At 33.2% G+C, this 72,089-nt stretch overlaps 1 protein-coding gene and 2 pseudogenes across 1 annotated transcript; all 3 read left to right on the top strand.

Moving 5' to 3' along the window:
• Positions 1-11,232: 11,232 nt before the first annotated feature.
• Positions 11,233-13,740, top strand: LOC124934022 (annotated as a pseudogene).
• A 13,962-nt stretch (positions 13,741-27,702) lies between these two features.
• Positions 27,703-30,217, top strand: LOC124934013 (annotated as a pseudogene).
• Positions 30,218-39,529: 9,312 nt separating this feature from the next.
• LOC124934002 lies at positions 39,530-53,842 on the top strand. Its single transcript, XM_047474460.1, has 5 exons — positions 39,530-39,692; positions 39,758-39,836; positions 39,905-40,075; positions 40,176-40,366; positions 53,649-53,842. Exons 1-5 carry the CDS (start codon positions 39,530-39,532, stop codon positions 53,840-53,842), a joined length of 798 nt encoding a protein of 265 aa, XP_047330416.1.
• The last annotated feature ends 18,247 nt before the right edge of the window (positions 53,843-72,089 follow it).

Here is a 72,089-nt window from a genome sequence, read left to right as displayed (position 1 = left end):
AAAGATGTAAGCGAAGGGGTTTTGGAATTCTTCCAAAACAGGAAAATGTTGAAGCAATGGAACATCACAGTGTTGAATTTGATTCCTAAGAATTCAATTCCGGAAAAAATTCAGGACTTTCGTCCTATTTCATGTTGCAATGTTATTTATAAAATTATTTCAAATATTATTTCGCAACGTTTGAAAACAGTTATTGATAAACTTGTAGGATTAGGGCAATCAACATTTATTCCCAAACCGTCTATTTCCCATAACATCCTACTCATGCAGAGCTTATTGAATGGATATGGAAAGAAAAACATATCGCCACGTGTGGCTTTCAAAATTGACATTAAAAAAGCTTTTGACTCGATCAGATGGGGATCAATCCACGAATTCCTCCTTGCTGCAGGTTTTCCAATTATTTTCATTGATTGGATTATGCAATGTGTTTCCACTCCTCACTTTGTTGTGAGCGTGAATGGTATTCATGGAGGCTTTTTCAAGGGTGAAAGGGGAGTAAGGCAAGGAGACCCTATATCTCCTTACTTATTCATCTTAATAATGGAAATTCTTGACTGCATTTTAAAAATGCTTTTGAGAAGTCATCATTTCAAATTTTACCCGTACTGAAAAGAAGAAGCAATAACCCATATATATTTTGTAGATGATCTATTTTTTGTGGCTTATGCGGATGTTAAATCTGTTAGTATAATTAAAGAAGCTCTAACAATCTTTTCGAGTATTAAAGGTCTATACATCAATGAGGACAAAAGTCAGGCTTTCTATGGAGGGGTTAATGAAGAAAGGAAAGAAAACATTTTCAATATTATGGGAATCAAGGAAGGTGAACTACTAGTGAAATACATTGGAGTACCCCTGTCATCAAAACAACTCCGATACAATCACTTTAGACAACTGGTAGAAAAGGTTAGAAGTTCTGTTTTGGATTGGGCTACAAAAAAACTGTCTTATGCAGGTAGAATCGAGCTCGTTAAAGAGTCATTTTTGGAATTATTGGCTACTGGGCACAACAGATAGTCATCCCAAAGAAAGTAATGGCTGAACTCGATAGAATCTAATCTAATTAAATAAAGTAAAATAAGGGAATGTTCTTAGCATATTCCTAAAATATGTTTTAGCATATTTTCTAAGATAAAATCCTTGGGTTGAGAAAGTTAATGGGAAACTTTTTCTTAACATAGTATTCGAGGTCGAGCCTACCATCGAAGTCTTTTGTTGTGTACCCTCCAAAGGTGGAGCACAAGAATGGACAAGTGAAGAATGGAGCTCCGATAAATTTTCATATCGTATGACTCGGCTGTTGTTGAAGAAAAGAAAAGTATAAGAAAAAGAGAAAAGTTTTGATTTTATTTTATTAAGTTTTAGGCATAGCCTATTTATACTTACAATATTGAATTGAAAAAGAAATAAATAACGGAATAAAATCTAATCTAATTAAATAAAGTAAAATAAGGGAATGTTCTTAGCATATTCCTAAAATATGTTTTAGCATATTTTCTAAGATAAAATCCTTGGGTTGATATTATTTAGGTCCTGATTTATTGGGCTTAACGAGATTATCCAGCAAATCATCCCTTAATCTCATTACACCGCTTCAACTTGTTTGACACTGAGCTTCAAATGTATCTCGATGAACTTTATTCTCCCTAACGCCTTTGATAGGATATCAACTAGCTGTCCATCAGTGCCAACGTGGTCAATGTCCATCTTTCTTTCTTCAATGCACTCTCGGATGTAATGAAACTTTGTGTCAATGTGTTTACTCCTCTCATGATGTACTAGATTCTTGTAGAGAGCAATGGCTAACTAGTTATCAACCAATAATTTGAATTTCAATTCTTTACACCCAATTAGCTCGCCAACAAGACGACTAAGCTAGACCCCTTAATATGTCATTGTCGCCGCTGTGATGTACTCGACCTTGCATGAAGATAAAGTAACAATCTTCTACTTATTTGAAGTCCAAGTCAAAATTTTGATTACTATAAAGAAAACTATCACGGAGGTGCTTTTGCGGTTGTCAATATCGCCAACAAGATCAATGTCGATGTAGCCTATGGTTGTAAATGAATCAAATACTTTTTGATACGATTCGGTATTCGTATTGGAATTTTGATATTAATATTCGTAATTTTGTGATTCGAATTCGAATAAAAATCTTCGATTCGATTCGACTAATAAACGAATACGAATACGAATACAAAATCAAGATATTCGATTCGGTATTCGCTAATATTCGATTAAATATTCGATTATATATATATATTATATATATATATTATATTATATATATATATATATTATATATATATTATATATATTATATATATATATATATATATTTTATATATATACCAATTTATTAATTTTAATTTTACAAATATTATTTATTCTAAAACCCTAGTATATATATATATTTCTTCGGTTGAAAACTTCAAACTCACATCTAGTCATTCTGCTACTAATCACTTAAAACCTACCACCGCCTCCATCTCATCTCTTCTCCAGTCGACGTTACTTCGGTCGCCTCCGCCGCCTCCATGTAGTTCTCTTCCCTGCTCGCCGTCTTCTCCACTCGACATTACTCCAGTGATTTCTTCGGTGAGTCCTTTTCTTCTCCGGCCATGTATTTCTTGACCAGCTGTAACCCATATCTAATATGACTATTAAATATTGTATATCATTTAGAATATATATATATATTTTAGCATTTTAAGCTATAATTACATATTTGTTATGAAAGGGGGAGAAAACTATGATCGAGATAAATGATGATGAATGTGATGGTGCCTTGCGAATTAAGAATGTGAATGTTGATGGGGTGAAAGATAAGAAAGAAGGTAAAGATGATGAAGTTGAGGAAAAAGGTAAAAATGTGGAAGATGGTAAAGATGATGAAGTTGAGGAAGATAATGGGCATTTTGAAAGGAAAAAGAGAAAGAAAGTTTTCAAAGCTCATACTGAATTCATTGAAGTGATCGAAAATGATGGAAATTTTAAGTGCCAATGTATATATTGCAAAAGTCTTCTTTCTAGACCAACTGCCGGTACAACAAGTCATCTTTGGAATCACTTGAAGAGGTGCGTGCAAAAGAAAATGCACACTGAAAAGAAAAAACATTGCAATTTCATCCTATCAAATCCAAGTTTGAGATGAATCCTTTGTCAGATGGTAAATATGATCATATAAACAAAGAGAGGCCATTGCCCATTGGATTTTAATTAATGGCTTGCATTGCATTGTATTGGGAGTTGAATATTGAAATCTTAATTTGAACATTATTATTTAATTATTATTATGTAATTTTATTTAATATTGTTATATTTTATGTAAAAATATTAATTTTCAAATTTTCGAATAAATTGTAAAAAATATGTTTTAAAAAAAATCGAATCGAATACTCAAATTGAATCGAATAATACGAATATCAATTTCAAATCGAATACGAATCACATTAATTATTCGAAAAAATTTCGAATACGAATACGAATATTCGAATAGTTTTACGAATACGAATCGAATATAGTAATATTCGCTTTGATTCGATTCATTTACAACCCTAATGTAGCCTACTAATGTAGCTTCACCTCTTTCCGACTTATAAAAACACCCATAACCCAAGGTGCCTCGTACATAATGAAGTATCTTCTTTATCACAACTAAATATTGTGAACTTGGCGCCTCCATGTATCGACTAACTATGCCCACAGCATGAGCAATATCAGGCCACATGTTTACAAGGTAGAAAGACTATCGGTATGCTCTGAAACCTTATTGCATCCACAACTGTACTCCCATCATTCTTGCTGAGATAAAGTCGAAACTCCATTGGACTGTGACACGGGTTATAATCACACATTCCAGTTTTCTCTAAAAATTTCGCAACATATGCCTTTTGACACAATGTAATCTCACATTCGTTTTGACGTACTTTGATCTCCAAATAGTAACTTTGAAGAATGAAGTCACTCTTTTTAAACATTTCTTGCATTTGTGTCTTGATTGATGATGTCATGTACACTTTTTCCCGTAATAATCAAGTCATCCACATCCACCGACAAGAAAGATTGAGAGTCGCATCTTCTATAGACGGCATGCTCGAGAGGGTTTGTTGTGAAACTAAGTGAAGTAAAGGAGGCATCCATTTTTGAGTACCATGCTTGTGGTGCTTGTCGGAGCCCATATAATGCCTTACTCAACTTAAGAACTTTACCTATGTTCTTCGAATCAAAGAACTCATGTGGCTGTTCAACATAGACCTCCTCTACGAGATCACCATTCAAGAATGTTGATTTCACTTCATGTGGTGTACTTTCCACTTGCTTTGTGCAACGAGTGTGAATAACAGACGTACTATTTCCATTCTTGCTACTGGAGCAAAAATTTCCTTGAAATTCACCCCTTGGCGTTGCACATATCCTTTTGCGATGAGTCTCTAAGGGTGTTTAAACGGCCGGTTAACCGGTTAACCAGTTAAATAGTTCCGGTTATTACTGGTTTTGGCTTTTATTTTACAAACCGGTTAACTGCCCGTTAATGGTATCGGTTTAACCAGTTCTAGTTCTACCGGTTTTGGTCGGTTCTGGTCGGTTAACCGGGTTTAACTAGGAACCGATAATTCAATTTTTTTTAATTAAGAAATATATTTATACAATATATTTTTTAAAATTATTATTTGTACTTTCCTATTATACTATTCTCCGTCCTTTTTTTGTCTCTATTATAATATAATACAAATATATTATATTATAATAATATATTTTATTGATATATTTAGGAATATGTTATAAATATAATATTATTGTAACAATATAATATATTTTATAGTTATTCTATTAGGTTTTTATATGTTTCTTGAGAAAATTCAAATTCATCATGACGATTAGTCTTTGACCAACCAAGTATAAGCGAATAAGATAGAATCCCCTTCTCAACCGATAGAACAGGAAGTAAAATCGGTAAATTATAATTTATAACTTTGATTTTATGTGTTTCCGTATTGGACGTGTTGAAGAGAAAGTTAAAACATAAAGTGAAGGTTGAATTTTGAAGACATCAAATTTTAATTTGCTTAACTATTTTGATTTTGTTAATTTATAATTCCTAAAAACAATTTTACATATTTTAATGAAATTATTTCAATTTGTTTTTAATTTATTTTTGTAAAATTTTATATAGATTATAATGTTTTTTAAAAATTATTCTATAAAAATTATTTATAAAATAATTAATACAAATTATAAAATATAAAAATATATAATTAAATTATTACCGGTTTACCGGTTAAACCGTTAGAAAAATAAGGAAACCGAAAACCGAACTATTTAACCGATAAAAAACCAATTAACCGAAACCGCTAGAACCGATTAACCGGAACCGCTAGAACCGGTTAACCAATAAACTGTTAAAATAAAACCGGCTAACTATTGGTTCAGTTGGGTTACCAGTTTTCCGGTTTTTTTGCACAGCCCTATGAGTCTCGCCTTGTGCTTCACGATGTTGTCATCGGGGTCCTTTTAACTTTGAACACATATTTGAGTGCGATGGCTCGATGACCAATTGGAAGTGACACAAGCTCCCATGTCTTTTCTCAAGAATCGACTTCATCTCTTCCTACATGACATCCTTCCAAGATTAATTGGTAAGTGCCTCGTCCACGTTTTAGGCTCCTCAACCGCAAAAAACAAAGTCCACTTACTTCAACATTAACGACCTCATTAGTAGGATTGTAGATGTCTTCAACCCATCAGTAACATCGAGGTTCTGAGTCGGTGTTGAGGGTGTCATCATGTGTTGGCGGTGTGGCCCACTAGTTATACCACAAATTAAGCATGGACATTTGTGGCTCTAGTTCCTATGCACTAGATTCAGGCGACGAAACACTAGTCTATATGGGATAGACCATAGTGCATATAGCTGGTGTTTTTTCCATCTCCGTGCTATCAACTATCTCCTAATTCCAGCATGATGTTCCTCGAAAACAACGTCTTTAATCTCGTATAACTACTTCCCTTCTAGATCATACACCCGATAGGCTTTCGCTCCCTCTTCGTAGCCCACTAGTACCCCCGACATTGAGCGACCCGCGAGTATGTGAATGCCCGGAACAAAATTCTTCACATGTGCTACGCAACCAAAAGTCCTCAAAAGGTGTACTTTAGGCTTCCTTTTGTTCCAAGCCTCGTAATGACTCTAATGATCTATCATACAACATCTCAGAACAACTTAAGAAAATAACGAGGTTGGTTATATATGGATCTGGAGTAGATAATGATTATTCTCATTCACCGGTCTTCAAATTAGACCATGATCTTTTGATCATAAACAATGACTCAAAGTCCCAAGACTACAACTAAATCTTAGACTCCAGGTTAATACCCATAGAAGAAGAATTTTAGCATCTACTAAAGCTAGTGTGTCAAACATCTAAGGTAAATCACGGGAGATAGTGAAATATCTCTAAAAAACTTGAGCACAAAATTAGGACATGATCTCTTAATAATAAAAAATGACTCTATGTCTAAAGATCACGGTCAATGCTAGACTCTAGAACGATTCTTGTGGATGAAGAATCTCAATGTCTACTCGAGCTAGTGAATTAAATATTTTAGGTAAATCATGAAAGACATCAAAGGATCTTTCAAAAACCTTAGCATAATTATTTTTTTGGCCTCGGTTAAGGCAAAGCCTAAAATTGCATATCCGAATAATTGTTTAGTTAGACGCATGCCTATGCCTAAAATAAAATGATGAATAATATTCTTTAAAAATGGTCAAAAGTGTAAAGTAAAAATTGTCAAGTGGCAGGCATGTGAGACATAGCGCAAGAGTCATTTTTTATGTGTAACCAAGCACCGAACCAAGAACGAAATTTCTAAAATGTATTTGAACACGCAAAATATTATTCTTTCCTAATTTATTGAATAGTAAATTAGGTGGTGAATCTAAAAAAAATCAAAACTAGTCTAAATCGACGATGTTAAATGCACTCTAACCAAGCCTACCATTTTGGTTCCTTGTCTCACTCAAATGGAAGGTAAATTATGGGACGCGACTATCGAGTAACGAAAACCCTTCTCAGAAAAAATCGATTTTTTGCGTTACACCATGATTCATATATTTGTCTTTTTTTAAGATAAATATTATACTAATGGATCAAGTGGGAGAATGTAAGATTTAATTTCATGTAACAAATAACATGTAATACACATTAAGGTATAAATTATTCTATTTTATATTGCAACCTTTGGAATTACACATTGAATATAGGAGGTTATTTTCCATTATGATATTGAATGTATTTTAATTTATTGTAATTAAATTTACACATTAAATTGTATGGTTACAATAATCTCCTTAATGTTATTTTAAGGGAATATTTTATATTAAACAAATAAGTCTTTAAAGCTAAGGTGTAGATGAATCTCTAAGGACTCTTAGACGTTTGGTTAAAGACTTTGTTCGTGGGAGAAACTCTAAGGTTCATCGTGACAAGCAATGATTGAAGGTAAGTGCTCGATTCGATAATGCTTCCGCTTCTCGATTTAATATTCATAAAGATTTTAGAGACATTAAAATGATTTTATTTTAAAGATTTTGCAACAGGTTCTCCCCAACCACCGTCCTAAACTTAAGTGATCAATTAAAGTTGTTGACAATATTTTTTTCATTTAAAAAAAAGTGTTGATAGTGTTTTCCATTTTCCATGTTTATCATAAAAAAATTACAAACTAGAGAATGAACATAATTTATACTAGTCACATAAAATGATTAAATGAACGAACGTAAATATTAGTAGAACATGTGTTATGTGTTGATGATTATAGAAATGAATTTATGGGTGGGTTACCGATTACTATAAAATAAGGTGTGTTGTTTCGATTATTTGTTAATTAGTTTCCTTGAGTATGAGAATCACAAATAAAATCATGAACATACTTTGTTTGATGGACTTCATAGTTTGAATGTTTGTGCAATTTTCTAACTACGCAAATGTTTCTTTGTTATCCTGCAAATTATTATTGGAGGATGTTGCTCAAAAATATTAGTTAGGGACAAAACATGCATTTTTATATATCCTTTTAGAATCCTTAGGGCATGGTAGTAGAATAGAGTATTAATGTCTCATGTTATATGTTATTTTTCTACTCAAATGAAATGTATATTACGAGATAGATTTTATTTTATCCTTTACTGTATATTACATGATAAACTCAATGTTCTTTGTATCATATTTATTTTTTTAACTTTTTAGAGATCAAACAATATTGTTGAAGAGTTAGATTTTGTAGTGGTGTAGAAGAAAGGTATTCTTAATATCATAGTTATTTGACTTATTCATGTTGGTTTGAAGTGAATGTAAGTAGTTTCATTGTCTTAATTTGTTATATACGCCCTTTGTGTTTCGAGTATAAAGATGTTATGTTTTATGTTTCATTTGATGATATTTATTTGGCTAGATTTTCAACATTAGTTAGTTGTTAAAATGATTAGATTAAATTATATATTATTATATTTTGAATATATATTTTCTAATTGATTTAAACTTGTGTATAATTGGTTTGAACTTTAGTACAAATTAGATATCGAGGTTGAGACGAATTAGAAGCTACATTGTTTATGTTTTTCTTATATAGTTATGAATAAATTGGTTAATTTAACCATTTTGGATTTGTTGCAATTACATTCGAAGTATGATAGCAAATTACTATTCTCACTGTTATCGTGAAAACATGTGTTTCAGGTAAAATAACATATTACAAAGAAAAAAAATGCAAAAACTTTATTGTCATAAAAATATTCTAAGTTATTTAGATATAGTTGTTTGCTAAACATCGTTATCGTCTGCAAGACTGCAACATTGTTGTCTGGAAATGAAGTAGAATAGTTACGTCGTGATTTATGAGTCGTCATTTATGAATGAAGCTGAATAAGTAATCTGAAGATGGAGGTGAGAGATTTTCCCACAATAAAATTTAGAAAATAAAAAATATATATACCACATATAGGATAAATTTGTGAATATTTTTAACAAAAATTAACCGTGTTATAACATTTTAAATGTTTAGAGAGTAAATTTAAACAGAAATAAATGACTAAGGAGTAATTTCAAATAAGATCATGTATAAAGAGATTTTAAACTAATATAAATTTACATGAATTACTTAGTATACTTATATATATTAAAATAGTAAAAATTAGAGTAATCTCCTTTAACCTATATTTGTAACTTATGAAAAATTATGTTATCTGTGGATGGAAAAAACCATATTACTTTCTTTTATTCGATATTTGTTACTTTAACATTTTCCTTTTGAACTATTATCTGGTTAATTTATCTCAAACTTAATTATCTATTGGCGGAGAAAATTAGAATATTTTCCTTTATCCGATATCTGTTACTTTAATATTTTCTCTCTGAACTGTTTTTCTGGTAATTCATGAAAAACTATGTTATCTATGACGTAGAAAACTAACTGTTTTTCTTTATCTGATATGATATTTGTTACTTTAACATTTTCTCTCTTAAATATTTTTCTGCTTAATTTATGAAAACATATGTTATCTGTGGGCAGAAAAATTAGAATACTTTCCATATGATATTTCTTACTTTAACATTTTCTATCCAAGCTGTTTTTTCTGTATCTGAAATTTGCTACTTCAACATTTTTCTTGTGAGCTGTTTTTTGGGTAATTTATGATAAATTTTATTAATTATGGACGGAGAAAAGTAGAGTATATGTCTTTATCAAATATGTGTTACTTTAACATTTTCTTTCTAAACTATTTTTCTGGTTAATTTATGACAAATTATGTTATCTACAACAGAGAAAATTAGAGTACTTTTCTTTATCCGATACTTATTACTTTATCATTTCCCTCTGAACTGTTTTTCTATTTATTTATGAAAAAATATATTATATATTTGAATTGTTTTCAGGTTAATTTATGACAAATTATGTTATCTATGATTGAGAAAACTAGAGTACTTTTCTTTATTCAATATTTGTTTTTCTTTACCTAATATTTCTAGTTAATTTATCCGTGAGCAGAGAAAATTACAAAACTTTCCATCTGATATATATGTTATTTTAACATTTTCCATCTGAGTTGGTTTTTCTTTACCTAATATTTTTTATTTAACCTTTTTTATGTGAGCTGTTTTTTGGAGTAATATATGACACGTTATATTATTTATGGATGGAGAAAACTAGATAAATTGTCTTTATATGATATTTGTTACTTTAACATTTATCTCTGAACTGTTTATCTAGTTAGTTTATGACAAATTATGTTATTTATATGCGGATAAAATTAGAATAGTTAACTTTATCTAACATTTGTCATTTTAACATTTTCTCTGAGCTGTTTTCTGAGTAATTTATGTCTGTTGATGGCGATGTGTCTTACCTGTACAAGGAAAACTGTCCAACTGAATCTATGTACAGAGAAAATTAGAGTACTTGTCTTTATCCGATATTTGTTACTTTAACATTTTCTCTTTAAACTGTTTTTCTGGTTAATTTATGACAAATTATGTTATCTACGATGGAGAAAACTAGAGTACTTTTCTTTATCCGATATTTGTTACCTTAATTTTTTCTCTCTGAACTGTTTTTTGGTTAATTTATGACAAATTATGTTATCTATATGATTGAGAAAACTATAGTATTTTTCTTTATCCGTTATTTGTTGATGTAACATTTTTCGTCTGAACTGTTTTTTTGATTAATTTATGACAATTTATGTTATCTATGATTGAGAAAATTAGAGTATTTTTCTTTATTCGATATTTGTTACTGTAATATTTTTTTGTCTAAACTATTTTTTGGTTAATTTATCTTTAAAAATTACTATACTTTCCATCATATATTTGTTTATTTAACATTTTTTATATGAGTGTTTTTTTCTTTACCTGATATTTGCTATATCATATATTTCTGTGAGTTATTTTTTCTTAGTAGTTTATGACATATTATGCTATTTATGGACGAAAAAACTAAAGTACTTATCTCCATATGATATTTGTTACTTTAACATTTTACCTTTCACATTTTACCTTTGTTAATTTATGACATATTATACAATTGAGTACACGGGGTTGTGTCATATTCACTGAGTTGTCTCTCATGCATGTTATGTAATATTGGCCAACTCTCTCTTACATTGTTCTTTCCCATATTTTAACCCACTCACATACTGTCCATCTCTTACACCTCCCCTCTCAGATGGCTGCTACTTCGATAGATCCTCTGATCATGTGTAGAATAATTGGGGATGTGGTGGATCTATTTGTGCCCACAACCGCCATGAATGTCTACTATGGAACCAAGCATGTTACTAATGACTGCAGCATCAAGCCTTCCATGGCTTTCAATCCCCCAACTGTCACCATTTCTGGATTGCCTAATGAGCTTTACACATTGGTAATGATTTCTCTATCTACCTTTTATTTGATTAATCTTTTTTTGGGTATTTGAGTTAGTGCATGTGGAATTCTTTTTATTCCAAACATCAAAATTATATTTACTAGAAAGTCTACTTTTTTTTTGGTTAGAAAAATGATTTTGTATAGATTAGGCACACGAATCAATTAAACAATTTTCCGTTACTAAATTAAACATTAAAAGTCTAACCATCGATCTGAGTAACAAATAAAGTTGTCGACTTTGTTTTAGAGGTTACCGCAATCATTTGAATTTTAGGTTAAGCGAGATTTTGGGTTTTTCTGTTAGTTTTCGATTTCAACTTTTACTTGCACGTTTGTTGGCTTTTGACCTGAGATTTTATACCTTACAAGTTTTTTATTTATTTTTTAAGTAGGTAATACCCACTTTTAGAGTTTTAAGTTTACAACAATAAAACTAATTGCAAGTTACAAAATTCTATTTTGTAAAATGACATACAGGGTAATAATATAAAATAATAAAATAATTAAAAATTAAAAATAAATACTATTTAATTTAATAAATTAGGTGATTTGATCTAAGAAAATAAAAAAAAATGAATGTAATGATGTAACTATTAAATTTGTAAAATAAATCAATCCAACTTTCTCTTATAAAGTTAAATAACAATGCTCAATATATTATATATTATTCTACTTGAATATAATGTTATGACATGCACTGAAATGGACCACTTAGACATGCATTCATTAATCAATTAATGGTCAATAAGTGATAACTAATGAACAATGCAAACCCACATGTCATTTTTTTATATTATTTTAATTCTACTTTTTGGCATGCATGATCAGATAATGACAAATCCAGATGCGCCAAGTCCTAGCTAGCCCTATTTCTCTTTCATATATTTTTTTTTCAATATACTAAATAATGAGGACTCAAAACATTTTAAACCTATTTTGTAAAGTTAAATTTACAAATCTAATTAATCATGCATATATAGTAAGCTTATTATTTTGATGATAAGATAAAATTTAATCCATGATAATTTAAAATAAATTAGAAATATATATTTTAAATGTTTAAAAATTTTGTATTATCACAAATATGACTTGTTAAGTTGTTACTAACACAAATCTTGTCTATACTTGGAGCTGGTTTGATATAATTTTGACTTATGATTTCTTGAGAATTAATTTACCTATTTTTTTTAGAAATTCTCTACCTATCATATCATTCTAAATATTAAATCACTTATTTGATCAATTACAAATAATAAAATATTCATATTTTATTTTATTTTTTATTAATTTTAAGTATAAAAATAATATAATATTTTAGCAACTAAACGATTTAAACTCAAATAATTTACATTTTTAATCAAACAAGATTTGTTATACAAAATAAAATAAAAAAACTCTTAAATAATCAAAGATCAAACAAGCTCTATGTCTTGAACATTTTATTTAACAAGTATTCTATTAAGATTTGTTTTAATAAGAACATGCTAACTACATCTTTCTACAATCAAAATGCATTCAACATTAAAGGAGCAACAAAAGCTACAATCAAAATACATTCAACATTAAAGGAGCAACAAAAGAAGTAGGTGATAATATATTAAGCCTTACAAACCCATATAATATTGTGATAGACTCTTTTGGGTATACAAAACCACTTGGGGATGCCTGTTTTGAGGATACTTCTTCCCTCCGGAGTGAGGGCAAAATATTAATTTTTTTAAATGATTGTTTTGTCCCTTCCATGTGAGGAGAACAGGGGTCCACAACAGAGGATCCAATCTCAATGATTCAGCAAAGTGTTTTTTATTAGACAAGGTTTAATTTATATAGTAAAAAGAGTTCAACAATTTCATGTATACTAATGTTTCCTTTTATCCTTTCAGCAATGTGTCCAACATTCCCGGAGGTACCAATTCGGGTCAAGGTGCGTTAATTTCGTATTACGTAACCTTAAAATGTAATTATCTAACTAAACATTGAGGTCCCGTTGTTAAGATTCAAACTCATAAATTTAAAAATATGAATTCTTGCACACACCCACTAAACTATGAGTAAACTAAAAATGCAGGAAAAGAGATAGTGCCATACATGACGCCTTGTCCAGCTGTTGGAATTCACCGTTATATCCTAATACTATTTAGACAATCCATATATGTGGACCAAACTATTGAGAAGCCAAATATCATAACCAGAGCCAACTTCAATAATAGAGCTTTCTCTAATCACCTATATGCTTGGGGTTCCGGTTGCAACTGTTTACTTCAATGCACAAAAGGAACCCATCAACCAACGAAAGAATGTCTAAGTTATTTCATCTTCTCCTTGAATAAATATATATATTATCATGCATGAACTTAATTACTATATTAAGACATCTATCTATGATCGGTCGATCTATCTTTAAAAATAAGAATAATTGAAGTGGGATGTATATTTGTTCATTTCCTTCTTTGACTAAGTACACCTTTATATCCATTTCCCTTTTGTCTTTAATAATTTTGTGATGTGCTTACTTATTTGTTATGATGTAGTACTCTCCTTCTCTTATTCACTTGTAATTATGGTATGAAAAAATAAATAGGTAAAATCGAGATGAATACATGTAGATGACGGCATGATCTCAATAGTACCTGAAAAAAATGAGATAGATCAAAGTTAGGAAAAATTTATATATTTCAAACAGGCCTTAAGCTATTATTCTTGTATATTATTATTGGAAAATATTTATTTAGCGATTTTATAATTTCTTGGATTTTTATAATTAATTAAAGGGTTTCGAAATACAATTAAGTCGAAAATACAAAATAAACCAGCAACCATGTTCACCTAGTCAACCAAACTAGATATATCCTCATGCACGACCAAATTGAAGAATGAGTTGCTTTGGTTAGACGGCTTAAGGAACGAAAGTTGTGAGTTTTAGTCTTGTCAATGCATTTGATTTATTTGATTTTTTCTGGAATAGAGATAAGGATACAGGCTGGATTTGAGACTGATGAAGAAAAAAAGGCCCATTGGCGGCGGATGTCCAACAGCAGACCTTGAGTTTGATACTTTAGATGATCGTCTTTTCCTTTTTTTTTCTTTTGGGTTGTATTTTTCACAATGACCTACCTGTTCTTATCCAAACAGCAGCTAGCCAACCAAAATGAAATGATCATAAGTCATACCTCTTAAGTCTTAATAATTCTCAAACAATATCTAACACAATTAAAAGAACAAACATACCATTTCATAAACATCAACAATACAACAACATCAAGACTTATTCATTGCAACTTGAACAAATTCCTCCAACCAAACTTAGAAATTGACATATGAGGATAATCAATAGGATTAAAGGAACATGTTAACATCACTGATCTACCTTTTCATCAACATTGCATCTTGATTCTTACAAAAATTTGATAAACACATTGAAACCTCAAAACTTTATAAATCGTTTTAAAGATCAACTTAACGTTCATAAACATACTAATACCATATTTATCACTCGATTGTGAATCAAAATAACTCAAACAGAGGCCATGAAGATGATTTTCATCATCAATAGATTTCATTAAATTTGGCTTTTCAAATTTAGTAGGAATATAGTGGACTCAACTCAGCCAAAAGATTAAAAACAACATTTATGGCATATTCATATCATACAAACAATGAAACACAGAAAATCTAAGCATTATGAACTCAATTTTAAGTAGGTGTAGTTTTCATTAGAACATTGCATTATAGTATAAGTGAAGACTTTCCCTTAGGTTTTGAAGTTTCAAAACAATCCTAACAAGCTTTTAGAAATCCTTTCTAGCCTTACACCACTAGTAAAAAAAAGGTCAATTAGCGAGCAAACAAAGCGATTTGTCTAAACCATTATCAATTTGGGTTAATTATTATAGTTTGATTTTAAGGTTGTCTTTTTTATATTGTATTTTTATCATTTTTTACTAATTCACATTTAAAATTATTATTTAAAAAAACAAATTCTCTTAAATTTGTTATTTAAGTTACGTAAATTATTACTTATTATTATAATGAGATTTTTTTCAACACAATTTATTTTGTCAAAGATTTACCCAAAAGTGTATTACATATAAAATTATTACTAATTAATTTTTTTTTCAACATCATCACAAAAATTGATTTTTATAAACTTTTATTAGAAATACTAAAAAAATTCATTAAAACTAACGCCCACCATAGGAGTCGAACCCATGACCATAAGGTTATAATAATATAACTCAAATATAATAGCGATTGTACAATGACCAATCACAATTACCTTTATAATAGCGATTGGTACATTGACCAATCGCTATTTCTTATTAAAACCATTTTTAGCCCGAGAGCCTCCCCAACTCCCCGATTATCTCTCTCCTTTAGCCGATTTTCTTCTCCTCTCTGTCGTTCTTTCTGCGCGCCGACAGATCATTCAAGATCCGTTGAAGATCGATAAAGTTTCCCTTTCTCCGCCATTCTTCCTTCGCTCTCCTCCCGATCCAAGCCCTTTCTTTGTCATTCTTCCTACGTCCAAGATTTGTTCAAGATCTATTTATAGGTAAATATTTTATTGCATCTAGTCTACGCTGACATTCTCTTTTTGTTCGATAAGGATTTAATAGAGAAGACTATACACATTTCCTTCCAATTGCTTTGTGGATTTGTATTCTAAGGCGTTGTTAAGTATGCAATGAAAATGAAGAAATATTGATAACTTGTTTGGGAGCTGCAGTATAGCATTGAAAATTTGGGACAAATTTTCTAAAAGCCTGGAACTGATCAGTTTCCCGAAGGAATGGAAAGAAAATCAAAGAAGAAACACTTCTTAAAGCCAAAGGAAACAGATTCACAACAAACGTATTCAAGTGCGGGTTTGGAGCAGTAGTTTACAACATTTGGCATGAACGTAATGCGAGAGTCTATGGCAGAACCCGCATAAGTGTTATAAAATTATGGAGAGACATAGTCTCAGATTGTGGCGCACTTGCGAGAATGTAGAGAAAAGTTCCAAGTACGGAGCAATATTGGAATATCAGCAAGTTTTGGAATTTACCGTTTACTGAAATCATTAGAAACAAAAACATTGTAATTAGATAGTTCATTTGCATTTTTTAATTTTATTCAGAATGATATGACTTCAAAATCATTCTAGGTCTGTCTAGAATGATCTCTTAAACTCGTGATTTTTTTCCGTTCTTGGTAATTTTTAATGAACTTACGCTAAGTTGTTTTTCCAAAAAAATAGTATGTGATATGTATAACTTATTTCTGATTGAACCTTGCAAATTGATATCAGTTGATCGACTATTTCCTTTAACTCTATCAACCATTCAATATAAGCACCGAATTTTCTTTATATGTTAATGATTGAGAAAAAATATCAAGTTATGTTATATGAAGTTTAAGAGCGGTCAACTTATGTTAGTATGAAGATTCATTAGATAGATCTGATCTAGTTGCTTTATCAAATTAACTTAGAATATTCCATTTGCCTTGATATTCAAAAAATCCACAAATTTCCAAATGATTATAATCTTATACATCTTCCCCTCCTCCCAGGTACACGACATTATACATATTGTTGTTTGTTGCTACACTTGCTCAGTATTTTCTCACTACATACACTTCCCACAAAAAATATCTTAGTCAATCATTTTGTACGTATTTCATCCTTTTAAAAGTGCTTAACAACAGTATTTCTAACATTGTAACATTTTGTTGTTGCAATGTTCATAAGAACTTTATGCAGTGTTTGACCTACTCATTTTGGAATTCTAATTGTTCCTAACTTGTTCTTTAATTTTATTTGTTTTTGGTATAGTTCTAGATTGAGGAGCTGTTAAAGACGTGTTTTCCTCGCGCCACCTGATTTTTTTTTTAATTTAAGACCGGAATTTCCTTGAATCCAGGTATTTAAACTTAAATTCTTAGGTCATAGTTGAAATTGCTAATAAAAGATTATGAGCATGATTTGATATTGGATTTAGGTTTTGATAGATGTTGATTTAGGTTTGGATAGACATTGATTTAGGTTTTGACATGACATTGATTTAGGTTATGATATGTATTTTTGATAAATTTGACTTTTTGATACATTTTCTAAAAGGGTCGATTTTTGGCGTTACAACTTTTTTAGCGACTCTACTACGGATTAATCGATGCTTAACTTGAATAATATTTTGGTAATTTTTAAGAATATTATTCTTACAACTTTAACAAAAAACAAATCTAATCCAAAATAATAAATAAAGGGGAAAATGGTACATCACCCAAATTCGTCTTTCTACATGCATTGGTTCTAATTTTGGGCACATCGCTCTATTATTTTGAGGTAGTACATGATGTGCGTGGTGCGACATCATATGTACACCTATAGTATTATGTAAAAAGATTATTTAATGGGGAATGGAAACCTATTCCAAATTTGATGGATATTCCGTAAGTTTAACTTAGGTCCTTGGATCGATCCTCACTTCCATATTTTAGTGAGTTTGTCTTTTAGAGGTAGCACTAAAGACGGGGTAGAAATTCCCGATTGAGGGTATGCTTTTATATTGATAGCTTCGCTTGACATGTTGGGGAGCTAACTTTCTTTTATGATTTTACATAGACACGAAAACCAGATCATTACTCCCAAGACTCATCGTTCGTCGTGCACAAGTAATATAACCACGCATGTTTCCTTTATGTGTCGACTATACTTATGTAAATACGTGTATGCATTATAGTTGAGATAAAAGTCCATGAATACATTCTAAATTTTTTTAAAAATAACATGTCTTGTGTTTTTCTATAGTGTTTTTCTTATAAGTAGATCTACGTTCGACGACACAACTCTTATTCTAGTTCTAGGAAGAGGCTAGGACTTGGCTAGCCTCATCTCTCAAAATTCTTCTCGCCAGAATCTTCAAATATTGATTTCTAGAGGAAGAACTACGAGCCAATTCTTCGGAAGAGTTCTTTGTCGTCTCTTTGTTTCAGCGAAGGATCGATCGAAGCTTTAGAAGATGATGAGAGCTCATGGGTTTTTCATGGAGCCAACGCTTTGATGAACAACGAGTTATAGAAGGTAATTGTCGTTCGATTTCCAGATCTTTAGATGAATCATCCTTCGATTCCTCTTTTCTTCATTCATGTGTGTCAAAATGTCTCAGTCAGGTCTTCAGCAGGTAAGCGAGCCTCCGTAGTGATGAACTCCACTCCTCGAAGACATCGGCGAGGTCAGATGAAGTCCATTGGGAAATCCAAAGTCCAGATCGTAAGACAATATCCGTCTCTATTCTTCGACGTTGAATTCCAGTAGCATCCAAGCTGGGGCTAGACGACGACGAGGACGAAGCTGATTCTGAGACGACCTCTGTTGTTTAGTGTTTAGGTGAGGAAACTCTCAAAGCATCCATGGTATCGGGAACTAGTGAAGGTCGGAAGTAGACAATGAGAAAAAAGATGAGGTACTGTAGCTTTTCTTCTTTGTTATTTCCAATTCCTTGAAGTTCCGAGGTGCATTCAATTTGATCCTTAGACTTCTCAAACTTGTAAATATGCCTGAAAACTTTAAATCTGAATTAATTCTTTAATTTAAATTAATTCTATAATTCTGAATTAAATTGGACCACCAAATTTTCATTACATTTAATTTTGACCCCAAATTTTAAAAATATAAAATTAAATAAATTTTAAAGTCCTGTTTGTTTCCAAATGTAAAAAAAACGACACTTAAATTATGATTCAAGCGTCCAAACAATTTTTAAAATTCTTCAAATTATCTCAAAAAATTTAAAATATTATTTACTTCAAATATAAATTTTTCTGACATTTTTAGGGCTTGTTTGAAAAAATCCGGAACTTCGAGATGTTATAACTTGAGTTTTATGAGTCAAAAAATCATGAAATTAAAAAAATAGCTTCTTAAAAATATTTTCACTACCATAAAAATTTTATGAATTTTTGAAACGTATTTTCTTATATGGAGTTCAATAACTCCAAAAATTCCAAACTCGATTCCTATGAGCTTTTAAAAATAGTTTTGATCATCGTGTGATGTTTCATAAATTTTGGAAAACATTTTTAAAATGACTCGTTTTAACGTGTTATATTCGAGATTTTCTCAACTTTGAACATTTTAAAAGGGAATCATTTAGGACTTTTGATAAATTTATTCTTTCTTCTTCATTTTAAAAGAATAAATTTCTAATATCTGATATGAATCCTCATCCTCCACAATCATGATAATTTTTTCTCGAGAACCGTGCCCTGCTCTTCTTTTCTTTCACCTTGTCTATGACTCATGAATAGGATTATGACCTTTTGTAAAATGGTTAAGATTTTCTCACACGAGAAATAGAGTTCTAAACTCAAAACGAAAATGTAACAATCCTTCAAACATTAACTGGTTGATTACTTATGAGTAGAGATTTTCTGTGAATACAAGCGCATAGGACATATTGTTGTAGGCCATTTCTTAATACGTAACCAAACACCAGACTCTTAAAACAAATCTCTGATTTTCTTTTCTTTAGTTTCTTTGAGAATAAAACTAAAGTGATGACTTTAAAGTCAATTAAATCGATACATCCGCGAATGGATCAATTTAAAAATTGTCGGGTCAGTTCAAAAGGCCTATGCTAGAGAACTCTATTTTTGGTTCTTCATCCCTCTCCACTTTTTATGGGATGTAGAGGAAGGTAATCCAAGGGGTTCTTTAACATATATTTCTTTATCACACAAAAAATGGCATTTTTAAAAACAGTGCATGAGTCAAACCTACTATAAAATATATATATTTATATATATTTATATATATATATATTTTTATTTTTATTTATTTAAATACTATTAATAAACCAAACAAATTAAATTGAATTTAAATGAATTTCATCTTAATTTTAATTAATTTTGTTTATCTTTTGGTTTTGGCAAATATATAATATATATATATATATATAACAGAACAAAAAGTCTTAGGCACGGATACCCAAACCCCAAAAGAATTCAAACAAGCAGGGCCTAGGCAACAGCTAAGCACCCAGACCCCTCTTTCCCTTTCATCTCCGCCTGTCCATCTCCTCTGTGCTGATGCTCCTTAACACCATAGGTAAAAAAACATTCGGAAAAATCTAGTTGCTGGTATCAAAAGACAAACAAGGACGGAGACGCGAGGATCACGAAACCACGAGGAAACAGTTAGATAAAAAGATCGAGGGAGGGAGAAAAAGGAAGGAATAGAGAGAGAAAAGGATGAGCGGCCATTGTTGATGTTCTTGAAGCTTTTGCTGCATTTCTTAGTTTTGGAGTTGGAGATCTCCATTGCACGTGGTATAAATTGCAAATTGTTTTGAAGCAATTTGCAAACTATGTAAGCACACAAATCACTTTCATTCTTAATGTAGCTTCATAATTTGTTTCCTTTAAAAAAAACGACTGTAAAAAATAGTTTCATTTAGTGTTTATTTGTTCAATGTTCGATTTTATAATGTCCTTTGTTCAGCGTGTGATGATTCTACATAGTTTTGGATCATTCAAATGAACTAAAAATAAATAAATGATTTCAAAATTTCCTTACAAGATGGTTATCTATATGTGTTTCAGTTTTTAGTCTGAATTGTTGCTGGCTTGTTTTGAATATGGTAATGATTTTTTTAATGGACTAAGTGGGAGAATGTAAGATTTAATTTCATGTAACAAATAAAATATAATACACATTAAGGTGTAAATTGTCCTATTCAATAATGTGTACAAATTAATTTATTGAAATTAATTTGTATATTGCAACATTTGGAATTACACATTAAATGTAGGAGGTTATTCTATATTATGATATTTAATGTATTTTAATTCATTCTCCATAATGTTATTTTAATGGAGTAGTTTATATTAAAAAAATAAGTCCTTAGAGCTATTTGATGACAATAACTCTATAAATATAATTTATTATCTTTAGAGGTCCCTAAGCCTATTTCTTTTATTAAGAATTTGCACCATTGAGTGTTAAGAAAGATAAAAGGTTTAGAAGAATCTCTAAGGACTCTTGGACGTTTTGTTAAAGAATTTAAAGAGTCGGATTGTGGGAGAAATTCATCACCGATTATCTAGTGACAATCAATGGTTGGAGGTAAGTGCCGTTTGTGGGAGAAATTCATCACTGATTATCTAGTGATAATCAATGGTTGGAGGTAAGTTCTCGATTCAATTACACTTTCACACTTTCGCTTTTCGATTTAATATTCGTCAGGATTTTAGAATCATTAAAATGATTTTGTTTTAAAGATTTTCAACAGGTTCTCCCCAACCACTCGTAAAACTATGTAACAAAAAAAAAGTTAATGACAATATTTCTCTTCATTTGAAAAAAAGTATTGATAGTGTATGGTTTTCCATTTTCCATATTTATAATAAAAAATTTGCAAACTAGATAATGCACATAATTTATATTGATCACATAAAATGATTAAATGAAAGAAAATAAATATTAGTAGAACATGTGTGATGTGTTGATGATTGTAGAGATGAATTTTTGGGTGGGTTATCGATTATGATAAAATAATGTATGTTGTTTAAATTATTTGTTAATTTGATTTCCTTGAGTATGAGAATCGCAAATAAAATCATGAACATATTTGTTTGATGGACTTCATAGTTTGAATGTTTGTGCAATTTTCTAAGTACTCAAATATTTCTTTGTTATTTGCAAATTATTATTGGAGGATGTTTCTCAATAAATATCAGTTAGGGACAAAACATGCATTGTTCTATATCCTTTTAGAATCCTTAGGGTTCTAGAATAGAGTATTAATGTCTCACATTATATGTTATTTTTCTATTCAAATGAAATGCATATTATTAGATGGTTCTGATTTTAACCTTTGTATGACATGATAAACTCAATGTTCTTTGTATCCTATTTTTTTTTCCATCTCCGTGCTATCAACTATCTCCTAATTCCAGCATGATGTTCCTCGAAAACAACGTCTTTGGTCTCGTATAACTACTTCCCTTCTGGATCATACACCCGATAGGCTTTCGCTCCCTCTTCGTAGCCCACTAGTACCCCCGACGTTGAGCGACCCGCCAGTATGTGAATGCCCGGAACAAAATTCTTCACATGTGCTACGCAACCAAAAGTCCTCAAAAGGTGTACTTAAGGCTTCCTTTTGTTCCAAGCCTCGTAATGACTCTAATGATCTATCATACAACATCTCAGAACAACTCAAGAAAATAACGAGGTTGGTTATATATGGATCTGGATTAGATAATGATTATTCTCATTCACCGGTCTTCAAATTAGACCATAATCTTTTGATCATAAACAATGACTCAAAGTCCCAAGACTACAACTAAATCTTAGACTCCAGGTTAATACCCATAGAAGAAGAATTTTAGCGTCTACTAAAGCTAGTGTGTCAAACATCTAAGGTAAATCACGGGAGATAGTGAAATATCTCTAAAAAACTTGAGCACAAAATTAGGACATGATCTCTTAATAATAAAAAATGACTCTATGTCTAAAGATCACGGTCAATGCTAAGACTCTAGAACGATTCTTGTGGATGAAGAATCTCAATGTCTACTCGAGCTAGTGAATTAAATATTTTAGGTAAATCATGAAAGACATCAAAGGATCTTTCAAAAACCTAAGCATAATTTATTTTTTGGCCTCGGTTAAGGCAAAGCCTAAAATTGCATATCCGAATAATTGTTTAGTTAGACGCATGCCTATGCCTAAAATAAAATGATGAATAATATTCTTTTAAATGGTAAAAAGTGTAAAGTAAAAATTGTCAAGTGGCAGGCATGTGAGACATAGCGCGAGAGTCATTTTTTATGTGTAACCAAGCACCGAACCAAGAACGAAATTTCTAAAATGTATTTGAACACGCAAAATATTATTCTTTCCTAATTTATTGAATAGTAAATTAGGTGGTGAATCTAAAAAAAATCAAAACTAGTCTAAATCGACGATGTTAAATGCACTCTAACCAAGCCTACCATTTTGGTTCCTTGTCTCACTCAAATGGAAGGTAAATTATGGGACGCGACTATCGAGTAACGAAAACCCTTCTCAGAAAAAGTCGATTTTTTGCGTTACCCCATGATTCATATATTTGTCTTTTTTTAAGATAAATATTATACTAATGGATCAAGTGGGAGAATGTAAGATTTAATTTCATGTAACAAATAACATGTAATACACATTAAGGTATAAATTATTCTATTTTATATTGCAACCTTTGGAATTACACATTGAATATAGGAGGTTATTTTTCATGATGATATTGAATGTATTTTAATTTATTGTAATTAAATTTACACATTAAATTGTATGGTTACAATACTCCTTAATGATATTTTAAGGGAGTATTTTATATTAAACAAATAAGTCTTTAAAGCTAAGGTGTAGATGGATCTTTAAGGACTCTTAGACGTTTGGTTAAAGACTTTGTTCGTGGGAGAAACTCTAAGCTTCATCGTGACAAGCAATGATTGAAGGTAAGTGCTCGATTCGATAACGCTTCCGCTTTTCGATTTAATATTCATAAAGATTTTAGAGACATTAAAATGATTTTATTTTAATGATTTTGCAACAGGTTCTCCCCAACCACCGTCCTAAACCTAAGTGATCAATTAAAGTTGTTGACAATATTTTTTTCATTTAAAAAAAAAGTGTTGATAGTGTTTTCCATTTTCCATGTTTATCATAAAAAAATTACAAACTAGAGAATGCACATAATTTATACTAGTCACATAAAATGATTAAATGAACGAACGTAAATATTAGTAGAACATGTGTTATGTGTTGATGATTATAGAGATGAATTTGTGGGTGGGTTACCGATTACTATAACATAAGGTGTGTTGTTTCGATTATTTGTTAATTAGTTTCCTTGAGTATGAGAATCACAAATAAAATCATGAACATACTTTGTTTGATGGACTTCATAGTTTGAATGTTTGTGCAATTTTCTAACTACGCAAATGTTTCTTTGTTATCCTCCAAATTATTATTGGAGGATGTTGCTCAAAAAATATTAGTTAGGGACAAAACATGCATTTTTCTATATCCTTTTAGAACCCTTAGGGCATGGTAGTAGAATAGAGTATTAATGTCTCATGTTATATGTTATTTTTCTACTCAAATGAAATGTATATTACGAGATAGATTTTATTTTATCCTTTACTGTATATTACATGATAAACTCAATGTTCTTTGTATCATATTTATTTTTTTTAACTTTTTAGAGATCAAACAATATTGTTGAAGAGTTAGATTTTGTAGTGGTGTAGAAGAAAGGTATTCTTAATATCATAGTTATTTGACTTATTCATGTTGGTTTGAAGTGAATGTAAGTAGTTTCATTGTCTTAATTTGTTATATACGCCCTTTGTGTTTCGAGTATAAATATGTTATGTTTTATGTTTCATTTGATGATAATTATTTGGCTAGACTTTCAACATTAGTTAGTTGTTAAAATGATTAGATTAAATTATATATTATTATATTTTGAATATATATTTTCTAATTGATTTAAACTTGTGTATAATTGGTTTGAACTTTAGTACAAATTAGATATCGAGTTTGAGACGAATTAGAAGCTACATTGTTTATGTTTTTCTTATATAGTTATGAATAAATTGGTTAATTTAACCATTTTGGATTTGTTGCAATTACATTCGAAGTATGATTGCAAATTACTATTCTCACTGTTATCGTGAAAACATGTGTTTCAGGTAAAATAACATATTACAAAGAAAAAAAAATGCAAAAACTTTATTGTCATAAAAATATTCTAAGTTATTTAGATATAGTTGTTTGCTAAACATCGTTATCGTCTGCAAGACTGCAACATTGTTGTTTGGAAATGAAGTAGAATAGTTACGTCGTGATTTATGAGTCGTCATTTATGAATGAAGCTGAATAAGTAATCTGAAGATGGAGGTGAGAGATTTTCCCACAATAAAATTTAGAAAATAAAAAATATATATACCACATATAGGATAAATTTGTGAATATTTTTAACAAAAATTAACCGTGTTATAACATTTTAAATGTTTAGAGAGTAAATTTAAACAGAAATAAATGACTAAGGAGTAATTTCAAATAAGATCATGTATAAAGAGATTTTAAACTAATATAAATTTACATGAATTACTTAGTATACTTATATATATTAAAATAGTAAAAATTAGAGTAATCTCCTTTAACCTATATTTGTAACTTATGAAAAATTATGTTATCTGTGGATGAAAAAAACCATATTACTTTCTTTTATTCGATATTTGTTACTTTAACATTTTCCTTTTGAACCATTATCTGGTTAATTTATCTCAAACTTAATTATCTATTGGCGGAGAAAATTAGAATATTTTCCTTTATCCGATATCTGTTACTTTAATATTTTCTCTCTGAACTGTTTTTCTGGTAATTCATGAAAAACTATGTTATCTATGACGTAGAAAACTAACTGTTTTTCTTTATCTGATATTTGTTACTTTAACACTTTCTCTCTTAAATATTTTTCTGCTTAATTTATGAAAACATATGTTATCTGTGGGCAGAAAAATAATTTATGAAAACATATGTTATCTGTGGGCAGAAAAATTAGAATACTTTCCATATGATATTTCTTACTTTAACATTTTCTATCCAAGCTGTTTTTTCTGTATCTGAAATTTGCTACTTCAACATTTTTCTTGTGAGCTGTTTTTTTGAGTAATTTATGATAAATTTTATTAATTATGGACGGAGAAAAGTAGAGTATATGTCTTTATCAAATATGTGTTACTTTAACATTTTCTTTCTAAACTATTTTTCTGGTTAATTTATGACAAATTATGTTATCTACAACAGAGAAAATTAGAGTACTTTTCTTTATCCGATACTTATTACTTTATGATTTCCCTCTAAACTGTTTTTCTATTTAATTTATGAAAAAATATATTATATATGATTGAAAAAAACTAGTGTACTTTTCTTTATCTGATATTTGAACTGTTTTCAGGTTAATTTATGACAAATTATGTTATCTATGATTGAGAAAACTAGAGTACTTTTCTTTATTCAATATTTGTTTTTCTTTACATAATATTTCTAGTTAATTTATCCGTGAACAGAGAAAATTACAAAACTTTCCATCTGATATATATGTTATTTTAACATTTTCCATCCGAGTTGGTTTTTCCTTACCTAATATTTTTTATTTAACCTTTTTTATGTGAGCTGTTTTTTGGAGTAATATATGACACGTTATATTATTTATGGATGGAGAAAACTAGATAAATTGTCTTTATATGATATTTGTTACTTTAACATTTATCTCTGAACTGTTTATCTAGTTAGTTTATGACAAATTATGTTATTTATATGCGGATAAAATTAGAATAGTTAACTTTATCTAACATCTGTCATTTTAACATTTTCTCTGAGTTGTTTTCTGAGTAATTTATGTCTGTTGATGGCGATGTGTCTTATCTGTATAAGGAAAACTGTCTAACTGAATCTATGTACAGAGAAAATTAGAGTACTTGTCTTTATCCGATATTTGTTACTTTAACATTTTCTCTTTAAACTGTTTTTCCGGTTAATTTATGACAAATTATGTTATCTACGATGGAGAAAACTAGAGTACTTTTCTTTATCCGATATTTGTTACCTTAATTTTTTCTCTCTGAACTGTTTTTTGGTTAATTTATGACAAATTATGTTATCTATATGATTGAGAAAACTAGAGTATTTTTCTTTATCCGTTATTTGTTGATGTAACATTTTTCGTCTGAACTGTTTTTTTGATTAATTTATGACAATTTATGTTATCTATGATTGAGAAAATTAGAGTATTTTTCTTTATTCGATATTTGTTACTGTAATATTTTTTTGTCTAAACTATTTTTTGGTTAATTTATCTTTAAAAATTACTATACTTTCCATCATATATTTGTTATTTTAACATTTTCTATATGAGCATTTTTTTCTTTACCTGATATTTGCTATATCATATATTTCTGTGAGTTATTTTTTTTAGTAGTTTATGACTATTTATGGACAAAAAATTAAAGTACTTATCTCCATATGATATTTGTTACTTTAACATTTTACCTTTCACATTTTACCTTTGTTAATTTATGACATATTATACAATTGAGTACACGGGGTTGTGTCATATTCACTGAGTTGTCGCTCATGCATGTTATGTAATATTGGCCAACTCTCTCTTACATTGTTCTTTCCCATATTTTAACCCACTCACATACTGTCCATCTCTTACACCTCCCCTCTCAGATGGCTGCTACTTCGATAGATCCTCTGATCATGTGTAGAATAATTGGGGATGTGGTGGATCTATTTGTGCCCACAACCGCCATGAATGTCTACTATGGAACCAAGCATGTTACTAATGACTGCAGCATCAAGCCTTCCATGGCTTTCAATCCCCCAACTGTCACCATTTCTGGATTGCCTAATGAGCTTTACACATTGGTAATGATTTCTCTATCTACCTTTTATTTGATTAATCTTTTTTTGGGGGGTATTTGAGTTAGTGCATGTGGAATTCTTTTTATTCCAAACATCAAAATTATATTTACTAGAAAGTCTACTTTTTTTTTTTTTTTAGAAAAATGATTTTGTATAGATTAGGCACACGAATCAATTAAACAATTTTCCGTTACTAAATTAAACATTAAAAGTCTAACCATCGATCTGAGTAACAAATAAAGTTGTCGACTTTGTTTTAGAGGTTACCGCAATCATTTGAATTTTAGGTTAAGCGAGATTTTGGGTTTTTCTGTTAGTTTTCGATTTCAACTTTTACTTGCACGTTTGTTGGCTTTTGACCTGAAATTTTATACCTTACAAGTTTTTTATTTATTTTTTAAGTAGGTAATACCCACTTTTAGAGTTTTAAGTTTACAGCAATAAAACTAATTGCAAGTTACAAAATTCTATTTTGTAAAATGACATAAAGGGTAATAATATAAAATAATAAATAATTAAAAATTAAAAATAAATACTATTTAATTTAATAAATTAGGTGATTTGATCTATGAAAATAATATAAAAAAATGAATGTAATGATGTAACTATTAAATTTGTAAAATAAATCAATCCAACTTTCTCTTATAAAGTTAAATAACAATGCTCAATATATTATATATTACTCTACTTGAATATAATGTTATGGCATGCACTGAAATGGACCACTTAGACATGCATTCATTAATCATCTAATTGTCAATAAGTGATAACTAATGAACAATGCAAACCCACATGTCATTTTTTTATATTATTTTAATTCTACTTTTTGGCATGCATGATCAGATAATGACAAATCCAGATGCGCCAAGTCTTGGCTAGCCCTATTTCTCTTTCATATATATATTTTTACAATATACTAAAAAATGAGGGCTCAAAACATTTTAAACCTATTTTGTAAAGTTAAATTTACAAATCTAATTAATCATGCATGTATAGTAAGCTTATTGTTTTGATGATAAGATAAAATTTAATCCATGATAATTTAAAATAAATTAGAAATATATATTTTAAATGTTTAAAAATTTTGTATTATCACAAATATGACTTGTTAAGTTGTTACTAACACAAATCTTGTCTATACTTGGAGCTGGTTTGATATAATTTTGACTTATGATTTCTTGAGAATTAATTTACCTATTTTTTTTAGAAATTCTCTACCTATCATATCATTCTAAATATTAAATCACTTATTTGATCAATTACAAATAATAAAATATTCATATTTTATTTTATTTTTTTATTAATTTTAAGTATAAAAATAATATAATATTTTAGCAACTAAACGATTTAAACTCAAATAATTTACATTTTTAATCAAACAAGATTTGTTATACAAAATAAAATAAAAAAACTCTCAAATAATCAAAGATCAAACAAGCTCTATGTCTTGAACATTTTATTTAACAAGTATTCTATTAAGATTTGTTTTAATAAGAACATGCTAACTACATCTTTCTACAATCAAAATGCATTCAACATTAAAGGAGCAACAAAAAAGCTACAATCAAAATACATTCAACATTAAAGGAGCAACAAAAGAAGTAGGTGATAATATATTAAGCCTTACAAACCCATATAATATTGTGATAGACTCTTTTGGGTATACAAAACCACTTGGGGATGCCTGTTTTGAGGATACTTCTTCCCTCCGGAGTGAGGGCAAAATATTAATTTTTTTTAAATGATTGTTTTGTCCCTTCCATGTGAGGAGAACAGGGGTCCACAACAGAGGATCCAATCTCAATGATTCAGCAAAGTGTTTTTTATTAGACAAGGTTGAATTTATATAGTAAAAAGAGTTCAACAATTTCATGTATACTAATGTTTCTTTTTATCCTTTCAGCAATGTGTCCAACATTCCCGGAGGTACCAATTCGGGTCAAGGTCCGTTAATTTCGTATTATGTAACCTTAAAATGTAATTATCTAACTAAACATTGAGGTCCCGTTGTTAAGATTCAAACTCATAAATTTAAAAATATGAATTCTTGCACACACCCACTAAACTATGAATAAACTAAAAATGCAAGAGATAGTGCCATACATGACGCCTTGTCCAGCGGTTGGAATTCACCGTTATATCCTAATACTATTTAGACAATCCATATATGTGGACCAAACTATTGAGAAGCCAAATATCATAACTAGAGCCAACTTCAACAATAGAGCTTTCTCTAATCACCTATATGCTTGGGGTTCCGGTTGCAACTGTTTACTTCAATGCACAAAAGGAACCCATCAACCAACGAAAGAATGTCTAAGTTATTTCATCTTCTCCTTGAATAAATATATATATTATCATGCATGAACCTAATTACTATATTAAGACATCTATCTATGATCGGTCGATCTATCTATAAAAATAAGAATAATTGAAGTGGGATGTATATTTGTTCATCTCCTTCTTTGACTAAGTACACCTTTATATCCATTTCCCTTTTGTCTTTAATAATTGTGTGATGTGCTTACTTATTTGTTAGGATGTAGTACTCTCCTTCTCTTATTCACTTGTAATTATGGTATGAAAAAATAAATAGGTAAAATCGAGATGAATACATGTAGATGACGGCATGATCTTAATAATACCTGAAAAAAATGAGATAGATCAAAGTTAGGAAAAATTTATATATTTCAAACCGGCCTTAAGCTATTATTCTTTTATATTATTATTGGAAAATATTTATTTAGCGATTTTATAATTTCTTGGATTTTTATAATTAATTAAAGGGTTTCGAAATACAATTAAGTCGAAAATACAAAATAAACCAGCAACCATGTTCACCTAGTCAACCAAACTAGATATATCCTCATGCACGACCAAATTGAAGAATGAGTTGCTTTGGTTAGACGGCTTAAGGAACGAAAGTTGTGAGTTTTAGTCTTGTCAATGCATTTGATTTTTTCTGGAATAGAGATAAGGATACAGGCTGGATTTGAGACTGATGAAGAAAAAAAGGCCCATTGGCGGCGGATGTCCAACAGCAGACCTTGAGTTTGATACTTTAGATGATCGTCTTTTCCTTTTTTTTTCTTTTGTGTTGTATTTTTCACAATGACCTACCTGTTCTTATCCAAACAGCAGCTAGCCAACCAAAACGAAATGATCATAAGTCATACCTCTTAAGTCTTAATAATTCTCAAACAATATCTAACACGATTAAAAGACCTATGCTAGAGAACTCTATTTTTGGTTCTTCATCCCTCTCCACTTTTTATGGGATGTAGAGGAAGGTAATCCAAGGGGTTCTTTAACATATATTTCTTTATCACACAAAAAATGGCATTTTTAAAAACAGTGCATGAGTCAAATCTACCATAAAATATATATATATTTATATATATTTATATATATATATATATATATATATATATATATTTCTTTATTTTTATTTATTTAAATACTATTAATAAACCAAACAAATTAAATTGAATTTAAATGAAGTTTATCTTAATTTTAATTAATTTTGTTTGTCTTTTGGTTTTGGCAAATATATATATATAACAAAACAAAAAGTCTTAGGCACGGATACCCAAACCCCAAAAGAATTCAAACAAGCAGGGCTAGGCAACAGCTAAGCACCCAGACCCCTCTTTCCCTTTCATCTCCGCCTGTCCATCTCCTCTGTGCTGATGCTCCTTAACACCATAGGTAAAAAAACATTCGGAAAAATCTAGTTGCTGGTATCAAAAGACAAACAAGGACGGAGACGCGAGGATCACGAAACCACGAGGAAACAGTTAGATAAAAAGATCGAGGGAGGGAGAAAAAGGAAGGAATAGAGAGAGAAAAGGATGAGCGGCCATTGTTGATGTTCTTGAAGCTTTTGCTGCATTTCTTAGTTTTGGAGTTGGAGATCTCCATTGCACGTGGTATAAATTGCAAATTGTTTTGAAGCAATTTGCAAACTATGTAAGCACACAAATCACTTTCATTCTTAATGTAGCTTCATAATTTGTTTCCTTTAAAAAAAACGACTGTAAAAAATAGTTTCATTTAGTGTTTATTTGTTCAATGTTCGATTTTATAATGTCCTTTGTTCAGCGTGTGATGATTCTACATAGTTTTGGATCATTCAAATGAACTAAAAATAAATAAATGATTTCAAAATTTCCTTACAAGATGGTTATCTATATGTGTTTCAGTTTTTAGTCTGAATTGTTGCTGGCTTGTTTTGAATATAGTAATGATTTTTTTAAAGGGTTTTAGGAATGACCGGTGCTACACAAAAGTGTTCAAATTTCTGATTTTAAAAATCACAGTTTAGCTCATTTAAAATGCTTAAGTTTTATGTTAATAATTTCATTGTGTTTGAGATAAGATTGGAAAGTTGTCTTAGTATTGTATGTTGGTTTAAGATCGTACTAGGATCGATTCAAAGAAAGAAAAAAAAAGAGGAAAATAGCTTCTAAAATCTTGAATGGTTGAGTGAATAGCTACAAAAGACTGACTATTGTCCATCCTCACATTTACATCTGGAACCACAACAAAATGAAAATACAAAAAAGGATTTGAACTCATGACCTCTTTCGCTTCTCCAAATATATTAACCCCAGATCATCTACGATAAGAGCGTTTATGCTTTCAACAGAAAATATTATTTTATAAATACACAAACCTGGAAAAAATGAGATAGATCAAAGTTAAGAAAAAATGATATATTTCAAACAAGGCCTTAAGCTATTATTCTTTTATATTATTGCTGGAAAATATTTATTTATCCATTTTATAATTTTTATAATTTTTAGTATATATTAAAGGGTCTCCAAATGCAAGTAATTCGAAAATATAAAATCAACCAACCTCATGCACGAGAGATTGACGGTTTAAGGCAGCTGATGTCCAGCAGCAGAGCTTGAGTTTGATACTCTAGATGATTGTCTTTTCGTTTATTTTATTTTTCTTTGGTGTTTTGTTTACACAATGACCTACATGTTCTTATCCACACAGCAGCGAACAAACCATAATGAAATGATCCTAACTCATACCTCTTAAGTCTTAACCAATCCTCAAAGAATATCTAATAGGATTAGAAGAACAAACATACCATGATCAGTTCATAAGCATCAACAATGCAACAACAACATCAAGACCCATTGCAGCTTTAATAAATTCCTCCAACCAAACTTAGAAATTAACATTTGAGGATAATCAAAATGATTAAAGAAGCATGTTAACATCACCCATCTACCATTTCATCAACAGTGCATCTTGATTGTTACAAAAATATGATGAATACGTTGAAACCTCAAAACCTTATACATCGTTTTAAAGCTCAACTAAATGTTCTTAAACATACTAATATCTTCTAACATATTTATCCCTCGATTATGAATAACAATATCTCAAACAAATGCCATGAACATGATTTTCATCATCATTAGATTACATTAAATTTGGCTTTTCAAATTTAGTAGAAATATAATGGACTCAAATTAGCCAATGGATTGAAAACAACATTTAGGGCATATCCATATCATACAAACAATGAAACACACAAAATCTAAGCATTATGAACTCAACTTTCAGTAAGTGTAGTTTCATTAGAACATTGGATTAAAGTAAAAGTGAAGACTTGCCCTTAGGTTTTGAAGCTTCAAAACAATCATAGCAAGCGTTTAGAAATCCTCTTTAGCCTTACACATCCCTAGATCATAGCCTTCGGAAATCTCTCCAAGCTTCAAAGCAACATTGGCAACGGATTATCTTCTGTTCCTCCCTCTCTCTCCCAAAAGAAATCTCCCTTCTCCTCTTCCTAGTTAAAGGAATCCTCCCCCATTTAACGTGTCCACCTTCAATCTCCAAATTACCTTCTTGTTGCCTTTGAACTTCGCGGGACAAATTAGACACTTCTGATTGATGACGAGGCACAAAACCGTTGCTTCTAAATTTCTTGGTGATTCCCTTTACGTGGCTTCTAACCGTTTTAAAAATAGTGGTCCCAATCAATCTTTTGAATTTATTTAAGAATTCATTTTCAACATTCAAGAAATTTAATTTAAAATATTTTATTTTAATTATTTAATTTAATAGGTTTAGTTTTAATTATATGTATTATATTTATAAAATTAAGTAAAAATAAAATATATGTGTTATTTTAATATATATGTAATATATGTTATTTTAATATTTATATAATATAATATATTTTATTTTAATATATAATATTAAAGGTGTATATAATGTATTTTATTTTAGATTATAATATTTATTTGAATTATTTAATTTATAATAATTATTTTTAATTATATATATTATATTTATAATATTAAGTAAATATATATATATATATATATTATTTTAATATTTATGTAATATATTTTATTTAATATATGTATTATTAATTTTAATTTTATATATTTTAATTTATAATATAAAATAATTAATGAATTAGTGTAGAAAATTTATAATTAAAATGTTAATTAAGGAATTTTAGAGAGAAATAGGTTAGTTTGGAAAAAACTACAATAAAAATGTGGTATTTAAAAAAAAAAATAAAGTGGTAGAACTGAAATTGATTCCTCCATAATAACGTGCACCACGTCATAATTAGCATTTAATTTAAGTCAGGTTTGATTCCTTCATATTTTTATAAAAAAAATAAACTAATATTGTAATAAAAAAAATATTTGTTTTCATCTATTTATTTGGTTTGGTTTATTTAATTTGTCTAATTATTTATATTATTTTATGTTTTATTTAAATATTCCGTAATTTAGTTATTTTAAAATTTGGTTGATACGACCATGTTTTCTAAATTAATTATTTATTTTAATCATTTGTAATGTGAGCCCATAAAGGATTTTACAAAATAATTACAATCGCTCAGGTTTATTTAAAATTATAAATTGGGGTATAAATTAGTGTCTACACATTGGAAGCTCTAAATTATTTTAGAAAAAACCTAAAAATATAGGATGATCAAAAATATTATTTTCTACAAGAATAATTATTTTCATCAATTTTAGTACTTGTTTGGAAAATGATCTATCTTTTAGAGATAATATCTTGAGTTCTACATTCTTAAAATTTACAAAATATTTACAGCAAGTCAATAAAATTATTTTTGACCTCCATAAAAAATTTAGAATTTTTGGGGCACATTTGGAGAAACATTTTTTCCGTAATGTCATATTAGAGTTCTACAACTTCGAAAATTCCAAACTCGAGCATAACATACTTTTAATATTATTCCTGACATGTATACAAATTTTCAGAATATTATAACACTTTAGAGAAAATGTTTGACTTTTGTAGTGTTATAAATGGGGCTACCATACTCCAAAATTTTATATGTGAATTTTCTTATGCTCGATTACTCATTTTCTACAAGGAGTCATAGTCTGAACTCCAATCAAGAAACATGTGAATTTTAACTTCACATTTATGTTCTCTCAATGCTAGAGACGTGTTCGTGGCTCTTTAATCTCAACATTGTCTAAACATAATAGACACATATAGTCATCTCTAAGCAATGAATAGGGTTAGCCCCTCATTTAGACGCAATTTATAATAATTAAAAGAGCAAGAGAGTTATGAACTCAAAACGCATGTGTAACAATCCTTTCAAACATTGAAAATGGCTAACTATTTTCGAGTAGAGACTACCCCTTATGAACAGGCATGAGTAATATAACGTTGAGGGTAGGGACATATCTAGAATTTGGAGTTGGGGTAAACTTAATATGAATTAACAAAAAAATTGTAATTAAAAAATAAAAGATAAAAATTAAGTAAATATTTTGCACTTGATCTGATCGCACGATAGATCAAGTTGTAACAGAAGTAGGGGTATAAGCAAAACCGAAAAATTCGAACCGAAATAATTATAAATCAACCGAACTGAGTTCTGTCCGGTTCATATTCTTGTACCGAACATGGCATGTTCGGTTGGTGGTTTATATAATAAAAAAGCAACGGTTTAACCGATCGATCGTATATATAGGTGTTTTTGATATAGTTATAAACATATGTCCTTTTAGCTTAGTGGTAAATCTTGAACATAATAATTTTTTTTGTTCAAGATCGAACCTTGCCACACACATATTTATTATTTTGTATATTTCATGTCTTTTTTCTTCTTAAACTCATTTAATTAGTATTCTAAAATATATTTTTTTTAAGTTAAATAGTTATTTTATCATTTTATTTATTAAAATTTTATTATAAAACTCAACTAGTTTTTTTATTCTTTAGTTTATTATATATATATATATATATATATATATATATATATATATATATATATATATATTATTTATAAAACTAAACTAATTTTTTCATTTGGTAGTATATTAGTTTATTATATATATTTGTTATTTTTTCAACGATCAAATTGATAAATCGACAAACCGAATCGATCTTTAACCGCCAACCGACAGATGAAGATTTTGAAAAACCGACACCAATGTTTGGGATGAATTTTTCGATAAAAAAACCGAACGAACCGAACCGTTTACACCCCTAAACCGAAGTAGATCAAGATAGTAATATTAAATTGGATTGAAAAAATAGGAAATTAGAGGGTAGTTTGACCTTATTTTATGAAAAATAATTTTAAAAAATTGAGATAGACTTGAGCCCATTAAACACATTCTCACAACCTCTCTCAAGTCACATCCAAATAATTATAAATTTATAATAAAAAAACATTAACAAAACTAAATAATTAATTAATTAATACTTCTTAATTATTAATTAAGATATGAATCAACAACTCATTTAACTCTTTTTTTTTTAATTTTAATTCATTTAGCTCTCTCCTTTAATAATATAATAATAAGTCTTAGTTTCTTTCTCCTTTAAAATATAGTTGTCACCATTAAAAATTAAATGAGGTATATATATAATAATAAAATTTTAGTTTAACCGTTCTAAAAAAAATTAGTTTAACTCGGCTAGATCTTAATTTTCTCTCTCGTCTAAAAGTTATTTGACCGTCTTAAAGTCTAGGTATATATATAATATATATTATATTATAAAACAAAATTTGAGTTTGACGGACATAGATTGACTAAGCATCATCTAACTCATTTATCTAACTCCCTATATGTAAGGTATAATATATATATATATATATATATATATATATAATATATATTTATATATATAATATATATATATATATATTATATATATATATATTATATATATATAATATATAATTTGGTAGGGTGGGCTTAAGTCTCCAGATTCCCCACATACCTATGTCTCTAGCTAATTTTCATTTCTCACATGGAATTAAGCATCGAACCCTTAAAAATGAATATTATAATATTTTTATAGTTTTCATAATTTCTTTGAGAAGTAAACTAATGTGACGATTTTCGAAATCAGTTGGATTAATACGTTCAAATACATATTTCTAATAGGGCCAATTTTAAAAGGCTTGGATTATAGAGGAAGGTAAGTCACATGGTTCTCTAACATAACCTATTAATAGAAAACTTTTTCCTAAAATAGTATACGAGGTCGAGCCTACCATCGAAGTCCTTTGCTGTGTATCCTCCAAAGACAGATCACACGAATGGACAAGTGAAGCATATAAATTGATAATTCTATAGAAATTGATAATACACCAAAATATTGAAAATGGAGATGAATAAAAACAAATATATAAGTTGAAAATTGAGTTTTTTTAGCCCCATAGGCTCGGCCCACTCCGGCCCACTAATAGCCCATGGAACGGCCGACCCACAGCTCGGCACGGCCCGACCCACAGCCCGGCACATTAGTAAATATAAAGACAACAAACGATAACAAAAAACAGTAACATTTATAGAAAAAGACAAAAAAACGGTAACAAAAAATTGGTCACATTTCTATAGACTCGAAGATTAATAAACAATATCAAGGTTGAATGCGAGAAACTGAAGGCACATCTGATACCAAATGAGACAACTGATTATAGAACATTTCAGATTTAATCTAAGGTAAGTTAGAACTACGTGAGGGTCTGATTTTTACAAATTTGAGGTATGCAAATTTGTAAGATACATAGGTAACTCGAAAGGGTGCGACCCCATATTTTTTAAAATTATTTTTTTAGAAGGTTAACAATGTTGTTATACGGTCCGGTCCTGCCCGTTGGCACGGCACGACACAGAACGGCTCGGCACGGGAAGCACAGCACGGTACGACACGGTATGGCACGACTCGACACGACATGGGTCAACAGGCTGGGCTGGGCCGAAATATTTTACTTTTAGGCAGGGCACGAGCACGACACGATTAACATGAGGCACGACGCGGCACGACACGGCACGACGCGGCACGACACGGCACGACACATATCACTATTTGGCATGACAGGCTGGGCCAGGCCGGGCCAGTCCGATGCTGACCTCTAGTTCCACGAAACAACTCTTAGTTATTTAGATCATCAATCACGAGCATTATGAGCTGAACCATAACATGTTCAAAGTAAAATGAGATAGCACCCTTTGATGAAATGGCTTAGCCATAAATGGCATGATCATATGTCTCACATTCTTTCAAGTGGAACGATATGAAGACGATGACAATCTCGACAAAAAAATGTGACATTTATTGTTAAGTTTTATCAAAAGACGTGCTAAAGAAAACGAATAAGTCGAAAGACCAAATGACGAGGAAAGAAGTAGCTCAAAGAAGACTTGGTGTTATTTTTCCATCAATTATTTTCTTTCTATGGTATTAAATGTAAATCCTTTTGTATATATTGCAAAATACTATGTGAATTTGAAAGGTGATAACGATGAGTGAATGTTTGTAACGATTCGTTATATATGACTAACCCCCACATATAATACTTTAATTTTAAATAAAAACGATGAGTTGGAAAGTGTGCGCATATTTTCCCTTAGGAACACGTATGTGCATAATAATGACATTGATCATCATATTATTCATTAAACTTCTTTTCTTAACCAACTTTCGAGATCTATATGTTCATGAAGAATAAAAAACGAGATCTGTTGATTTAAAACATCAAAAAAATCATGTTGTTGCACTAGTAAAAATGGATAATTACCGAGAAAAATCTTCGAAAGTGAAAGAAAGCTCTCGGCAATATTTACTTTACTAAGAAAAAAGTGTTGCTCTCGGTGATAGTCTTATTGTTACCGAGGGCGAAAGAATGCTCTCGGTTATAAGATTATATTTTTCCTAATCACGCTCTCTACAGCCTAGCTCTTTTTTCCCTCTTTCTTCTTTCTCTCTTCTTCATCTTCATTTAAGATCTGAGTGCAGATCCACATATTATATTATTATCAAATCAATTCAAGTCTTATTGATAGCCAAGGGAGCCATTCTCTTTCAAGTATTTTCTTAGAATATTACAGATCTGAGAGACTTTTGATTTCTCCGGCGACTTATAGCCAACTTCTTGCCAAAATACCTTCCAGAATCGGTGAAATCCGATGAACTCGACATGATGTTCGAACAAATATTCGAACAAAATAGCCAATGAGATCCGCGTTTTCGTGGTATACATGGTATTTCTTCTTCATAATACTCATCTTATTTCAAAATTAAAAACCCTTCCTTTACTTTATATTTTTATCAATATGAAAAAAACAGTAAGACCACTGGAAAAATGACGGTGGCAAGGATAAAACTACTTAGAAATAAGAGAAACGTTGTTGTGAATCCGATGAGGCGTGATATCGCTTTGCTTCTCCAATCCAGTGAGGATGCCACTACCTTGGTGTACGTATTTACACTGTTACACACTCATTATCTTTATTTTGAACAAGTGGGTATTATTTGAATTTGTTCTTATTATTGGAAATGGTGAATCTTAATATGTTGAACATGTAATAAGGTAAAATAACTGCAAATGAGTTTCTTAAGCTATTATGTGAACTTATTGTTGCAAGACTTTCTATAATTGCAAAATGCAGGTAATTGTAAATCAATCTGAATAAATTCTTTTTTTTTTCCTTTCTTTATCATGTTTGTGTGGTTTCAGGGAATGTCTATTGGATCTAAAAGAAGGAATTGCAAGTCTCATTTTCGTCGGACCTCGATGCTCAGACATTCCTGAATTGCACATAATTCACAAATCTTTGAGAAGAAATATGGAAAAGATTTCGTCTTTGCTGCAACTAATCTCCGACCAAACTTCGGCGTCAATCGCACGGTATATTGAACTCGATCAAACTTTTTTTCCTTCTCCCCTTTCTAGATCATAATTTGGTTAATTTTTGTTTATGGAAGCTAATTAAAAAGCTTTTTGTTAGAACCCCATATGGGGAGATGAAATTAAAGATCATGAAGGAGATTGCTAAAGAATATAAGATTGAATGGGATACGACTAAAACTGAAATCGAGCTTCTCAAACCTACTGAAAAACACATTGATGGACCAACTGGGTTTTCTAGTGCGAACAATCTACCACTGAAATTTTCTTTATTACTTGGATCCCGAGATGGTGAGAGAAGAAGATGAGGTCGGAGCTGAAGAATTAAGATGAATTACTTAATATTATAACCGTGAGCATTGGATTTGCTCTCGGTAATAAAATTATAATTATCTCCAAGGGCGGTAACTGCTCTCGTTGAATTTTTTTTACCGACAGTCTTATCACCGACACCTTCTGAGAGCATTTATTTCCCTTGGCAAAAATAATCACCAAGGGAATTTTGGCTTTCTCCGAAGGTTTATGCCCTCGTTAAAAATGTTTTTTCTACTAGTGTCGATTGTGTTGGGTCAAATTATTTTTACTAAGTGTTGAAATAAATTAACCACTGCGATTTTGATGATGAAATGACTTATGAGTTTTGATGGGGGTGTATTGAAATAATATTTCATAAGACTTGGCTCTAATGAGGTCATTAGACCGATTTTGGCATTCAATGCATATAATTAGACGTACAATCTAACTCATCGGAGTTAGACGTATAGTCTAATGATTGCATGGAATTAGACGTACAGTTTAACTCATCGGAGTTAGACGTGTAGTCTAATAGACGTGTAATTAGACGGATGGTCTAATAGATACACGGAATTAGACGTAAGTATAATATGTTTGGAATTAGACGTACAGTCTAACTCACCGGAGTTAGATGTATAGTCTAATGATTGTAAAGAATTTGACGTAAGTCTAATGAATACACGGAATTAGACGTAAGTCTAATATATTCGGAATTAGACGTATAGTCTAATAGACTAATAATTAGACGTGTAGTCTAATATATGAAAGTTAGACGTGCGTCTAACTTCTTCAGACAAGTCTGAGGTAGAACCGAAATTAGACGTGTAGTCTAACTCAGTGGAGTTAGACGTACCGTCAAATGATTATCGAATAATTAGACGTGTGGTCTAATTAGTGAAAGTTAGACGTGCGTCTAACTCCTTCAGACAAGTCTGAGGTAGAAACAGAATTAGACGTGTAGTCTAACATAGTGGAGTTAGACGTACCGTCTAATGGTTATTGAATAATTAGATGTGTGGTCTAATTAGTGAAAGTTAGACGTGCGTCTAACTCCTTCAGAGAAGTCTGAGGTATAACCGGAATTAGACGTGTAGTCTAACTTAGTGGAGTTAGATGTACTGTCTAATGGTTATTGAATAATTAGACTTGTAGTTTAATATATGAAAGTTAGACGTGCGTCTAACTCTTTCAGACAAGTCTGAGGTAGAACCGTAATTAGACGTGTAGTCTAAATCAGTGGAGTTAGACGTATCGTCTAATGGTTATTGAATAATTAGATGTGTGGTCTAATTAGTGAATGTTAGACGTGCGTCTAACTCCTTCCGACAAGTCTGAGGTAGAACCGGAATTAGACTTGTAGTCTAACTTAGTGGAGTTAGACGTACCTTCTAATGGTTATTGAATAATTAGACGTGTGGTCTAATTAGTGAAAGTTAGACGTGCGTCTAACTCCTTCAGACAAGTATGAGGTAGAACTAGAATTAGACGTGTAGTCTAACTCAGTGGAGTTAGACGTACCGTCTAATGGTTATTGTAATTAGACATAAGTCTAATTCTATTAGACCAGGCGGTCTAATAGACGTTTTTATTTAAAGGAGATGTGTGATTTCATTAGACTGATTTTCAATCCGTCTAACTAAAATACGTCAAATGCTTAATTAAAGTAGTACGTTTGAATCTAGCATTTCACCTACCCACATGCTATAGTTGTACCCTACTCCCGTTCCACTTTCTAGTGAAGATTAGTACAACAGCTATATGCAACCAACCAAGGAATGCCACGTAAGAGAATTTTCCTCACATTACTTGTTTTGCAGGTACATCTCTGATGGAATATTCAGCGCACTACTAGTGATGTACGACCACGATCCTTGTGCTCAGAGCCTGCTGTGTACAATGGAGGCTTTCCAATGGAAGAGTGTCACGTATCATTCTTGAAAATTCGACTGTTAGCTTCTGCTCAGTATTTAACAAATCCAAAGGACAACGGAAAATCTGCCTTAACAAGCACAACTGCTAACCTTACGAACTTGCCAATCTTGAGAGAATTCAAGCCTTTGAATATTCATATTGTTAAGCTTCTTTCTGATTGTACTGTGTGTGAATCAAGAGAGAGCTATAATCAAAATACCTTTAGCTGAGTGATATTCTTAATCTTGTAATTGAACAGAAAATGTTCTATTCAATAGTGAGCTAAGTGTGTGTAAACTGTATTTGATTCGAATCATATTATGGTGAATCCTTCCAGTGGTTGGAAGAAGGGGTGACGTAGGAGAGTTTCTCCAAACATCCATAAACAAACTGCTGTGTTCTTTCATTTCTGTCATCTTTTCATATTTCATCTTGTGCTTCAAACCCATGTAAACAATTCCGCCTTGAATTTGTTTCAAGTGTTTGCGTAGAATAGAAAGCGAATTAAATCCCTAACAGGATTTCTTTCAAACCGTTTTTCATAAGCCTTCATCCTTAGCCAGACCCCCGTCTCTATCGATAAAGACGATCCTATCAATTGGTATCAGAGCCCTGTTTCTATTCTCAAGCCTTTCCTGAAATATGTCGACCATATCCAAAGATTCCAGTGCTACAGCCATTCCAACTTTCTCTCGAGAAAACTACATTGTTTGGAAGAAAAGAGATCGTGCTTATCTCTCTTCTCTTCATGATGACATGTGGAGCGTTGTCACAGAAGGTCTTAACAAGATTGATAAGGAGAAGGCTGACTGGACCGCTGATGAAAAGAGACAGAACAACCTCAACAACATGGCTCTCGATGTTCTGTACAGATCTCTCGATGACAGTATGTTCAACTACATTATCGAATGCGATACTGTCAAAGAGGTCTGGGACAGACTCACTCAACTGTGTGAGGGCAACGAGCAAACCAAGGAAAACAAGATCATGGTTGCCACTCAACAGTTTGACAGCTTCAAGATGCGTCCTGGTGAAACAGTGAACGATTTCGACACCAGATTCAGCAAGATCATCTCCTCTCTGTCTATCCTAGACAAGACCTATAGCAACCGGGAGCTTGCTATTAAGGTCATGCGTGCTCTTCCAAGAGAATGAGACATAAAGACTATGGTGATGAGAGAATCCAAAGATCTTAACAAGATCTCTCTCTTTGATCTCTTTGCTGACCTCAAGGCCTATGAGTTCGAGCTGAACTGTAGGATGGAAGAAGATCAACCCACGTCCGTTATCATTGCCAAGGCGCTGGTGACTGCTGAAGATCCACCAACCGCTCTGGACGTGAAGATGGCAGCTCAGTAGCTGAGCAGCGATGCCATGTCTCTCTTTGTGAAGAAGTTTGGCAACTTCATGAAGAAGAGCAACTCTAACTCAAACTCTTCAAATTCTAATGATAATAGAAAATCTAAAGCTAATGTTACTTGTTTTAACTATGGTATTAAAGGTCATTATGCATCGGAATGTCGGAAGCCAAAGCGTGAAGATGCCAAGGATGATGGAAAAGAGCTGAAGGCTCTTATGGCTGGTGACGGGAAGAACAGAGGAAGCAGTCGTGGCTCCTATTTTTCATCCAGTGAAAGTGATGAAGAGGAGGTGGCATGCTTCATGGCAAGAGAAGATGAAGAAAGAACTCAGGAGACTGAGGTATTTGACTTCTCTTCCGAAAGGTTTTCAAGGGAACAATTAATAGCTGCACTAGATGACATGGTCATCGAGTACAGAAAGCTAGCAGAATCCCTAAATGAAACTAAATCTTCATCAGATGTAAATAATCCAAATCTGTCTAAAGGTGAAGAGTCAAATAATTTTGAAAAGAAGATTGAAGAGTTCTCATCTGAGAATGAGATGCTCAAAGAACAGATTCAAACACTTTCATCTGAAAATAAAAGGTTAAACTATTTTGTCGGTGCATGGACAAGGTCTCGAGATGCTGTCAAATATCAGATCAGCATGTTGAAACCTGTTGGATCTAGATCCGGATTGGGATTTGATAGCAATGACCCTAACCTGTCATGCAAAAAGTCAAAATTATATGACAAACTTAAGCAATAAGTTTTGTTAAAGGAGGTGTGACTGATATTGAATCTGATCCCATTCATGAAGAAGTGGCTTTCAAAAATTAAATAGTCTATGTTCCGCCTACTGTTAGCTGGCTTAAGAAAAAACTAGAAGCAGCTAACAAGATTGACAATCTAAAACCTGACTCTAGGTCAAGGAGTTTTAAAAGAAAACATTCTTCAAAAGTTAAAGGATCAGTGGCTAGCAGGAAGTCATCTGCTAAGTCAAAATCTTATGCATTAATCATAAACCGTTGAAGAACATCTCAAAGTAATCCAGTTCAAAATAATTAAGTCAAGATCAAGAGGAACCGGCCTCAAAATTCTCAGTAGACCGGTTAGCAAAGAAAAGCATACACTCCAGCCGGATCATTATATGACAGAGTAAACCGGAAACTAAGAGTTACAAAGATGACGTAGTGTGACGAAATAGACGTGTCTTGAAGAAATAAAAGAAGATAAGATCCGATCAGAAGCATGTGATAAAAACAATGATGATTTGCTGATCCGACTCAGACAGCCGAAAGGTGCATGCCTGACACGTGTTCGAATCTGCAAACCAGTTACGTCATCTTTACCTGAGGAGTATCTGCATGCTTGCCAAGTGTTAGGAAGGTGAAACGTGCAAGCAACCTCTCTATACCGGTGTGACCCTGAATTAACCAATCCCACGGTGAGAGAAGAAAATGACCGTTGGAATGCTCTTCACTATAAAAGGAAGACGAAGCGACCTCATTAACGACAAACAACGAACATCTTAGAGAGATAAAGAAATCTCACGCGCGATCCAAAACCGTTGTGTCATTTACCGAAAGCTTTATTTGTGTTGTGTTATTGTATTACATCAAGAGTGAGTTGGTGTAACCGGCAAGTAGCGAGTCAGGCTCGACCGACAGTGTAATCGTTGTAAGTTTGAAAGTTAGTGGAGATCCTTCTCATAACCTGAGAGGAAGGGGTGACGTAGGAGGATTTGCTTCGAACATCCATAAAAAATTCTGTCTCGTGTTCTTTACTTAGGTCCAATTTACTTTCTGCTCACTTAACCTAACTACAAACCAAAATGTAATTTTACTCCTCAATCAAAATCGGTTCACTCATATCCTTAAAACCGACTCCTCATAAACATCATCCAAGTCGCATACGTTGCTTCAGACTGAAACAGACATTCCCGCCCTTGAACCTGGTTCAGGAGTCTGTGGCGCTGAGAACGGTTGTAGTCTTTAATCGGACTATCACCAAAGTGTGTTGTGTGTTGTGTAAGCGGCCACCCTTTCAGAAACCGAAAACACCCCCGGTCCTCCAAGGGCGTCCCCGATCCTAACAAGTGGTATCAGAGCGAGGTTCTTAGCACTCAAACAACCGAAGAAGATGGGAAGCATGACCCACAGCGACAAGCCACCAATGCTAAACAGTGAAGCGTTTAGCAGCTGGAAGAAACAGATATATCTACATCTGATTACGCTAGATGATGAGATGAGCCGAGTTTTGAAAGAAGGGCCAATCAAAATCAACAAGGAGTTAGATGAATGGACAAATGAAGATCGAAGACGGAGTAACTTGGACAACCATTGCATGAGGCACATCTATAAGGCTATAGACGATAATACTTTGAACAAAATATCAGCATGTGATAATGCAAAGGAAGCCTGGGAGACGATCATTCAGATCCTTGAAGGAAACGAAAGAACAAAGGAGAACAAAATTTTGGTGGCTACACAAAAATATGAAAACATCAGGATGAAACCGGGGGAAAACATGAAAGAATTTAGCAACCGGTTCACCAGTGTGGTCAACGAGCTTCAAACACTCGGAAAGAAATACGACAACCGAGAAGTAATCATTAAAGCTTTAAGATCACCACCGAGCACATGGGACATCAAAACCATGGTGATGAGGGAATCAAGCAACCTCGGGCAGATGAAGTTGCATGACGAGTTTGAGGATGTAAAAGCCTACGAGTTTGAGATTAAGTCTCGGATCGAAGATGAAGCATCCACATCAACCACAACCAGAGCTTTGGTTACATCGGTGGAACCGGCGGTCCAAGTATCAAACGTTTCGGCTCCAATCAAGAACGCTGATCAGATCAGTGAAGATGTGATGGCGATGCTAGCTCAGAAATTTGGGAGATTCATGAAGAAGAACCAGCCACCATCTAACAACAACTTTAGTTACAATTATGTAGATAAATCCAATAAAAGATGTTATAATTGTGATGGTTTTGGACATTTCAGGTCAGAATGTAGGAAACCGAGAAGAGACGACAGAAAACCGGAAGGTAACTATCAAGGCAACAACTACCAAGGAATCCGGTACCAAGGTAACAACTACCAAGGGAATAACTATCAGAGAAATGACAACCAACGGAACGATTACCGGAGAAACGATGACCAGCAGGCCGATGAAGGGAAGGAAATACAGAAAGCACTCATTGCATCCGACGGTGGAAGCGAATGGGCGTACTCTGACAACGAGAATGATGAGGAAAAAGTAACATGCTTTATGGAAAATGACGAAGATGTATTTGATTTCTCTTGTGATGAGTTCTCTAAGGAAGATTTGATTTCTACACTCAACGAAATGGTCGCTGAGTTCAGAAACATGTCTGCATACATACCGACTCCGGTAGAACCTAAAACCGTAGAGTCAAGTGGTATCGCTGATAAGTCATGCGAAACCACAGTGTATGAACCGGATGAACTATCCTTAGAAAGTGAGGAGACAGTTCAACCGGTAACTAAAATCGATGAACGAGCACTGTATGTTACAGCTGCGTGGGAAAGATCTCGTCAAGCCGTAAAACATATGTGTAATTATAAAAGACACCCCAAGTGTAGATTTGGTATTGGTTATGAACAAAACAAATCAAACGAATCAAATCAACCTAATGGGATGAAACTCACAAAAGACAATCTTCCATTCATAAGATTTATCAAGAGTTCATCAACCGAAAATGAGGAAGCACGTGATCTAAAACCGAAAAAAGAACTTAAATATGTGAGTCCGACTGAATCAAAAAACTGACTTCATCCTGAGAGAAGGAAAACCAACCAAAGGAAATAAACAAAATAAAACAAGTAAATCTCGGTCTCAAAGACATTCATCACCGCGACATAAAGCAGTCTTGAGCAATGATCAAGAAGTTAAGCCAAATCTTATAAGAACAGATACCAGGAAAGTGATCCGACTCATTCAAGTCGGGATCCCAAAGGGACTAATCAACCATGGACCCAACTGAATGTGGGTACCAAAAATGTGTAAATAAATCTATTTTACAGGTTAGGAGAAGCAACCAGCTAAAGAACTCGGAATGGTATCTGGACAGCGGATGCTCAAGACACATGATCGACAACGATAAGCTGCTAGCAGACATCAAGTATGAAGCCGGAGCAGTCATAACATTCGGTGACAACTCGAAATGTAAAACCGTGGGCAATGGTAAGATTGTCCATGATAACCTGTCCATAAATAATGTATTACTGGTAGAACACTTGCATTTTAACCTTTTTAAAGTATAAGTCAAATGTGCGATGTAGATTATAAAGTTGAATTTCATAAGAATGCATGTTTAGTTAAGAATAATCAAAATGACATTCTTTTAACCGGTAACCGAATGGGAAATATTTACAAAGTTGATTAGAAAACTGATTTTGAAAAACCTGTATGCATGATAGCTGGAAATGATCCAAACCGGCTTTGGCATAAATGGCTAAACCATTTGAATTTCAAAACAATTAACTTTATATGCTCTAAGGAATTAGTTCAAGGTTTTCCAAATGTTAAATTTTCAAAAGATAAAGTGTGTGCTGCATGTCAGATGGGTAAACAAATAAATTCATCTTTCAAAATTAAAGGAAATTATCAATCTGAACGGTGCTTAGAACTCTTACATATGGATCTGTTTGGTCCGGTTAGAGTAACTAGCCTAGGAGGCATGCATTATACTATGGTAGTTATTGATGACTATTCTAAATTTACTTGGGTGACATTTTCAGCTTTTAAAAATAAGGCAACTCCAAACCTGATCAAACTGATTTTGAGAATACAAAATGAAAAATCTATTCGGGTAAATAAAATCAAAAGTGATAGAGGAACTGAGTTTATAAATAACAGATTAACTACGTTTCTTGATGATTCCGGTATTAGACACGAGTTGTCTAGTGCCAGAACTCCTCAACAAAACGGCCTGGCTGAGAGAAGAAACCGAACTCTCAAGGAAGCCGCAAGGTCAATGATAGCCGATTCGGGGATTGCCCAAAAGTTTGGGCTGAGGCTATCAATACCGCATGTTACACTCAAAACCGATTTTTGGTAACTAAACGTTTTTCCAAAACTCCTTTTGAAATATACTATGATTGAATTCCAAACATACGGTACTTTCGAATTATTGGCAGTAAATGTTTTGTTCACAACAACGGCAAAAATTATTTGACCGCTTTTGATGCTAAATCCGATGAGGGAATAATGTTGGGATATTCGACTGTAAGTAAAGCTTATAGGATATACAATACTAGGACTTTAACAGTTGAAGAAATATCCCACGTTGTTTTTGATGAATCGGTTGAACGAAACACTGCTCTACCCTTCGACCTTCACAACAGAATGAAAAATTTCAATATCTATTCTAATGATGAAGATGAGGTTCCGGTTTTTAGACGATTTGTCAATGACCAAGCGGTTGATGCTGAACCTCAGCCTGCTCAAGTTGCTTTACGGCAGAAAGTTGACTCTTCAGTTTCGACTGAAGAAATCGGTCGGTCTGACTCTGTTCAGCCTACCGATCAGTCTAACCTTGATCAGCCAACCGAAAGCTTGGTAGACACGTCTCGGATAAACCTCAAAATGAATAAAAATCATCCTCTTGAACTAGTAATAGGTAACATATCCTCACCCGTCCGAATTAGGCAACAGAATTTGGAATACTATGAAAACTCAGCTTTCATATCACAAGTTGAAGCATTGTCAGATCCCGATTGGATCCTAGAAATGCAAGAGGAATTAAACGAGTTTGAGAAAATAAAGTCTGGTACCTAGTTCCTAGACCGAAAAATAAACCGGTTATAGGAACACGATGGGTATTCAGAAATAAACTCAATGAAGACGGTTTAGTTACGAGGAACAAAGCCTGGTTAGTGGCTCAAGGCTACAAACAGGAAGAAGGCGTTAATTTTGAAGAATCATTTGCCCCTGTAGCTAGACTTGAGGCAATTAAAATATTTTTAGCGTTTGCAGCTTTCAAAAATTTCAAAGTTTTTAAAATGGATGTTAAAAGCGCTTTTCTAAACGGTAAAGTACATGAAGAGGTGTATGTTAATCAACCTCCAGGTTTCAAAAATTCAAAACACGAAAATAATGTTTACCGGATGAACAAGGCCCATTACGGTTTGAAACAGGCTCCAAGAGCCTGGTATGATACGTTAACACAATTCTTATTTGATCACAAGTTTACAATAGGTTCAATCGATAAAACACTTTTCAAATTTGAGAAAAAGGAACACATAATACTTGTTCAAATATATGTTGATGATATTATTTTTGGATCAATCGATCCAAAACTATGTGATAAATTCTCAAAAATGATGACTGGCAAATTTCAAATGAGTATGATGGGAGAACTGAACTTCTTTTTAGGACTTCGGGTTAAGCAGATTGAAGCCGGAACGTTCATAAGCTAGCCAAAGTACACAGCCGAACTACTGAAGAAGTTTGGAATGGATACATGCGCTGAGGCGGCTACACCAATGAGTTCTTCCGTAAAGTTAGACAAAGATGAGGATGGTCAAGCCGTTGACATCACAGCATATCGGGGAATGATTGGATCCCTGCTCTACTTAACAGCCAGCCTACCGGACATCCTGTTTGCGGTTGGAGTATGTGGGAGATTCCAAGCCAATCCAAAGCAATCACATTACACTGCGGCTAAAAGAATATTGAAATATCTGAAGGGAACTCAAGACGTGGGACTTTGGTATCCAAAAGACTCAAGTTTCACTCTCATAAGCTACTCAGACGCGGATTACGCAGGATGCAAAATCGATAGAAAGAGTACAAGTGGAACCTGTCAATTCCTGGGTGACCATCTTGTTACATGGAGTAGCAAGAAACAAACCTCAGTTGCAACATCAACTGCAGAGGCAGAGTACTTAGCAGCCGAAAGCTACTGTGCACAACTCCTCTGGATCCAACAGCAACTAAGGGATTTTGGAGTAATAGCTGAAGAATCACCAATATTCTGTGACAACACCAGCGCGATAGAGATTACATACAATCTGGTGCTGCACTCAAGAACGAAACACATTGATATAAGACACCATTTTATCCGGGAGCATGTTCAGGAGAAACACATCCGGCTGGAATATATTTCAACTGAGCAACAAGTAGCAGACATCTTCACTAAACCGCTACAAGAAGCTAAGTTCTCTCATTTCAGAAACATTTTAGGACTTACTGATGTCAAGAAACTTATACCATGATCATACATGCATATTGTCTACATACACTATCATGAAAAACCGGGATATGTGTTCAGGGAGAAACTCTCGCTTCTCAAACCATATTCAAATAGGCCATTAAAAAATTCAAGGATGCTAACTGGGAGGAAGTCTCCGGTTATGCCTGATCACTTCATGATGTCGAACCACATGTATAGTTACTACGCGGTTGAAATGACCTGGTAGAAGTGGATATACCTAATCCAAAGATGAACAAATGTTGATACGATTCAACATTTCTTCACATCGGAATAAAATATCCAATTAAAACCGGTCATGGAAAACCGATTAGTACAAATGCACTCTGGTTTAGATGAATTGAACTCTTCCGGTTAATCTGGGACGACTAACCGTGTTTTCATGCATACCTTGAGAAATGAAGTCTGTAATTAATAAAATAGTTTACCTCAATCGAGATGACGACACGTGTCCATCATCAAGAGAGGGAGACTAACATGTTGTCAATAGATTTTTGTCATCATGAATATTCTAGTAATAACTAACTTTGCATTGGAAATAAACATTATACACTTCAACAAGTTAAAGCCTATTAACTAATTGATGACATCACTAAGCATGCTTAACCTATTGATCTAGCCGAACTCCTGGCTATATAAACAAACTTCTAGTCCTCACAACACTTCACAAAATTTACTATTCACAAAAACTCTCTTGAGCATTAAACTATCTCAAGATCATGAACTCCGATCCACTTGCAAAGAAAATTCTCTTGGCCGATTTCAATTCCATTTATTAATACGAAGATCATGATGTCAAAGAAATGTTCTTAGCCGTTGCCGGTTCATTTAGTAACCTGAAGAAGATGATTCTCTCAAACAAAACCGGTTATGCTCCTTAGATAAGCGGTTTCTGTGCTAGTCTGGATATCCACTCCGGACCCTTTGTCACTCTTCATCCGAAACACGTGGTCACGAAGGAGAGAATCCAGGAGCTGATAGACCGATGGGAAGCAGCTAAGGCCAAGAGGAATCAAGTTGCCGGTTCATCAAATGTTTAACCTTCTTCAATTCTTTTCTCATTTCCTAAACCGGTAATTTTGCTGTACTACCGATTTGGTACTCTACATTAATGAAGATCATTTCTTTCTCCTTCGATCAAGAAATCCTAAAAAAATAACCAACATTAAATGCGCTGTATCAAACCAAATCAAATCAGTCTTGAAAAATGAAATATTCTTTTTCCAAGAAGCATGCTTGATCCGATTAGACCAGACAAAGCCTTTATCCTCTTGAAAACTGATAGGGCATTTTTGACCAGACATAAACGGTCTGATTTTTCAAATATATTCTCATTAAATGCACCCAACCGTCCAGACTATAAAAGGAGGCCTCATCCTTCTCCATCAAAACACACTTCCGATACTCTTCTCTCTCTAAGTTTGAAAGCTCAAAAACTCTGTTCGATTCTCAATCTCACTCTTCTCCAAAATGAATGCCGAACTAAGAAACACAATCATAGTTAACTTTCAAAAATGAGAAATGTCTGGTTTCACGAAACCATATTCCAACCAATCGTAGAATCGGGAATTCAAGGCTTCCTTGAAGGATCGGACACCATCCTTGAAGAGGAGGTGTTTGAATTCTTCAACAATGGACACATACTTGAAGATGGTAGCATAAGGACCATCATTAACGGGAGATTTCTTTGGATTACCGAAGAACATTTTGCCCATTTCTTCGACCTTCCAACTGAAGGTTTTTCGGACTTCCCAACGCCGTTCTTTCCGGCTAAGGAAGACTACGGCTTTGTCTTCTCCTCCTCCACCGATCCGGTCGATGACCACGGAGAGAAGGATAAACTTGCTCCTCAATACCAAGTGTTTCATGACTTGGTTCAGCGGTCTATCATGGGCCGAATGCCCAACCAAAACTATAACCGGGAGGCTTTCGACATCAAGATAGCCATCGTCCGCAAGTCGTCCATCACCTGGGCCACCTACCTCTTCAACAACTTGAAGAAGCTCGTCACCGCTCCAAGGAGAAGGATCGGTTTCGCCCCCCAAATCACCCGATACTTGGAGGTCCATTTTCGCAACCTCGGGCCCGGTGTTCCTATTGGACTGGCCAACACCTTGTCTCTATCCATGCTAGACAGATGGATATCAAGGATTGAGGAACGGACACCCGACAACACTGTGGACAACTGGGTTGACAAAATGATCGAGGGGGAGTGGCTCGATCTGTTTTAAATTATTTGTACCTTCCGGTTTTCTGGTCATTTTTGTTGTAAGACCGAAAAACCATATCATCTTCTTATGCTTCGGTTTTATATATAAAATTCCATATTATTAAAGTCTCCGGTTTCTCATATTAATCTTCTTTCCGGTCCTACTCTGAATAAACAAAAAAAAAACTTCACGTTAATCAAAGCTTCCGGTTAACAAAAATTTCCGGTAAATCAAAATGTTAAACAAATCCGAAAAAGTTCGAAAAAATTACCGCCCACGGTTTTACCGCGCACGAAATTACCGCCCATAGTATTCTCCGCATTTACCGCCGAAAGTTACTTCAGTAACTTTTGGAGGGAAATTTGGCGCCCAAAATCATAACCAAGTGACGGTTCATCTTCTAACCGTTCAAAATCGCCTCCTATCTAAGTTCAAAACAGTTCATTATTTGCACAAGCTTTCTCTCTCTAAAATTTTAAAATCTCTATGATTTCCGACCTTCGTTGTTCTTCATCTTCTTCACTCACAAAATCATCATGGATCTAGTTAAAGCACATTTCCAATACATGTTGCAGGTCGATTTCAGCGACATCGACGAACACGCTACAGAAGAAAACAAGGTCGTGCTGCAATAGCTAAGGGACTCGGGATTAGAAACATACTTGTCTGGTCCGTTCATCGTGCACCCAACGGAGGTTGTGGAGTTTCTGGCGACGACGACTCTAACGAAAAGGACGGTCTCCGCCATCGTGAACCGCAAAACAATTAACATCACAAAGGAGATCTTTTCTGAAGCGCTCGGTTTGCTGAATACCGGGCTAGACTTGAAAACAAACTTAATAGACGCAGATTCCAACGTGGTCCGGTTGGTCATATCGGTGAGTTAAGGACCTTGTAACTCACTCCAGCCGGAAGAACAAACTCAAGCCAGAGTTCAGATGGTTGCTGAACATAATCTCAAGATCACTTTAGGGTAAAGGAGTCAACTTCGATAACCTGACCAAGTTGAAGTTAAAAATGTTGATGGCGATTGTCCGTAGTGACAAGATCGATTGGGGAACCATTCTGTTCGAACAGTTCTGCGAGATGGTGGTACAGAAGGATTGCCGAGTTCAGGCCTATGCAATGCAAATAGTGAAGATTCTTAAGTTCCTTCATGTGGAACTCGGTGAAGGCGAACCGCTTCCATCCGCCAATGTTCTCAACTCTGAGCAGATGAGCAAGAAAACTGTCAACGCGGCTAAGCTGAAGTCATCCAGAACCAAATCATCAAGAGGAACCAGCTCATCTGCACTGCTGGTGAAAGTTCGAAACAAGAAGATCCTAAGGGGAAGACGGTTCAAGCCGAGGCTTCACAGAAGAAAAAGGGGAGAAAGAAGCAGTCAGCGAAGAAGAGCTCCCAGAAGCCGGCAGACTCCGGGAAAACGATATCTTTTAATACTCCTCCAAAGAGAACTGCAGACGTTTTCCAACCGATCCCAATCAACACAGTTCATCCAAATCCAGTTGAATCTCCATCATCAAGGCAAACCGATCCCTCGGGGAGCCAAGAAACTAAATCAAAGTCAAAGGAAATCTCGACTAAAGAGGTTAGTGTTCATTCTGAAAACTCCAAGTCCCCGAACAAAAACCTGGATGAAATAATGGTCGAAGTAGGTTTAAGAACCTCAGAGATCATAGTGGACGTGGTCCAAAATTTAAATCATGAAACCAAAGACGACGTGACAAGTCGTCTCAAGCCAGCTGATCAGGTTGAGGAACCCGGTCAGAGTGAAATTCATTCGATCGAAGAAACGGCCAACACTGAGAACATCATCCCTCCGGCTCAGGAGGGAAATATCGAAGAAAAAGATCCATCCGGCTCGGGTGGGAACAAATCCGTTCCAACCGAAACAACGCTCCAATCGGCTCAAGACGGGCCGATCGATTCAACAATTATACCTGAAGGTTCACCTCAGGCTAACAAGGAAAAGAAATCATGCACGAGGACTCTCCGGTGCAAGGAGACAATGAAACTCAAACGGTCCCACAAACTGAAATCATACCGGAACCCGAGGATCCTATCTCAGAAGAAGAAGAGGAGGAAATGTTCCAAAAGCTTATTCAAGATATGAACAGGGAAGCTGAAGACCTGGCCACATCTTATCATCTATGGGTCAGGCTGCGTTGCGAAACGAAGCTATCAGACATGATCCCTGACTTCAGTGGAAATGAGTATTGGGAGAAACTCGTAGCTCTGGAAGAGGAGGCTCTCAAGGTAACCGGCATTGACGTTATTCAAGCCGCATACGCTAAAACCATGGTAATGGAAGAGTTCGCAAAGCTGCAAGCAGTAACTGATGCCATGAAGAAGGCTGAAGGAGCTAAACTGACTCCGATAGAATTAAGAATTCTTAAGCAGTTTATGAAAGTGCAGAATGATCTTACTAAAAAGGTTGACCAGCTGGAGGCAGAATGGAAAGAGGAGTGCAAAACTGTTCTAACACACGCCGATCAATTTCGGAGCAAACCTATTTTTAACACCAGAGAGTCATCTAAGACAGCAGAAAACCGGAGTAGTGCCCCTCCACAAACTGATCAGGCTCCAGGACTTGAGCAAATGAAGGAAGTGGTTGCTGACACCATTATTTCTTGTCTCCATAAGTACAGCATTGCTACAGACGAGAAGATTGCAACCATTGAAGCAAATTTGACCGAAACAGTCCGGGTATCCAACCACTCCGAGATCGCCGAAGCCGCTCAAACATCGATCAAATTGATGATCGCTGAAACCGTTCAAACATCGATCAAGTCGATGATCGCCGAATCCGTGAAATCCGCAACCGCTCCTTTGCTCAGATTGAGGAGTTGTCCAAATTACAAGCTAATAAGACTCAAGAGCAGATTTGTGCTGATGCCGAAACAGCAAGGAGACTTCAAGATGAATATGAGCAAAGGGAACGGTTAAGAAATGAAATTGAAGACAAAGATCATGAGCTGGCTAAGAAATACGATGATAAAGAAAAGGCCACTCAACCAGAATCCTCATCGGCTCAAGGCTCTCACTCAATGAAAACGAGGAACAAGAACAAACGTAAGGCGGTTCAGACTGTGATGAAGTTGGCGGAACGAAGCGGATTAGAAGAGTTCCAACCGGTCGGACAATATGAACAACCTCTGGATGAAGAAGAAGAGGAAGACGCTGCACAACTCAATCATCGAAAGAAGAAAGTAGTTGAAGCACCAACCACACTTTCAAGATCCGGTCCGATCGTTGCACAATCATCTCGACCACCCAGACCAGTAAGCGGCGGTTTTGGGTTCAACAAACGAACTCCCGGTATATCGAGTGTATTTGACGGATGGAGCATTGATGCTGAACGAAGAGAGAGGGAGATGAAGGCAAGAGAGGAGGAAGAAATGGAGCGAAAGGAGAAAGAAAATGAAAAGGGGGGATCATCCAATCCTTAGCCTATCTCTTTCTTATGAACAATTTACTTATGTTTGGATTTTGTTTCAGAACTCAGTCATTTTTCTCATAACTTTAAAGTAACTATTTTACTAAATATCCTTTGAAAAATCAAAACATGTTTTGAAAATTTTCAAACCGGCCACACATTACAGGTTTTGAATATTTATTCTAAATAATCAAAAAGGGAGAAATTGATAGAAAAATTAAGTAAGTTAATTTTGAAACCGGCCACACATTACAAGTTTTGAATATTTATTCTAAATAATTAAAAAGGGAGAAATTGATAGAAAAATTAAGTAAGTTAATTTTTGAAACCGGCCAGAAAACTAAACAACTATTAACTTCTATGTGCAGGAACAGATCGAATTGAATAAACCGGCTGAAGAACATCTCAAAGTAATCTAGTTCCAAATAATCAAGTCAAGATCAAGAGAAACCGGCCTCAAAATTCTCAGCAGACCGGCTAGCAAAGAAAAGCATACACTCCAGCCGGATCATTATATGACAGAGTCAACCGGAAACTAAGAGTTACAAAGATGACGTAGTGTGACGAAATAGACGTGTCTTGAAGAAATAAAAGAAGATAAGATCCGATCAGAAGCATGCGATAAAAACAATGATGATTTGCTGATCCGACTCAGACAGCCAGAAGGTGCATGCCTGACACGTGTTCGAATCTGCAAACCGGTTACGTCATTTTTACCTGAGGAGTATCTGCATGCTTACCAAGTTTTAGGAGGTGAAACGTGCAAGCAACCTCTCTGCACCGGCGTGACCCTGAATTAACCAATCCCACAGTGAGAGAAGAAAGTGACTGTTAGAATGCTCTTCACTATAAAAGGAAGACGAAGCAACCTCATTAACGACAAACAACGAACATCTTAGAGAGATAAAGAAATCTCACGCGAGATCCAAAACAGTTGTGTCATTTACTAAAAGCTTAATTTGTGTTGTGTTATTGTATTACATCAAGAGTGAGTTGGTGTAACCGGCGAGTAGCGAGTCAGGCTCGACCGACAGTGTAATCGTTGTAACTTTGAAAGTTAGTGGAGATCCTTCTCATAACCTGAGAGGAAGGGGTGACGTAGGAGGATTTGCTCCGAACATCCATAAAAAAATTATGTCTCGTGTTCTTTACTTAGTTCCCATTTACTTTTTGCTCACTTAACCTAACTACAAACCAAAACGTAATCTTACTCCTCAATCAAAACTGGTCCACTCATATCCTTAAAACCGACTCCTCATAAACATCATCCAAGTTGCATACGTTGCTTCAGACAGAAACAGACATTTCCGCCCTTGAACCTAGTTCAAGAGTCTGTGACAATTTGCGTAGCGCTGAGAACGGTTGTAGTCTTTAACCGGACTATCACCAAAGTGTGTTGTGTGTTGTGTAAGCGGTCACCCTTTTAGAAACCGGAAACACCCCGGTCCTCCAAGGGCGTCCCCGATCCTAACAGATTACCGGAAGGAAGCTAGAAGAGTACTCCTCTGATTACACAGCCTGGAAGATCAATAATGGCATTTGCCATTTTAGTAGAATAAATGTTTTTATTTGTTAAAAATATTTTTGGTCTTTGGACCACAAAAATTATTTGTTACATTCCTATGTCCATATACATACTGAGAGGGAAAATTACTTTGGAAGTAAGAATACTCTTCAGACGAATATCCTTAATCAGTCTAATTAGACAAGGGTGTCTAAAAGAAACAGTGTGTACTTAGATGTATTTTTGCTCAAGATCCATTCATCTAAGTCTATATGTTGAGGTGTTATATCTACGCAATTAGACGGACACGTCTAATAGACGTTAGACTTTTTACGTCACGAGCAAAAGGATGCTCACGTCTAATCAACACACATCTAACACGTGGTATTTATGCGGAATTAGACGTACACGTCTAATAGACATTATACGGATTTTTATAACACGGAATTAGACGTATGCGTCTAATAGACTCATCCGTCTAATAGACGTTTTGTTATATGGATTTATGGAGTAAGAAAAACGTCTAACTACGTGCCGATTAGATTAATCAAGGACAACTGTCCCACGATTGAGAGTTATTTACTTTTCCCGCTCAAAATATCAAATAGTCATCTCTTATTAACATGAAGACACGTGTCTTTCAAGTTTAGAGAAAATGACTGATATACCCTCATTTTTAATGATGACTTCTTGAAAAAGGACGTCTAACATTTATTAATGGGCCATACCCCTAGAATAGACGGTTATTCTGTATTTCCCTCTTCCATCTATATAAGGACATTAATGCATGAATTTGAAAGCTTTCAATCCTTCAAAATTCTTAAGAACCCTAGCTCCCTTTGCATTTCTCTCACTAAATCTCTCTAAAATCCTGTATCGGATCATATTCTTTCGAAAATGGTGAAGAAAATCACTCTCGGTCATTGTACTTTGCAGGTGGATTTTCCATCGGTATACACGTTCGATCAACCGGAGGTGCTGAAGATGTTCCAAACCCTAGAATATTCTGGGTTAAGGAAGTATCTAGGCGGACCGTTCATATTCTACAAAAAAGAAGTTCACGAGTTCTTCAAAACTGCAACTATGGTGGATGATTCCATTGTAGCAACCGTTAACGGAATGGAGTTTTCTTTCGATGAAGCAGTTTATGCGGAGTTCTTTGAACTTCCTAAGGAGGGACATCTATTCGACTCGATCCTCTCTTCAGAAATCATGGAGGAGATGAAGACAACTTTTTCTGTCGACGGTTCGATGATCCATGTGAATGGATTCAAGAAGGTCTTCAAACCGCACTTCATTCTGTTGAACGACGTGGTGGCAAAGGCGCTACAAGGGAAATCTGGCTCTTTCCATCTCTATAGTCAAGACCATTTTGACTATATGTGTGCTATCTCAAAGGGAATCCAGGTAAACTAGGCTCATACCCTTTTCCAGAACTTGTGCTTTTCTATCAATCAGACGAACAAGGAAAGTATAACATATGCGGCTCAGCTGAGTCATCTGTTGAAGCATTTGGGAGTTCCTGTTGGTGAACCGCTGCAGATCAACTCTCCAAGAGTATTTACTGCTCTTACGGTGGCTAACACTCTTATGAGATTGAAGAGCAACCTTGAATCTGCATCTGGTGCTTCGAGTTACCAAACTGGTGGAAAACCTTCTACCCGATCCAAGCCCTCTGCTTCTGTTCTGTCAACAGGGGCAAAGAGAACGAAAACGGTAAATGAATCGGAGGCCAGTTCCTCCAGTCTAAAAAGTCCAAACAAGAAGGACTCTGAATCTGTCGATTCAAGGTTGAAGCAAGGTCCAGGCGTACTTGCTGCAACTCCAATGTCCTCATTATCCACTCCCTCAACCTTTTTGAGGAAACCTTCGAAGTCTTATGCCTCAAAGGAGAAGAAGACAAGGGTGTCCCGCGCGTCTAAATCTGTAAAGGTAAATTCTTCCAAATCTTTGGCCGTTGTGCCTAAATTTGATGTTCCCGTAGTGGAACAAGCCGAATCTATATTTTCTCCTTTGAGAGAATCTACTGGAGGGCCTTCTGTTGAGTCAGCCGGTCCAAATGATGAAACTGTTGACAGGATTGAGTCTCCTGTCGTTAAAACTGATCTTGTAGCCGCTGGTGCTACAGAGTCATCTCAACCAGAACAAGGGGCTGTTCTTACCCTTGTTGCTGGTCAATCAGCTGAACGAGAAGTTTCCGTTCCAGTTCCTAAAGATTCATTGGTAGCTGGGAAAGTTGTTCATATGGAGCTTCCTGTTGAGCTCTATAAGAAACCACAATCTGCGTTTGAATTGATGCGTTCCAGAAGACAGGCAGGTGGAATCATGATCGGTGAACCAAGACCTACTCCAAAACCCGTAGAGGTTGTTGGAAAAGGTAAAGATATTGCAATTCAAGCTCCTGAAAATGTATCGGAGGCAACAGGGATTGTTGACCTCATTTTAGAGCAAGTTAAAGCTCTTACAACCGAGAAACTAGAGATTTATGAATCTTGGTCCATGGAAAGACTGTCTTCCAAGTACAACGATTTTTTGTCAAACTCAGCTATAACTAAAGAATGGAAGAAGAGGGTTGCCAATGAAAAGAAGGTTCTTAAATGGGCAATAACTTCAGAGGTTGTTGAGGCTCTGAAGAGAAGAGATCTAGTGGAAGCTTGCATATATGGAAAAGCTCTCTTTCCAATCTTTGAAGCCATGAAGGCAAACTTCAATCCTGCTGAGAAAGGATCTGAAGTGGAAATGAAGGTTTTGAAAAAGCTGAATGACATTTTGGACAGTTATGTCTCTGTGGCTTCTCGATATATTCATGGCGCCGATTGTTCTGGCGCAGAGCCTCTAAATGATGATGAAGCTATGGATATTCCAGATGTTGAGAATGATGCTGATGAGCTAGATGCTGCTCTCCTGATCGAATTCGGGAATCTTTCTGCCGAAGAGAGACGCATTCTAGATCAACCTATTCAGGAGTTTCCGAATGAAGAAGAAGAAGTGATTGTCCAAGAGCCTGAACAAGCTCTTGAGATAAATGAGGAAGAAGTTCTTTTGGAAGAAGTGATTGAGGACGCTATTCAAGCTCCTATTGAAGAAAATGAGATGTTGACCCCTATTGCGAGAACAGAGGTTGTTCAAGAGAAAGTGGCCGAGGTTACTCAGCCACAAACCGTCAGATCTGAGGGGGAACCCTCCAAAGAGAAGAATGTTGAACAAGAAAGTTCCTCATCTGAGGAGGAACGGGATCAACAAGCAACTTTTGTGAAGCCCCGTCTATTTCCCGACACCATTGTGGGAAATGTTCATGAAAACATCAACATTCCTATTCACTACTTTCGAAATCTATTTGAAAGATTTCAGAGAGCTGAAGAAGAAATTGAAGAAGAAGAGCAAGATGAAGCTGCTAGGAAAGCCAAAATGAACCAACCGGAGCAATTCTTGTAGATTCACACAAACTTTGAGCCAATTCAGAGTATGGCAGCAGAGTCTGAAGAGATCTCATCCCATGAAGGAACATCTGCTGGTGGCAACAAGATGTTAAAATCTATGTCTTCGGTGCTCTCATCTCTTCAGATGAGCATGATGAAGTCCTTGAATAATCAGGAAGAAGAAAGAAAGGACTTTGCTGAAATTCTCAGAGTTCTCAAAAGTTGGACAATACTCAAAGTTTGAAAAACAACTTATCAATCGTCAAACTGAATTAATGGACATTGAAAGGCAAATCAATGATGAACGCCACAAGGAAACCTTGGAAGAATTCAGTCTGGTGAAGAATCAGATGGTGGAAATTCAGGGCTGCATGAGTAGAAATGACAATGAATGACAAGAGTTTGCTGACTCCATTGCAAGGAAGTTTCAAGCAAAGGAGAATGCAATGGCCAATGTTGAAGGTGCTCAACCTCGACCCGCTCAAGGCGAGTCAAGTAGAAGAAATGATGGTGTGTCAACCGGCACTAGATCCAGGCGAACCCCAAGCACAGATGTCAATCCTAGGCCAACCAAGAGAGGTAGAGGTCAAAGTGGTTGTGGCCGGAGTAGGGTTTCCAATGCTGATCAAGGTGGACTTGCCAGTGGTAGTGAAAGCGGTAGAAGATCAAGTGCAGGCGGTCGTGGTGGTTGCGGCTATCCTCCTTATCTCAACATGTTTCCTGGTCAAGAAATGAGTCCAACCGATCCTCGAGTTAAAAGGGAAGAACAATGATCTCTTTTCTTATACTTTTATCGAACAATGTTTCCTTGATGGTTTTTCGAATATTGGTTTTGATGTATGATGTAAGTGAACAAGGGTTTTGTTTATTTATATGATGAATACATATTTTGATATATGTATGCAGGTTTCCAATTTCTTCATAAAAAGGGGGAAATTGTTGGGTCAAATTATTTTGACTAAGTGTTGAAATAATTTAACCACTGAGATTTTGATGTTGAAATGACTTATGAGTTTTGATGCAGGTATATTGAAACAATATTTCATAAGACTTGGCTCTAATGAGGGTCATTAGACCAATTTTGGCATTCAATGCATAGAATTAGACGTACAGTCTAACTCATCGAAGTTAGACGTATAGTCTAATGAATACATGGAATTAGACGTACAGTCTAACTCATCGGAGTTAGACGTGTAGTCTAATAGACGTGTAATTAGACGGATGGTCTAATAGATACACGGAATTAGACGTAAGTCTAATATGTTTGGAATTAGACGTACAGTCTAACTCACCGGAGTTAGAAGTGTAGTCTAATGAATGTAAAGAATTAGACGTAAGTCTAATGAATACACGGAATTAGACGTAAGTCTAATATATTCGGAATTAGATGTATAGTCTAACTCATCGGAGTTAGACGTGTAGTCTAATAGACTAATAATTAAACGTGTAGTCTAATATATAAAAGTTAGACGTGCGTCTAAATCCTTCAGACAAGTCTGAGGTAGAACCGGAATTAGACGTGTAGTCTAACTCAGTGGAGTTAGACGTACCGTCTAATGGTTATTGAATAATTAGACGTGTGGTATAATTAGTGAAAGTTAGACGTGCGTCTAACTCCTTTAGACAAGTCTGAGGTAGAACTAAAATTAGACGTATAGTCTAACTTAGTGGAGTTAGACGTACCGTTTAATGGTTATTGAATAATTAGACGTGTAGTCTAATATATGAAAGTTAGACGTGTGTCTAACTCCTTCAGATTAGTCTGAGGTAGAACCGGAATTAGACGTGTAGTCTAACTTAGTGGAGTTAGACGTACCGTCTAATGGTTAATGAATAATTAGACGTGTGGTCTAATTAGTGAAAGATAGGCATGCGCCTAACTCCTTCAGACAAGTCTGAGGTAGAACCAGAATTAGACGTGTATTTTAACTCAATGGAGTTAGACGTACCGTTTAATGGTTATTGAATAATTAGACGTGTGGTCTAATTAGTGAAAGTTAGACGCGTGTCTAACTCCTTCAGACAAGTCTGAGGTAGAACCGGAATTAGACGTGTAGTCTAACTCAGTGGAGTTAGACGTACTGTCTAATAGTTATTGCAATTAGACGTAAGTCTAATTCTATTAGACCAGGCGGTCTAATAGACGTTTTTATTTAAAGGAGATGTGTGATTTCATTAGACTGATTTTACAATCCGTCTAACTGAATACGTTTAATGCTTAATTTAAGCAGTACGCTTGAATATAGCATTTCACCTACCCACGTGCTATAGCTGTACCCTACTCCTGCTCCACTTTCTAGTGAAGATTAGTACAACAGCTATATGCAACCAACTAAAGAATGCCACGTTAGAGAATTTTTCTCACATTACTTGTTTTGCAGGTACATCCCTGATGGAATATTCGGCGCACTACCAGTGATGTACGGCCATGATCCTTGTGCTCAGAGCCTACTGTGTACAATGGAGGCTTTCCAATGGAAGAGTGCCACGTATCATTCTTGAAGATTCGACCGTTAGCTCCTGCTCAGTATTTAACAAATCCAAAGGACAACGGACAATCTTCCTTAACAAGCACAACTACTAACCTTACGAACTTGTCAATCTTGAGAGAATTCAAGCCTTTGAATATTCATACTGTGAAGCTGCTTTCTGATTATACTGTGTGTGAATCAAGAGAGAGCTAGAATCAAAAAAACATCTTTAGCTGAGTGATATTCTTCATCTTGTAATTGAACAGAAAGTGTTCTGTTCAATAGTGAGCTAAGTGTGTGTAAACTGTATTTGATTCGAATAATATTATAGTGAATCCTTCCGGTGGTTGGAAGAAGGGGTGACGTAGGAGAGTTTCTCCGAACATCCATAAACATATTGTTGTGTTCTTTCATCTCTGTCATCTTTTCATATTTCATCTTGTGCTTCAAACCCAAGTAAACAATTCCGCCTTGAATCTGTTTCAAGTGTTTACAAGTGTTTGCGTAGAATAGAAAGCGAATTAAATCCCTAACATGATTTCTTTCAAACTGTTTTTCATACGCCTTCATCCTTAGCTAGACCCTCGTCTCTATCGATAAAGTCGATCCTATCAGATTGGCCTTCATATACGCAACATTTGCATTTCATATAGGCATTGAAAGATCGTCACTCAAAAAGACACATTCATGATATTTTGACTCTTCCTTGTTTCAATACATGGACGATCATGTCATTTAGACAAAAAAAATCATGATTCACACAACGATCATAAGAAATGCAATGACAAGAATTGAAATCGGTCATTATTGTCATATAGATTGATATGCTCAACATGATGTACATAAACCTATTTTATCCTTTTGAAAATCTTTGATTTTATGCAAACAAAATGAGTAACTAGAAAAACTAATCATATGGCAATGGAGAAATGTATTATGAATATACAAGCATGTAAAAAAATGATATTTCGACATAAAAATTGAGAAATGATGCACTCCATTGACATGAGACTTATTATAGTTTGATAAAGCTATAACAAGCTGTCATAGGTATAAATAATGACATCTCAAAGCAAGTCAAGTGTGCGACAATGTTAAAAATAAATAGGTGATTCATGATGGTCACGCCCATTCACCAACCTTCAATTAATGATATGATCTCTTGATCATAACACACAAAATAAAATCCTTAGAGTTCGACTGAAGATCGGATACAATGATTGTAATAAACATTGCCCCTCAAATATATCATACATTTCGTATGCTTAACAAACTTGAAGCAGCCTCGTCATATCCTTTTGAAGAATTTTTTACTCTATTCAAATATTAAGGGTAACTAGAATAGTTGGTCATATAAATGGATTTATGTAAGAAATATTAACCCGGTATAAGAAACTGAGAGATGATGCACTACATCAATGTGTGACCTATTATAGTTTTGACATGGCTCTAATGATGTATCATATAACATCTTAGAGCAACTCAAGAAAATGATGAGGTTAGTTAGATATGGATCTGGAGTAAATTATGATTATTCTCATTCATCGGTCTTCAAATTAAAAGATGATATTTTGATCATAAACAATGACTCAAGGTCCCAAGACTATAACTAAATCTTAGACTCCAAGATGATACTCATAGAAGAAGAATTTTAATGTCTACTAAAGTTAGTGAGTCAAATATCTAAGGTAAATCACGAGAGACGGTGAAGTGTCTCTAAAAAAAACTTGAGTACAAAATTAGGACATTATCTCTTTATAATGAACAATGATTCCATATCAAAAGACCAAGGCCAACGCTGAGACTCTAAAACGATTCTTGTGGAAGAAGAATCTCAATGTCTACTCAAGCTAGTTAGTTAAATATCTATGTAAATCACTAAAGACAACGAAGGATCTTCCAAAAACTTGAGCATAAAATTTCTTCGCATACCTTAGTAATGGTGCACTTGAAAGTCTAAAAATACAATGGATGAAGAATTTATAAATGATTGATCATTCGTATGATTGCATTTCCATACGTATGCATTAACATTATTTGCATGAAAACATTTACATCAACAAATATAATTAAGAAAATGATAACAATATCAACAAGAATAAAAATTTTAGGGCACTTAAAAACTGAATGAAACAAAATACTAAAATAAATAAGTGGTAATAAAATAATAGTTTCATGCTAAGAAATTTTCTAATAAAATAAAATTTTAGTTCATACAATAGACATTTTAAAAATAAAATAAAAAATGAAACCAGAAAAAAAGGAAAAGAGCTTTCATGACAATGAACTACGTCGTGACAACATTCTTTGTCAAAAGATACGTAGGTAGCCTATTAGTTAGGCCCGGTCACAATCATCAAATTCCTCTTAAACGTGAGAAATGTCTAATAAAATTATCCAAAGGCTATAATAACTTTATAAAAATCATCTCCAATCAACATTTATTATTTTCTAGTACAAAAATCGATAAAATCCGATCTCTTGGTATGATTTAAATTCTAAAATTTCAATATCTTAAATCATTATTATTTAAATCATCTACAAATTAATAGTGTAAGAGAATAAAATTTTAAAATTGGCAAAAAAAATTAAAGTAGAGTTTGTCGTTCTAACGGGCACAAAGGAGTAAACGTGAGAGCCCTTTTCCGAGTTTATCCAAGCCCAGAACTGAAACACAATCTCTAAAAGGTGTTAATTTCGCAAAATATTCTCCTAATTTTAGAAAAATTAGGTGGAGACTCTATAATCCAAAAGTTAATTCCGGACTCATTTAAAATATTTTTTAAATCAAACCCGAGAATAAAAAGAGTATTAAATTTTAAAAATAAATAAAGTAGAGAGATGAGCGATTTCAAGGCGTTACAAATACCTTCAAGGGACTAAAGTTTTATTTGATTCATGCTTTGGAGTCTCCTTACATGCTGTGTTAAGGTGTATTATTTTTGGGATTAGAATTATAAACTATATTTTTAAGCCATTTAATTTTTGCTACAACTCAATTTTGCGCGTTTTTATGATAAATTATAATAAAGTGAGAGTCGAAGTAAATATATCGATATAAATATTTTTCATCAAAGATCACATTAAAGAAAATAAAGTGTTCATTAAGCACATTAATATATATATATATATATAATTAATGATGCTTAATATTTAAAGTGTTAGGATTTCCGAGTCGAGAGCTGTGGTTAATTTGGATATATATGTGAGAGTAAATGGATACTTGGGTTGGATTGTGGGTTGACCCGTCCATAAACTTAAAACGGTTAAAAATAAAATTAAAAAGCTTTAAGTATGGTTCAAACTTACAACCTAACAAATCAAGTACAACATTTTAACCAATTAGGCTAATAACATTTTATTGTTTAAATTCAACACCAAATTTGATGAACGCGGGACATTTTAACAATATAATTTCAGCATTTTAACTAAATAATATATATATATATATATAATGATGCTTAATTTTTAAAGTGTCTGGATTGTCGGGTCGAGAGTTATGGTTAATTTGGATATATATGTGAGAGTAAATGGATACTTGGGTCGGATTGTGGGTTGACCCACCATAAACTTAAAACGGTTAAAAATAAAATTAAAAATGTTATAAGTATGGTTCAAACTTGCAACCTAACAAAACAAGTACAACCCTTTAACCAACTAAGCTAATAACATTTTAAATTTTAAATTCAACCCCAAATTTGATGAACGGGAGACATTTTAACAATATAAGTTCAACTTTTTAACTAACTAATATATATATATATAATGGTGCTTAATTTTTAAAGTGTTCGGAGTGCCGGATCGAGAGCTATGGTTAATTTGGATATATATGTGAGAGTAATTGGATACTTGGGTCGGATTGTGGGTTGACCCGCCCATAAACTTAAAACGGTTAAAAATAAAATTAAAAATACTATAGGTATGGTTCGAAAGTGCAACCTAACAAAAAAAAGTCAACCTTTAACCAACTAGGCTAATAACACTTTATATTTTAAATTCAACACCAAATTTGATGAACGCGGTGGTTCATCAATAGTTTTTTAATCAGTCATAATTCTCTTTTGACTCCGAGCTATAGATTTTACTATTATTAGTGAGCAATAATGAAAGAATTTCGTCATAATTATAGAGATATGGGACATAATTCATATGGATATAGTAAGTTTTGTATGGAATACTTTAATGGTAGATTTTACATTTTCCCTTTCACTCGTAGTATGGGGAAGAAGTGGACTCTAGAGGTCAAACTAAATGAGTTGAGGAATCAAACTGTATCAAATGTTTTAGAGATCGTTCTGCAACGTGAGAGTAAATTGATTTTTGAGTCGGATTGTGGGTTGACCCGCCCATAAACTTAAAATGGTTAAAAATAAAAATAAAATTGCTATCACATTTTTACCGTAATATTTTTTCATGGTTTTATATTATTACTCGTGTAAATGCACGTGATAAATGTTAATTTAGTTAGTGATAGTTGATCATTTGACTAAAGGCATGCCAATTAAAAAATTTAAGGATAATAAAGTTTGAAATAGACTTCGTTTGAAAAATATTATTAAATTTGGACTTGAATAAACCTATGGTATACATTAAGTTTGAAAGTGACGATAGATTATATTTATAATAATATATGAAAGATAATATCTCATTTAAAATAGGGACTTATCTCCATGGGTAGACACTCACATTTTTACCCTATCTATAATTAAAATTTGGACTCAATTTTATTTATTTAAATATTATTAATAACCATAAAAATTAAATTGACTCTAAATGAATTTCATTTTCTAATTAATTTTGTTTGCCTTTTGGTTTTTCATTATATATTTATATAACAAAGTAAACAAGGCTTAAACCAAAAAATTAAAAACAAACAGGGACTAGGTGCCAGCTAAGCACCCAGACCCTCTTTCCCTTTCATCTCCTCTGTGTCTGATCTGATGCTCCTTAACACCATTGGAAACACATCTTTCGGAAAAATCCAGTTGCTGGTCTCAAAAGACAAACAATGATCGAGACGCGAGGATCACGAGGCCCACGAGGAAACAGTTAGATAAAAAGATCGAGGGAGTGAGAAAAAGGAAGGAATAGAGAGAGAAAAGGAAGAGCGGCCATTGTTGATGTTCTTGAAGCTTTTGCTGCTTTTCTTAGTTTTGGAGTTAGAGAACTCCATTGTACGTGGTATAAATTGCAAAGTGTTTTGAAACCAGTTGCTTTTCGAAGAAGGAGCCTATTGTCCATCCTCACATTTACATATGGAAGCACTGTTCCAACGCACTTTTATTTTATTAAATACATGTATATGTCTATTATATGAGCACTTCCTCTATTTCAAAAAAAATACAAAATGAATACACCAACAAAGGATTTGAACTCATGAACTTCGTTCGCTTCTCTAAATATATTAATCCCATAACATCTACGCTAAGAGCATTTATGTTTCAACCCGAAATCCCTTCCTTGCTCAACTTTCTTAGATGCACCTGCCCGAACTAACTCGCCGTTAAAGTTTCTCGTCAACTCCTTAACCACCTGGCTTAAAGCCAGATTGATTTGCTCCGTTTTGTTATTTTTTCTTATTATTTTTTTATATTAAACGGCCTTATTTAAATTTTAAAATTAAAAAAAACAAAACAAAATTCAGAAAACATTATTTTAAAAAACACAAAAAATATATTTATATAAATTACAAAATGATTTCTAATAAAAACAAAAATATATACCTAAGCCGGTTTGTTTAAATTCTATTTAAACTAACTTTTTTATTTTGTTCTGTACTGCCTTTCTCAATAACAAGTACTATCATTTATTTTATTGATTACATTTTAAATTTAGAACCATGATATAGACACATACCCTAGAAATACAAAACGAGACACATATTTAAGCTTAGAATATTTTTAGACGCATGTCTATGATTGAATAAATAAATAAGGTGATGAATAATATTATTTTAAATGGTCAAAAGTGTAAAGTAAAAAAATTCGGGGTAGACTTCAGCCCACTTGAGCCCTACCTAGATTCGTCCCTGCGTGTAACCAAGCACCGAACTAAGAACAAAATTTCTAAAATTGTTTGAACACGTAAAATATTATTCTTTCCTAATTTTTTGAGTAGTAAATTTGGTGATGAATCTACAAAAAATCAAAATTAATCTAAATCGATATTTTTAAATGCACTCTAGCTAAACCTACCATTTTGGTTTCTCGTCTCACTCGAGAGGAAGGTGAATTATGAGACGAGACTATCGAGTAACGAAAATCTTTTCAAGAATAGTCAATTTTTGGCGTTACACCATGATTCCTATATTTGTCTTTTTTTAAAGATAAATATTATACAAATTGACCAAGTGGGAGAATGTAAGATTTAATTTCATGTAACAAATACAATGTAATACACATTAAGGTGTAAATGGTTCTATTCGATAACGTGTACAAATTAATTTGTATATTGCAACCTTTGGAATTACACAATGAATGTAGGAGGTTATTCTCCATATAATATTTAATGTATTTTAGTTCATTGTAATTAAATTTATAAATTGAATTGTATGGTTATAATAATCTCCATAATGTCATTTTAAGGGAGAGGGAATAGTTTATATTCAATCACACTCTAAGGTTCATCGCCAATTTTCTAGTGACAAGCAATGATTAGAGGTATGTGCTCGATTCAATCACGCTTCGCTTTTCGATTTAATATTCATAAAGATTTTAGAATCATTAAAATGATTTTATTTTAAAAATTTTGCAACAGGTTCTCCCCAACCATTTTCCTAAACCTAAGTGACCAAAAACATTGTTGACAATAGTTTTCTTCGTTTCAAAAAAAGTGTTGACAGTGTTTTCCATTTTCCATGTTTATCATAAAATAATTGGGACCTAAATAATGCACATAATTTATACTAGTCACATAAAATGATTAAATGAAAGAAAATAAATATTAGTAGAAAATGGGTGATGTGTTGATGATTGTAGAGATGAATTTGTGGGTGGGTTACCGATTATTATAACATAAGGTATGTTATTTTGATTATTTGTTAATTTGATTTCATTGAGTATGAGAATCACAAATAACATCATGAACATACTTTGATTGATGGACTTTATAGTTTGAATGTTTGTGAAATTTTCCAAGTACGCAATTATTTCTTTGTTATTTGCAAATTATTATTGGAAGATGTTGCTCAACAAATATCAGTTAGGGACAAAACATGCATTGTTTTATATCCTTTTATAATCTTTTGGGTAGTATAATAGAGTATTAATATCTCACATTATATGTTATTTTTCTGATAAAATAAAATGCATATTACGAGATAGTTTTGATTTTAACCTTTATATGACATGATAAACTCAATGTTCTTTTGTATCATATTTATTTTTTAAGTTTTTAGAGATCAAACAACAATGTTGAAGAGTTAGATTTTGCAGTGATGTAGAAGAAGGGTATTCTTAATATCATAGTTATTTGACTTATTCATGTTGGTTTGAAGTCAATGTAAGTAGTTTCATTGTGTTTGTTATGCATGCGCCTTGTGTTTTGAGTATAAAGATGTTATGTTTTATATTTCATTTGATGATATTTATTTAGCTACTTTTCAACATTAGTTAGTTGTTAAAATGATTAGATTAAATTATATATTTTTATATTTTGAATATTAATTTATTTTCTAATTGATTTAAACTTGTGTATAATTGGTTTAAATTTTAGTACAAATTAGAGATTGAGGTTCGAGACGAGCTAAAAGCTGCATTGTTTATGTTTTTTATAGAGTTAATTATGAATAAATTGGTTAATTTAACCATTTTTGATTTGTTGCAATTACCTTCGAAGTATGATAACAAATGACTATTTTCACTATTATCGTGAAAACATGTGTTTCAGGTTAAATAACATATTACAAAGAAAAAAATGTAAAAACTTTATTGTTATAAAAGTATTCTATCTAAATAATTTAGATAGAGTCGTTTGTAACATCGTTGTCGTCTGCAACATCTTTTTCGTCTACAACATCGTTGTTTGTAAATGAAGTGGAATAGTTGCGTCGTCGTTGAGAATGAAGCTGAAGAAATAATCTGAAAATGGAGGTGAGAGATTTGTCCACAATAAAATTTAGAAAATAAAAAATAGATACCACGTATAGGAAATTTTTGTGAATATTTTTAACAAAAATTAACCAAAA

Source organism: Impatiens glandulifera, chromosome 1 (genome assembly GCF_907164915.1).
Source record: "Impatiens glandulifera chromosome 1, dImpGla2.1, whole genome shotgun sequence".
Lineage (NCBI taxonomy): Eukaryota > Viridiplantae > Streptophyta > Magnoliopsida > Ericales > Balsaminaceae > Impatiens > Impatiens glandulifera.
This window is presented reverse-complemented; position numbering and strand designations above follow the sequence as displayed.

What these genes read in the sequence shown, in the direction of transcription:
- LOC124934002 (XM_047474460.1), top strand. Translation starts at nt 39,530, where the DNA reads ATGACGGTGGCAAGGATAAAACTACTTAGAAATAAGAGAAACGTTGTT. An exon ending in TCTTTATTTTGAACAAGTGG is followed by an intron (nt 39,693 to 39,757) that starts GTATTATTTGAA and finishes ACATGTAATAAG; the next exon opens with GTAAAATAACTGCAAATGAG. An exon ending in ATTACTTGGATCCCGAGATG is followed by an intron (nt 40,367 to 53,648) that starts GTGAGAGAAGAA and finishes TACATGTTGCAG; the next exon opens with GTCGATTTCAGCGACATCGA.